The 56413-nt window shown below is 35.7% G+C and overlaps 3 protein-coding genes across 6 annotated transcripts; 2 read left to right on the top strand and 1 right to left on the bottom strand.

Moving 5' to 3' along the window:
• Nucleotides 1-6278: 6278 nt before the first annotated feature.
• On the bottom strand, nt 6279-12781 carry LOC125655003 (uncharacterized). 2 transcript variants are annotated; one of them, XM_048885117.2, is made up of 4 exons: nt 12648-12781; nt 7602-7689; nt 7271-7428; nt 6279-6655 (listed from the first exon to the last, which is right to left on the bottom strand). In XM_048885117.2, exons 1-4 carry the CDS (start codon nt 12691-12693, stop codon nt 6549-6551), a joined length of 399 nt encoding a protein of 132 aa, XP_048741074.2. In that variant the 5' UTR covers nt 12694-12781; the 3' UTR covers nt 6279-6548. The 2 variants fall into 2 exon arrangements, with proteins under 2 accessions (XP_048741074.2, XP_048741073.2); XM_048885116.2 differs by having other exon boundaries at nt 6279-6658; nt 12648-12765.
• Nucleotides 12782-21514: 8733 nt separating this feature from the next.
• LOC125656951 (uncharacterized) lies at nt 21515-33723 on the top strand. Its single transcript, XM_048887565.2, has 6 exons — nt 21515-21632; nt 23154-23255; nt 23490-23743; nt 24236-24419; nt 30333-30512; nt 31168-33723. Exons 2-6 carry the CDS (start codon nt 23168-23170, stop codon nt 31389-31391), a joined length of 930 nt encoding a protein of 309 aa, XP_048743522.1. The 5' UTR covers nt 21515-21632; nt 23154-23167; the 3' UTR covers nt 31392-33723.
• A 7046-nt stretch (nt 33724-40769) lies between these two features.
• LOC125654031 (uncharacterized) lies at nt 40770-56117 on the top strand. 3 transcript variants are annotated; one of them, XM_048883777.2, is made up of 6 exons: nt 40770-40941; nt 48455-48561; nt 50197-50441; nt 51134-51335; nt 52344-52529; nt 53981-56117. In XM_048883777.2, the coding sequence occupies exons 2-6, from the start codon at nt 48477-48479 to the stop codon at nt 54205-54207; spliced, it is 945 nt and encodes a 314-aa protein (XP_048739734.1). In that variant the 5' UTR covers nt 40770-40941; nt 48455-48476; the 3' UTR covers nt 54208-56117. The 3 variants fall into 3 exon arrangements, with proteins under 3 accessions (XP_048739734.1, XP_048739735.1, XP_048739733.1); XM_048883778.2 differs by lacking the exon at nt 40770-40941 and adding an exon at nt 40999-41028; XM_048883776.2 differs by lacking the exon at nt 40770-40941 and adding an exon at nt 45491-47553.
• Nucleotides 56118-56413: the final 296 nt, after the last annotated feature.

The raw sequence follows: 56413 nt of genomic DNA, 5'->3' as shown, positions 1-56413 counted from the left end.
TTGGTATACAGATCGTGATGACAAACCTGAGAAATTGAGTATTAACAATCGATTCATCTGTTACTTTGGAAAAAATTGTATAACATTTTATAAGAGGTTTTTATTAACAAAAAAGCGAAACACAACGCATAATAGTGTTACGATTTATATGAAAAATCTTTGTATTGTTATCTAGAGGTATCTTATTCTGCATAGCAATCACACTTTTTGCATTATCGAACACTGTGGACTATCAGTGGTACAGACAAAATTTGAATTGTAGAATCTCTTTTTTGTCTATCTGGTTTTAAGGGGTTTTCTTTCGAGTATATACAGATGATACATACATGTGTATATATCTAGTTGCTTGGTTGGTTATATATTGATTAACTTCCACTCGTATGGAGACGTCACCATTACCAGTAAAGGGTTGTTAAATGTAGGCCTATGCTCCGTGTTTATGACGTTTGAGTAGGGATGAATCTTTATCGTACCACACCTGCTATGACACGGTGCCTCTTTTTTCTTTTGTGCGGTCTCATCCGAAAGATGCCCTATATTTCGTTGCCTCTTACGACAAGTAAGGGAACTGAGGACCTATTTTAACCCGGATCCCCACGTAATCCAATAGTACTGTAATTGTATGAACACCCAGTGGGATAAAGCACTTCCTGAAAAAGCATTCAATAAAACACTCTCTATCACATATGACCAGAAAAAAGCGTACACCAATGTGAAACGCAGTTTGTGTTATATAAAATTAAGGTTGTCATCCAAATCTGAATTTATTCACTACTTCATATGTCTCAAACTCCAGAAAACAAAATCAATTTCGCAAATCAACCATTGAATGATAATGAAAATTATAGTTCTTGAATATGTATTTATTGATCTAATATATTCTTATTGAAACTAATGAAAGGTGAAGAAAACGAACAGTGATCAATCAGCAGGACTGACGGACAGACAGACAGACAAATGGTGCGCAAACCTAACGTCCCCTTCCACTTCGTCGGTAAAGGACTAATAAACCTTGCATTTATGCTTGTATTTAATAGCTTTAGAATTGGTCAATGCAGGCAATTGGCGGACTGTGAAGTTAACCAACAAAGCCAATGCTAGACTCTGATCTAAGGTGAGATAACGAACAGTGATCAATCTTATAACTCCTATAAGCAATAGAGAGTTGGGCAAACACGGACCCTTAGATATACCACAGGTGGGATCAGGTGCCTAGGAGGAGTAAGCATCCGCCTGTCGACCGGTCACACCCGCCGTGAGCCCTATATCTTGATCAGGTAAACAGGGTTATCCGTCGTCAAAATCAGTGTACCAAGAACGGCCTAATAATCGGTATGAAACACGTCAGAGAGCATTTGACCCTATGATAGGTTTATTGGCAAACTAGATCGTTATAACGACCATAGAATTTGCGAAACGCTGTTTTCAATCAAGACTGTTGGAATCCCTTCGCCATCAACTTGTTGGCCAGTGGCCTGCTTCGATTTAAAACCTTACCATAAGCAGAATAAGCTCTTGCGCATCGAATCAGTTGAGAGATATAAACACCATTGGCAGGCGACAATGGAATATTGCTACATAAATATGGGAAGCCGACAATAGAGAGCTGAAATCATCCCGTTTGTGACAAAGTTGAGTTGATAGTTTGCCGTTAAGATCTACTTTAAATAAAATATTTACGTTTGAATCAGAAGTGGACGACTCTGTGGTGACTTTTATTTCGAGTAAAATAGAATTATAATTATTATTATGAAAATAAAAGAAACTGTAATAGAGATTTTCTTTTTATCAAAGCTAGATATCATTTAGACAGAATGTATTGATTTAATTGGCTGATATATATATCTAAAACCTTTGTCGTGTTTGCATTGATATTGGAGTATCATCAAGTTACTAGAATGGTTGAACACTGTGACACGACGTCTAGCCACTGTATAATATAATGGTACAATCCACAGGCACATTGTGCATAGCATGTAAGGTGGGACATAGTGCTGACTGAAATATGTATTGTATATCGATTTGAGGGCCCCCTGAAAGGGTATCATGACTGCATACACCTCCTACACACCTGATGCCAACCCTGATGTATTCAGGGGTCTGTGTTTGCTATGGTCTGAATTTTGTCTTTATAAGATTTATGAGACTGCTCAATGATTATTATTTTCACTTTTTCGACGTTAGAGATTTTGGTGTGTCATTGACTGGTAATATTTAATGATAAGTTTGATATATGCCACATTGATTCTATGGATGTGATGTGTGTCCCTATGCCAGGATGTATAACGTGTACAAAATCGACAACTTAAGAATGTTCAAACCTTTGAAATAGGTGAAGACAACGAACAGTGATCAATTTCACATATCCTTTAAACGCTTACATAGTAGAGTAATTAGCGTGTTTCCTGGGAATTAGCGATATATGATATTACAAATGGAACATTGATTTTGACTAAGCATTACTCCAATTATCTGATCAAGATACTAGTATATGGCACACGGCAGGTGTGACAGGTGGACAGGGGATGCTTACTCCTCCTTGGAACCTGATTCCACCTTTGGTACAGTGTATATATAAGGGTCCGTGTTGCCCAACTTTCCTTTTTTGTATTTCTTATAGGAGTTATGAGGTAAACGGAGTTATTCGTAGTCAAAATAAGTGTGCCAAAAAGACCTATCAATCGATATGAAACACATCAGACAGCATTTGACCCAATGATAGGTTGCATTGACAAACTATATCCTTCTAACGACCAAAGTGTTTGCGAAATACTGACTTTAATCGAGACTGTTGAAACTCCTGCACCATCAACTTGTTTGTCAGTAGCCTGTCTCGATTTAAAAACTGGCCATACGCCGATCAAGCTCTTGTTAATCAAATCATGTGAGATAAATACTAAAATATGCCTTCCTGTTCGGTTACAGATACATGTATGTCCAAGATGTTAGGTATCGTACGACCTTTAACCGATCATTCGCTTTCGTTTTTACTCAGTGTCACGCAGCATGGTTTCGTCGGTCGTTCTCTTTACATGTTCTTGAACTGGCGCTCATACGTCTCTATCACTTCTTAATCGTGTAAACAAAAGACATACCTGGTGCATGACCGTGAAATAGACGAAAATCAAAATTTTAACTTTGTATATAGATAGCTGACATGTATGTGAAAATCACACTAATCTATTTTATTGGTGTTTGATTCATACTTAAAATACAATTCCAAAAAAGAATCTAATTGGCTTCTTACAAACATCCACATTATGTTGTGTACAGATCAATTTTAGATTGTCTTTATCATATTTTCACGGTCATGCGTTCAGTCGTGTAGATATATTTCTAAACCAGAACATGCAATACCCTCATTCAGTTTGCTGAAATATGGCGTATTTGAATCTTGAGTGGAAAGATAGCTTGTGATATTTTAAAGAGTAGGATTTTAAATTTCAAATCGGTTTTGTTGACAGATGTTGATAACGGGATCGATGAAAATATATCAAATCACTTGTATCTGTACCTTGTCACATTATCGACCGAGTTGTTTTTAATCTATTGAGGTAATTCGTTATTACAGGCTGTGGACTGTTTCCACGAACGTACAAAACTTATCTTAAGATTATGAAATCCTCTTTACAGATTTACTCTGTAAAACACCTCGATAACATTTTGTTTATTGTGGCCCACAAACCAATGTTGCAATACAGATAGTGCATCTTTAAGTACTTTCATGTAATATAAGTCTATTTACACAGCAGAGTTCTTCATCGGGTAGATTTCTGCTTTAAAGAAAATATTTCGTTGCTATTTTTAACTTGAATAGTTTTTCGCTTTTCATGTTGTACATGTAACCTGTTCAACGCCAAGATACAAATTAATTGCTTCACAAAATTCACGGGTAAACTTTAAGATTAAGTGTTCATGTGCACACTAATTTCATTAGTGAATAAGTAATTAACGATAGAAAATCAATAAGCAAAAACGTAAATAATTTTACCATTTAAGAGTGTTTTCAAAGTTGTATACATGTACATGTAAAAACAATATATCAATAAATATCAATTGCTACTGACAAAAAAGCTATTGACAAACAAGTTGATGGTACAGGGGTTTCAACAGTCTCGATTGAAGTCAGCATTTCGCAAATTATATGGTCGTTATAACGATCTAGTTCGTCAATACAATCAATCATTGTGTCAAATGCTGTCTGATGTGTTTCATACCAATTATTAGGCCGTTCTAGGCACTCTGGTTTTGACTACGGATAACTCCGTTTACCTCATCAGGATATTGGGCTCATGGCGGGTGTGACCGATCGACAGGGGATGCTTACTCCTCCTAGGCGCCTGACCCCACCTCTGGTGTGTCCAGGGGTCTGTGTTTGCCCAACTCTCTATTTTGTATTGCTGATAAAAGTTATGAGATTGATCACTGTTCGTGAGCTTCACCTTTCATGTTTTCATTACATAGAGATTAAGCGTGGACATTTTTAGAATAATCCAAGAAATAAAATACTTTATCGTTTGTATCTTATTTGCTTACAGTGTAGAAAGAAAAATCCAGGGAGTTGGGACGCCAGTCTGACCTATTTTGTAGGGGAGGCCTCCATGTCATACCCCGTCAAACTTTACTAACAGCATGAAATAAGGTTGTGACGTCTTTGCAGGAATAAAGAACTTTACTTATTTTACGTTTAAATGTCAAGTGATAAACTCATTATAGTTTGGGAGACAATATAACGATTCGTGGAGTTCTGATTACTTGCAGATGAATTCATTGAAGATGAATTTTGTCATCGTTGTCATCGATTTAGCCATGAGAGAAGGTACATGATATTCATGTGTAGGTGCTAATACCAGCTGTTACCGGCTTTTTTTCTACGGCATTTCTTCATTTCCGGAAGTACTTTTCAGGTGTCAGTTGCTTCCTGCTTTCCTTCCAACATTATCAGATTGATTTCTGTGAGTTCTGTATCATAACCGATTGCCGTCTAGTTTCATAAGTTCGCATTTCTTAAGTTATCTCTTCCATTTGAAGATTTGTTGTCTGAGAGATTAGTAATCATGGAAGATCATTTTATTCACCTGTAGTGATAAGATCATTGAACTCTATGATGCACCTGCCAATGCATGGTTCTTTCACAAGTTCATCCCATTCAGTAGAATGCAGATTTGCTCAGAATTAATGATAATTGTCGTATCCAAAGCGTACTCCTAAAGAGTCGCATATTGTGTGGATACCATGAAGAAACTGTTTGATTATAAATTCAAGAAACAGGACAAAGATATGTGGGTACTGAAAAACAAACTCTCGCCGACAGAAATTCTGGATAGAATGCAAGAGTTTCAACAATTATTACGTCAAGTAAAACTGATCAATATTAGATGTAGTGAGTAGATTCAGTGATGGTTTGAAACATACCAAAGGTTCGCATGATATCTAGAGGTAGTTCAGCTAAAATGAGAAGGTCTGTATTGACTGGATATGCTGTAATGTTCGATAGAATAATCGATGTCGTTTCTCGCTAATGCTTGCGAGTGGTGGGACATGTAGAATGCACGTTACAGATACGTTTTCTTTGATGGGGAGTTCATTCCAGACATTTTTGTTAGTTCAATTTCAATGTCAGATCGTCGCTTGGTATACACATGGCTCTTAAAATGTATTGATATTCCTCCGACGATTATCAAGTCCCTTCATTTACGAATACCAAGTGAAACATTATGGAAATCCCTCTTCAAAACAGAATATAGCGAGAGTTAACTATTTCAAAGACTCGCATGAGGCATCCGCGACCTATTCAAATATCTAATTTGATTTATCAAATAGTAACGTTTACCTCACAAAGAGGGACAATGCTTCAGATTTCTAACAACCTTTCATTATAGCCACAATTAATTGAGAAATCGTTGAAAACTTTTAAACTCATGTATTTTAAACTCTGGTTTTCCTTTTAGCCCTGACAAGTTTATTTTTATTTCGAATTTCCAAACTATCGGCTTGAGCATCACTGAAGAGACATTTATCAAAATGCGCATCTGGTGGATCAAAATTGATACCGTATAAGTGAGATCTGGCGTTTTTCTTAATTTTACCCCGAGTCTCACCTTACACTCGGTATTTCTTCTTTTTTAAAAATTATTATGACGTAAACATGGCGCTCGAGGCCGAAGCAGTGAGGATTCTTTATCGAGTTAACGCCTGACTCACCATGGTGGCGCCACATGTTAAACATTTACCAAGAGAAATCTCAGAAGTCTTAAGACACGATACAAACTAACGTACATATGTACAATAATAATTTATTAGTGCTATATGACATCTATATGTAACTGTTACAGCATATAAAACTAATCAAAAGATAAGCACACGGAAATCAATCACATTGAATAGAAAATAAATGTTATATACATGAATTGTGCGTCACTATTTATTTTTCCTTGACACACAACGACATATTTTTATCATAGATGTATGAGAGTAGCATCCTTTCCGTAAAAATTAAGTTTGCAACATCAATAACCACGTATTACGTGAACGATGAAAATCTCTAATTACTGGTCATATCCGGTGTGCATGCGCAGTGTGAAGGATCCATTGTTGGGGGTCATTGGGTAATTCTGCTGATTAGGGACCTGCGTCACAGGGTTTCCTGTTGCTGCTGCTTCAAAAAGTTTTGTAGTGTTGACTAATTGTATACATTATATACTGTCATTCTATGTATATTATGATGCAACAACCAAATTTACTGATTTCATATCAACTCATTGTACAAAATGGGTGTGTTTCAATTCGATATCGAGTAAGTATTGGATAGTGAAAACAAAACATATTTTGTAGTGCGAATGCATCCGTGGATTTAGTTTAGGTTTAGAGCTAACATTTTTGCACATGTTTGCTATCTAAACATAATATGGTTCTGTTTTATTTTGAGTGGTAAATTTAAAAAAAAAAAAACTTATTGATTTCAAGAATAATGTGGACCCTGATGTATTTATTTTTCGGTACCAAAAATTATTGTACCGGGTGACAGTACTTACCTGTATTCACGGTGATATTGGGTTGGTTCTGTGTTATTGTACCGTGTGACAGTACTTACCTGTATTCACGGTGATATTGGGCTGGTTCTGTGTTATGGTACCGTGTGTCAGTACTTACCTGTATTCATGGTGATATTGGGCTGGTTCTGTGTTATTGTACCGGGTGACAGTACTTACCTGTATTCACGGTGATATTGCGCTGGTTCTGTGTTATTGTACCGGGTGACAGTACTTACCTGTATTCACGGTGATATTGGGCTGGTTCTGTGTTATTGTACCGGGTGTCGGTGGAGAACCCTTTCTTATTTTCCAACAACAGAAAGCAATGAAGAATATTATTATTGCCAAGACTGTAAGAGAACCGATTACTGCACCGGCGATGGCCCCTGCAGACCTGTGAAAAAAGTATTCTAAAATTAGAAATAAAACAAATTAGATCTAGTCCAATTGTTAAACATCACTTAATTTCATTTTATCTAACCATAGAGTAGGAATTTGCCTATTAAATTTGATTCTTATTTTTTACGATAAGATTAACTGACGCGATTTGTAAGAAAACATACATACATCGAGTAATAGGACGTTCTATTCGAAATACATCTTTGATAGTAGTACCCATTGGAACCTCCCTGTACACAAGCAGCATTCACAGTACCTGGGTCATGAAAAAGGAAGATAACGAACAATCATTAATCTCAAAAAAATTACCAGCAGGTCAGGCGCGAACCCCTGGATACGCCACAGGTGGGATCGGGTGCAAAGGAGGAGCAAGTGTCCCTCGTTGACCTGTCACAATCACCGTAACATGAAGAGGCGATCTCAGATCTTAAAATGTGTTCAATACATAAAGATCAATGGCGTTTGGGTCGTGCGAGTACATTAAAGGTTGTCATGAAAATTGCAGCTGGGATATAATCCGCGAAACAATGTGACGTTATAATTGAAGTAAGTATATCACTAAGTTGATATATGCAATTCCAATTTCATTGCCATGTAAATAAAAATGCAGCTATTAAGATATACGAAATGTTGAACTGCTTTCGTGTCAAACATGTATGTGTCTGATCAATATGAAAGTACGCTGATGAGGTATAACTATACATCAAGTGACGATTACACAAGTAAACAGAATGTGTTCACTGTATTATATAAATACATGAAAGGCGAAGATAACGAACAGTGATCAATCTCATAATTCCAAGACAAATTATGAAGAACTCAAAACACATGATATGGAATATTGAAACACTGAGAACATATCGATATTATGAATAGGAACACTTCTTTCTATGACTCGATCGCGAATTCGGGAAATTATAAAAGTAAGCAGTTATATCTGTACATCCCTCGAAACAAGTGTCTTTCGTACAGTGAGTTGTCTTTTGGGCTAAAATACTGATCTAGCACCTTCAAAGTCGCCGAATACACATTCACCTCGTTCCTAGTATCTGGCTTCGGTATAATATATATATATATATATATATATATATATATATATATATATCTTGCATAGATATAGCAGCAAAGTGTAAAAAGAAAAATTATCTGGATAGCATCAGTGACTCCTTTCATCAGCATCAGTTACTTCTCTCCATGTGGAGGATTGTGTTATGGATGGTTCCTTTCCATTATGTCCTGTCTTTGGCTTTTCTTAAGGATTAATCCCTTAAACTAAATCCCAGTCGTTTCCTTTCTCTTTTCATGGTTCTTCTTCATGTTTCCTTGCTTCCATCGAACGTCGGGTGTACAATCTATGACTTCTCTGACATGACTATTGCTTCCAATTATTCGTACATTTCAATCTCCCTGTATATTATGATGTCACTGATCTTTTCCATGTTGGTTAATTCTTTAACTCTTTCATTTGAAGTCTTTGATTTTAATCATACATCTTAATATACTTGTGGAAAGGGGTATCAAGGAGTTAAGTCACTTTTCTTCTCCTTTGGTCATCTTCCAGGTCGTCGTGCCATAAACCTAAATAGGTGTAACATTTGATTTGAAGATATTCAATTCAACCAAATTTATGAAGCATGTTCAGTAGCTAAGTACTTCGTTACTAGCTTGAAAATACGGATGTATATTTAATGGTTGATTGATTGATGTTTTCCGCCACACTCAACAATTTTTCAGTTATCTGTTGGCGCCCACTTTTCATTGGTGGAAGAGAGAACCCAGATACAATGTACCTGGGAAGAGATTTAATTGCTGTGATGAAATATAGAAATTCATTTCAAAATTAAGGATTATCTCCTTCATGCATAGGTCTTATCCTTCAACGAATTTGGCTCCACTTTTTGGCACTCTCGTTTTCCCTAAAATAGCTCTAACAGGTATGTTATTATTTCAGATTTCAAATATTTCGGTTGAGAATCACTGAAGAGACATTATCTGTCGAAATGCGCATCTGGTGCATCAAAATTGGTACCGTAGAAGTTTTACATTGACTTCTACTCTGGCATGGCCCAATCTTCTGCGCATATCTTTGTATGCCCCCCCTTCTTTGCTTACAGATGTATTTACAAATAGATATACAAAGGTATCAACTTCCTCAATCGCTCTTCCATTAATTGTTATACCCTGGCTGTTGCTGTTGTTCAGTTTCATTGCCTTTATTTGTTAAATCCTGTTAATTTAGATACGGTGTTCAATGTATCAGATTTGAGTTGCGTGTCGTTTGTATTGCTTGACAAGGGGGCAATATAAAGATATATCGGATACCGTATTTGCCGTCTTGTGTTACGTTGTTTATGATCCAGTCAATCACCAGAATTAACAAGAATCCCGACACAATACATTTCTGGAGGTTATAAAACTTTTTGAGCATGTTTTCATATTCAAACTTGAAGTCTGTTCTCTAACTTGTACTCGTACTCAAAAGTGAAGGTTATAAAACTTTTATAAAATCATTCTCATGCTTAAATGGAATACATACTCAGGATTTATCAAGTATATTTCGAAGTTTGGTCAGAGTTGTACTAAAAACAAATATATTTGTCTTTCAGTATGAGTATGGGGAAAGTGTCATGACCTCCTGGTCTGTTTGACTCCAGACTTTACTGTAAACCAGTTTTATGTTCCATCTTCATTTTATATGCACTTATTTTTTTATGTACATTGCTTTGATCAGGGTTATTAGTTTTTCTGGAGTTCCAAACTGATTTTTGAAAAAATTTCATAATGGTTCACGATGGTCACTGTCAGAATGCTTATTCGTATTTCAAAGAATAATTGGTATAGATTTGATCTCCACTCTACTCTGTTGTGTGATGTTTCTGAGTATGTATGTCTGCTCCGTTGTATCCCTCCCCTTTCTGAAACCTGTCTATTCTTCTCTCAAGGGTATTTCTAGTTTCTCTACTATTCTTTTGATGATAATTTTCCAATTATATGTGCTGTTGTTACCATTAATGTTATTCCTCTCCAGTTACCACATTACGCTATATCTCCTCTTTCTGGAAAGTGAACTATCCACCATTTGTCCAATCTTGTAATATACTTCCTTCTCTCCGTACTTTGTTGATGGTTTTGTGTATTTTGTTAACAGCTGTATCAATATCTGCTTTTAGGAGTTCTGCAATGTTATCAACTCCTGCTGCTTTCCAATTCTTCGTATGTCTGGTAGTTGTTGTTTTTTTTATTATTATTATTTCTAATTTCATCTCTTGTTGGTGGTTTTACGTACATCTCTATCATTTTTCTGTGAATTAATCAGTAGGTCCATCTAGATCAAGCCTGTTGAGTTCATCAGGTTTGTTTAGGATTGTCTTCGCAAAACTTCTGAACACGTGTATTCTCTTGGTTCTAAGACATTTCATTAAATGCAGTTTGTATCCCACTGGCTCCCTGTCATCGTGTGTTGATTGTTTTTCAAGGATGCTGATTCTATTTGTTAATTCAATTCAGAAGTTCTCTACTGCTACCTTTGATTTCAATTTGCGCAAATCATATCCGAGTTTGATGTTTTTTCAGGTTTGTGCAGTTTTATTTTCGCTCTTTCCCACCAGGCCGTGGTCACTTCCAACATTTGCCCTCTGCATACTCTAGCATCCAGAATTCATCTTTCATACCTTCCATTTCCAAGTATGTGAAGATAACGAACAGTGATCAATCTCATAACTCCCACAAGCAATACAAAATAGATATTTGGGCAAACACGGACTCCTGGACACACCAGAGGTGGGATCAGGTGCCTAGGAGGAGTAAGCATCCTCTGTCGATATGTTATCATATCTGTATTATCAATTTGGCTATGGTGTTGCCCATTTGGTGATGTTCATATTTTCAAATGGTTTGATTTTATACTGTTTAACCAACCCAACACCCAAACTCTAGAAAATTTTTAATTTGCACTATTTGAAGGTGTTTTCATATAAATATGACTAACATGTCCCTGCAATTCTTGCATATCCCCATATAAAACTTTGGTATCCTAGTGTGTACCCATCCTACCTGCATCTGCACTACTTGGGGATGTTTGTGTGACTACACATAGAGGGACTCTCGGGAATTTTCCCTCATATGGAGACATCTACTTTCAAATGAATGTCTTCGTACTTGAACATGGTGGTTGTCACTGCTAAGTTGATGATAGCACAAAATGAAGAAAAATGATAGTTGTTTTCATTTCTTTCACAATCTACCCCATGTCTGCCTGTGATTCTGTGTTCACCATCTCCACCAGCGACTCCTTTACCGATGATAAAAAAAAAATGTTCTCGCCATTTTCTCCAACATGGTCCTATGTTGGTCGAGTCTGAATGACAATCAAACTTTTAGATTCGTCCTAAATCCGTCAAAATGTACAGAAACTTTCTACCAAAATAATCCCTGTGGCCAATTTGTATTGTGTATATGAATTGAATCCAGTAACTTGGCCTTGGTGTTAACAAGATGTTACTGCACACACCACAAATGTAGACCTATTATTAGCTCACACAACCCTAGCTGTGAGGGTGTTTAAACGTGGAAACGCCTGTCGCGACACGGTACCTCCGTTTGTAAGGTAATATCCGAAATGCTCCTGATTCCCACTTCTAAATTCTGAACTTTTGGAGAAGGAGCAATCACTACCAATGTTTAAGTCTTATGTGTCATGGTCGCGTCAAGCCTAAGACGTAAACATGCGTTAAAGAACCCTCACTGCTAAGACCGTAAGCGCTAAGCATAGATCTAAATTTATGGCACTTCACCTACAACCGTTGACGTCTTAATATGAGAGAACAATTTTCAACGGGATGCAAAACAAGCAACCATTACAAACATAAAATGTTGTTCAGCAAACGAAAAAAGTTTCAGCAAACGAAAAAAGTTTTATGTGAAAGAGTAAAGGTAACGAACAGCGATCAATGACGTCATAACAAAGCGCATTATTTTCATTTTGTTGTGATGCAAAATATTCTCATGTAAACACCCAAATAGTTTTAAAAGGTTCAGAACACGCATCCCTTTGTTTATGACATTCTAAAATCTGTGAAATCCACATGCATAAATGGAGTACGACTTGTCTCGACATATCAACAAGAGCATTTAAAAATAGGCGAAATTAACATATTTTGATAAATATTTGCAATCGTTCAACTATAGAATAATCGATTTACGTAACCCTCATACCTGAAAAACACAAACTCAAAATGGACAAGAGCAGCACGGCAGACATCGTTCAAGGTTTCAAGTTTTAATGGCTCTTTGGGTGTTACAATATGGACATTTAATAACCAGGAGGTTTATCCGCACCATGTGATAGTTAAAGAACCAACTTCATGTAATAACAAACAATACAGTGATTCTAATGATTAGGGACCCGGTATCTTAACGGATCAGATAGCACTCAAGTGTCTTTGTTGTAACATATATACAGAAATGGTAATACATCAATGAGCCCATCTTTATTTTTCTCTGCCATTAGCTCGCCTGAGCCAATGGTGCAATATCGACAGTATAACAAAAATCTATAAAACGCTCAAGAAAAAAGGGCCATATTGATATGCAAACACCCCTCATGTAGTCGAGTCTGTTCAAATTGTGACCCTCGGGGTAGAGTAGGACAACAACAGAGGATGAAATAATGTTGGGTGACTATATAGTGAAACATCTTTTGAAATCTTTATCTCAACAACAGCAGGGCTATGCTTAGTCACACAAACACCCCCAAGTAGTACAGATACAAGTAGGATGGTTACACCAGGCGCGTCGGCAAGTTTTTGACATTGGGGCGGCGAAATGGATTTTTTCTTTTAAAAAAAAGGGGGGGGGGGTAACGTATTTTAGCTAGTATGTACATATATTCACCAACACACCCATATTTTCCTAATATATATCTTTCCATCTATTGAAAAAATTGCAATATTTGTCTTCAATTCAAATATTTAATAACTTAAGTAATATCAAGGAATTTGTACATATGCAAGTTAAGCACATTAAATTCATTTTTATCAAATTATATAAATGTACATTGATTCATTGAACAGTTCAGAAACGTCCAAAAATAAGTCCTCGTCCATCCCGCGCTGAGACAAACTCGTCAGCGACTTTGGTCTCCTAATGTGTAACTTACACACTAGGAGACCAAAGTTAGGGAAACGTCTTTGAAACCTTCGCAAGAATTTCAGGGACATGTTAATCATTTTATATGAAAACACCTTTAAATAGTGCAAATTAAAATTTTCCAGAGTTTGGGAGTTGGGTTGGGCCACGATAGGATAATCAAAGTTTTGTATGAAAATATACGGGAAATTAATCTAAACAAATTCTCATCATGAGTAGCAGGGCCGCAATAAATCATATCAAAATTCAATGCTCCTAAGTTGTGTAAATCAAAAGGTTTTTTATGTCACGCCTCTCAACTCGAGGAGCACAGTGTTTTGTCCTGTCTGTCTGTCCGAAACTTTAACTTTCCTCACAACTTTTCAATGGTGAGCGATAAGAATCTCATTTTTCATATGCGCATTTCTTGTGACAAGTTCTCTCTTTCTGTACCAAAGCTTTTTAACCTTATGACCTCGACCTTGGGTTTTGGTCTATTCTTAAACCTATTTTATATCAATTTGCATATAGATTCCTTGTAGTAAGAATTTTCATTTAACACTATGATTTTTGACCTCGTCAACTTTATCTTCAATCCGCAATTTCTATCGACACTTAATCCTAGCTCATAACTTTTGAATGCTGTGTGATGTAAATTTCTTAGTTCATATATGGATTCCTTGTGACTCATCTTCACAAGTCAAGGGTTATTGATTCGTTACCTCGCACTAACCCTTGACATCAGTCGCTATTTAAAAGTTGGGCTCGAGAAGAAGCAATATGATTGGTTTGCAGCCTGAAGCTGCAAACCAATCAGACAACGGCCTTTATAATCGGTCGAAAACTAAACTAAACAGTAAATACGCATGGCGACGGCATTATGGTGTAGAATTTGTGGCCAATTAGTACAAGACCGATGCCGTCGATTGATTTTCGGGAGTTCGTTTTGCTTGAAGAAACAATTAGACGAGGGTTTGGGGTATGAGCCGAATGAAAATGATGGATTGTCGAAGTACGTTTGTCGACTATGTTTTAACAAATTAAACAAATTGTCCAAAATAATGGGAACAACTTCGTAAGATAGCGATTTACCACTGCCGGTTTTAGTCCCAATAAAAACATCTTTTCCTTCTCTGATACATGATATTGAAAGCTTTTGGTTTTCAGTCAAATGATCGGTTTGATGTTTTTCACATATCTTTTCGTCAACGGACGCCATTTTTTCCTTTCTGTTTATTCCCTTACCAAACTTTCATCTGAAACAAGAAATCCCATTGGCTGATTAATTTTAGCGTATTGCGTCATCCTTTTTCTCGAGCCCAACTTTTAAATAGCGACTGATGTCAAGGGTTAGTGTGAGGTAACGAACCAATAACCCTTGACTTGTGAAGATGCTTGTGACTAGGCTTTAGGTCCTTCGGATGAGACCACAAAAACCGAGGTCCCGTGTCACAGCAGGTGTGGCACGATAAAGACCCCTCCCTGCTCAAAGGCCATAAGCGCCGAGCATAGGTCTAAATTTCGCAGCCCTTCATCGGCAATGGTGACGTCTCCATAGGAGTGAAAAATTCTCGAGCGTCCCGCTCAATATTCAATCAATACTACCAATGTTTTCAACCCTGTAACCTTGACCTTGGATTTTGATCTATTGAACTCTTCAAGGTAGGGCTTTCCTATTTTGTACGTGAATATACATTTCTTATGGCAAGACGTAACATTTCAAACCATAAACTTTGATACTGAGTTGAAGTGATTGAAAAACGTATAGTTTGTTTATTACATGATTAAGTAAGCAGTCCTTTGGATGATACCGCAAAAACCGAGGCCCTGTGTCACAGCAGGTGTGGCACGATAAAGATCCCCCTGCTCAAAAACCATAAACACCGAGCATAGACCTAAATTTTGCAGCCCTTTACCGGCAATGGTGACGTCTCCATATGAGTGAAATATTGTCGAGCCTTTAAACTATTAAACTATATACAATTAGTGATACCTAGTCGACCATTTTTGTTTACAACTAGAGTGAAATCAATTTTAGAATTTCAAATGTGCTCTATATCCGATGTTGAAAAATCAAGTATAATATTTACTTTTCATTTGAAGGTGAACAAAGCGTGCTATTTATTAACGGCGAGCGTGATCAGCATTTGGTTGTCGTCGTGGATACCGTTGCTGAGCAGGTGCCAAACACTCAGAGAGAACTCGCGCTAAGCTTTGGGACGAAGCTTCCCAATCGTGGGGAATTGTAGCGGACAGTATATTGCCTCGCTAGAGAGCTAGCTTTTCTAGTGGTGTGGTAGAGTCTCTCGATTGATCACGCACGGCGAGCGTGATCAGTAATTGGCTGGGTGACCGCTACACGTTACAATACAATGTGTTTGCCTGAGAAATATTTTGTATGGCAGCTAACACAGTTGGGCCGACTTCCTGTAACATAGACCACAGCGGAATGACCTACTAAATGAAGAGTGGATGCAAACACGTTTCCATTGAATGAAAATCTTTTAATTTTATTTACACTGAATAGGATCCATATATCTTTACGCTTTCTGACTTGTGACATTACGGGTTAAATTTTATTTCATTTTAATTTTAGGATTATGATGTTTTCTACAAAATATTGAATAATAAAACGGCAAATTCCCAGTCCATGTCTATTAAACACACGCACACAAGGCATACTGTTGTTAAAGCCTTCCGAGATACCGAAAGCTCTCCCACAAGATAATTAATTATTTAAAGGTAATATCGTTTTTAATCAAACAAAGCGTGTTCAATTACAGCACGGCATTTTATCACATCAATTTACAACATTGCTTTGGATCAAATACACAAAAGGCCTAATTTAGCTCTAAATTCAGCTGGAATTTTCAAGTACAATCAGCATTAAACAAGACAGCAAACAACTTTTAACATTGCTGTCAGAATAGAGGATCAATAATAAAGTAAATGATAGATTTATACATCATATAAATAAACCGAATCTATTATGTTATTATCATCTCTCTCTCTCTCTCTCTCTCTCTCTCTCTCTCTCTCTCTCTCTCTCTCTCTCTCCATCATGAACAGATACAATTTATGAACAGATATTGTAAATGTACTTACATGTACGTTAACAATTTTTCTTACATTTCCTTAATATGTGTCAACACAGTTTATTCGTGTTCATTTGTAATGTTGCATGTAAACTTTTAACAACATAAGTTCTTCTAGAGCAAGCATGAGCCCAGGATAGCCCCTAGCATGTATCAAGATGTATCAAGCAGTAAGACATGAACAAGTTCGCAAAATGGCCGACTGTCACGTCAATGGCAATAACACCTGAAATATTCTAACCACCTATTTTGTATCAATAGCGGAAAATTCACTTACAAATTATGGAGTTAGTACTTCGTAATATGACCTCGGGTACGTAGCACACTGCGAATTATCCTCGGTAAACTGTTATAAAGGCTCCGAATGTAAAGTAAAGGGAGGCCACTCCAAATATCACGGACACTTTTCAGGTCATTGACATTTCGAATTTCATTTGTCCGTATCTGCGCCCGAAGTTTTAAAACTTTCCAGACATTTTCAATCTCAATTCTGTGGAAACCATGGAATTGTGTTAATATTATTGTTCTGCTTCCAATAACTAGAGCTCAAAGATACGTCGTGACAAGGGACATTGTCTTCTTCAAAGATATAAAAAGTATCGCACGACAACTGGACCTTCATCAAGAACTTCAATTATTATATGCTTGTAGTTGTTCATGTTTCCTTTATCAACTTCCAAAGTCCCAACACCTTAATAGAATACAAGCCCCAAAGCATAACAGAAGCTCGACATTGCGTCTCTCTGTCAGTGCGTAGTCCTAAACATTCGGGGCGTAATCTTTCATCTGATTTCCTGCAAACATAAGTTTTATTATCACGACCAAGTTCAATTTTAGTCTCATCGCTGAAACGATGGAATACCAGTGATTATCAACTGTCCAGTGTAATTTATGCCGACAAAATCTAGTCTTTTCCTCCCGATCCACTTCCAATAATGTTGTTTTCTTCGAAACTACACGCCATTTATAGCCGTCTCCTAATAATCGTCTACTCACGGTTCTGGTTGACATATTACAAATTGTTCTTCTTCTTCCATCCCGTGGGGATCAGGGTTAGAATAGGTCATCAGTACCTCTTGCTTGTCGTAGAAGGCGACTAAATGGTGCGGTCCTTCGGATGAGACCGCAAAAACCGAGGCCCCGTGTCACAGCAGGTGTGGCACGATAAAGATCCCTCCCTGCTCAAAGGCCATAAGCGCCGAGCATAGGCCGAAATTTGCAGCCCTTCACCGGCAGTGGTGACGTCTCCATATGAGCAGTGCTCCAAGTCACATCTGCTATCAGGTCGCAAAATGGCGACTTAGAAATATTTCTGGTCGCCATTTTCAAATTTCTAGTCGCCATGTTCAAAATTTCTACTCGCCATGGTAAAAGATTTTGTAAATAAGACTTACAAGTTGTTTTTTTTAATTTGAATATCTTTCAAGAAAAAAAAATCTACACCCTTGTATGCGTTTTGTTTGTTTTATTTTTAAACTGAACAGAAATGTGCTGTGAAACGTGCTGGATGCTAACAAGTCAAGTATTTACTCTGGCAAAAGTTGTATTGCATCAGGGGATGCTTACTCCTCCTAGGCACCTGATCCCACCTCTGGTGTGTCCAGGGGTCCGTGTTTGCTCAACTATCTATTTTGTATTGCTTGTAGAAGTTATGAGATTGATCACTGTTCGTTATCTTCACTTTGCATTGGGCCATCCCGTATATTTTACAGTACGCCTCTGGGGAAGAAAACCCAGCGTTCCACACAAGGATTTGCTTTAAGGTCCTCAATAATGGGCCTTCACTACTTATGCGAACAAGAGCTTCTACTTTTGTTGGATCTTTTGCTGAACAATCAGTACCAGCATCAATAAGAACACCACATGTACATCCCCAGTTTGTAATTGTCTTTGAAAATTAGCAGCAACAGTTGCCCCGCTCGACTTACTGTTAAAAATGCAGTCACGGACAAAGATACGTCTCTTACTGTTACCGTGAATAGTCACACTTCCATTTTTGAAAGATGTACACCTGGTCGTAGCGAAATCGGACAATGGGTGTCCAGAAATGGCTGACGTTCCTGGCTGATTGGCCTCACAAATTCTGCAAAACATTTTGCCATCTCTGTATATCAACCACGAAAATTCCTTTAGCCATTTCAGAACTGGGGTTCTTCCTTTACTTTTGCATTTTTCTTTAGACACAGTCATGTCATTTTTAGATGCAGAACTTTTGCCATGTGACTCTCGAATTTCTTCGTTACATGTACTACGCTGAGTTTCTAATTCTTACTACCAATAACTCCATAGTGCTCTAACCCTCTTTTTCCTATCATCTTTATTGCTTTCAAACGCTGCTTTGACCGAGACTGAAAAATATTTATTCAGACTTCCGATCCCGATTATAAAATTTTACTAGATGCCCATTTTTTCTCCACTCGCGAAAATGCGACTTAGTTATAATCTCTAGTCGCAAAATCGATTTTCTGGTCGCAAATGCGACCATTTTACTCGCAACTTGGAGCATTGATGAGTGATATATTCTCGAGAGGGACGTTAAACAATATTCAATCAATCAATCAATCTTCTTCCTGTGTGGTACTTCACCACTTAAAGTGTATTTTCATACCGTGTGGTGCAAGGACGTCTTGTGTGATTAAAATAAAAAATGTTCAAGTGCGCTGAAGTTGTTAGTGTAGAGAACAAGAAACCGAAGACGTCCTTACACTACGCATGCGCTCGCATTTACATATACATGTAATCTGCTTGTAATATCTGATGTACAATTGAGCACGAGAGCTCGGTATTTTCCGGAATGACCTCGGTAATATTCGGAAACGAGGATAAATCTTTAAAATCAACATTATAAATAAATCTAACATTTTGGATAGTCAAAACTATCAAATAAATGTTTGATTTTGTGCATTAATAAAATTTGTCATCTTTCAAATTAAAATATCTTTGAATGACTTGTATGACGCGACGTCGTTAATATAAACAGTTTTCAAAAACGCATAAACACTGATATTGAGACGTCACCCACTCTATGTGACGTACCACGAACAGACCTATGCTACATGTAAGTGCTCAGGGCCGTAACGATGAGGTTTCTTTAACATACCCAACCCCTGCCGCGACACGGGACCTTGGTTTTTAAGGTCTCTGAAGTGGTTACTGTCTATTTTTAAATCCTGGGTTGGACGCGATTCAAACAAACGACCTTGCGGTCTCAAAAGCGATCCAGTAGCAATCAAAGTGATCACAAAGAACGGGAACTTTCTCACTGCTCATTATCAGCTGGAATTTCTAGAAGTTTTAAATTTTCTAACGTTACCAGGGACATATTCAACTTGAACTTGTAGAGCCTCCATATCCATGATTGGGATCGGCTGTTTACGAATTGAATGAAGAATAAAATAAATGTTCAGTTTTTTGATCGACTATTGCCACAGAAGCGGGATAACTCTTACAAACATTGTCTGCAAAACTGGCGTGTCGGGTTTATTTGGTAACATAGGACGCAGACTCAATACAACTCGGGATAAATCTCCGAACATCTTGTATTACACCTGGATAATTAATAGTGTTCATGGTTAGTGTTAAAAGTTACTTGAATAGTAGTTGCAGTTGAAACTTGATATTTAAGGTTGTTCATTACACCAAAATTTCATTGAATGGCTCGTTAAAACATCTCTTTTTATAATATGAAATATGATTTCACAATCGAAAGGGTGATTACATGTACAAGCTCTGTTATTTTATATGGGGTTTTTCTTTGTGATTTTCTGCCGGAATGATGAAACAGATGTTTTGTTTGCAAATAAGAGATTTTAAAATCCAAACTTTGCTTTGATTTGACACATGATATAAATATCTAATAAAGCCTGCGAAGAAGACTCGTGTCTTCAACAAAATATTCATGAAAATTATAACAGTTTTTTTGTTTTTTGGTAAGATTTCTTTTTCAATCTACGGCTAAAATCTTCAGGAAACATATCATTTGAAAAAACATATATATTAGACAAATATACATGTATTTGAAAAAGTTATTGAAATGAAATGACCAACTTTCAGAAATATATCTACTTTTTAGATTTAAACCAAACCAAAGAAAAAAGTACCGATTCCAATCAAAATTGAGAATCACACTGTCGGTAATTTTATGCACTTTCATCAAGAAATTAGTTTCCTGTATAAATTCATTGAATTTGTAAACCATTTTACATCAAGGATTTGTAATTTTCTGTTTACAATGTACTTTATGACTACTTTTTAATAATTCCGATCAGGTTTAGCTATTTGAAAAAATTTAATATTTCTGAATTTTGGCCATCTCATTTCAATTCGTTTTTAGATATATTTGTCCGATGTATCTTTATTCTAATTGACATGTCTTTGAAGATTTTAGTCGCAGATTTAAACATTATGAAATAACATTTTCAAGTTTCATAAATAGTTTTATTTAAAAAGATAAGAACGTCTATCTAAGTCTTTTAGGCATTCTTATACATGTACCTGTCAATGTAATACAACTCACAACGTCTCATTAGGAAAAAATACACATTATCAAAGTAAGAGATATGCAATATTCACACTCACTAGTGTTTTGTCAGTATTAATCCTCTGCTAATTAAGCATCCTCTTCATCTTCTCAGAATATACCAATTGCAATTACCTGAATGTTTGCTTGATCTAAGCATTCTTAGTCAACATTGAATGAGGAGGTAAACTGGAAATTTCAAAATTTATAGAAAGAACTAGTACTCAACTAATATTTATCACACCAAAAATTCTGTCTGGCTGCTGCTTTAATTGGCTAGGGTTCTAGATCCTGTATAATTCTTGGTAGTTCTGTTATTTTCTGCGGTCTATATCGCTTAATACCGTGCCGAGAAACGCACTCGGAGATATAAGGTTCCCAAGAGACGGGACGCTATTGATCGGCTGGAAGCTGGGGCAGAAGTCTCACACGGCGGCAGCACTAGGTCCAGAAAACAAGGTAAGATGTTGAATATGACATATTTACTTCATTCTTGTCCTCTGAATTTGTTTACATGGAGTCAACAGTAAACAAACAGGTAAAGGTTCCTTCGTTTGCAAAATTATGTCCCCTGGCGAGAGAAAAAGCAAGGATCCATGTGTATATAAATGTTTTAGATCATTTATATAATTGTACATGGTGTCAATAGTAAACATTCAGGTAAGAATTCTCTCGTATACTGCATTATGTCCCCTGGCGATGAAATAAACTCCGAAGACTTGCAATGAGGGAAAAGCAAGCAAACATGTGCATATACATGTTCTTTATAAAATTCACAAATATTTATATACCCATTAGTCTTTTTATTTCTATTTTGATATTTGAGAAGTCCTTTTATATATCTACATGCCAAACCCATGTCGGTTTGCACAGTCTGTGTAGAAGAGAACTGAAATATGATTAAGATATAAATGAACAATCGTGGTGTTAAGTTGTCCAGTCATCATCATTATATCATTTCTGCTCAGCATGTGTAGGGATCTGTCTCCGGCAGTTCGTTGTTGATCACACATCTGAGAAAAAACATGATGTTTGCGGAGAATAATAGATCATCATATGACAGTGCCAGATATTGATTCCGTAATAATGCCAAATCAAGGAATTTTACTCTATAAAAGAATGATTTACATTTCACTCATTTTTATTTTCATTCAATGGCAATGATTGAAGCATACACACGTAATGGTGATACGACTTTGTGTTGAAGCAATACTTATTTTAGTGAATAAAAAGTAAAAAAGAAAAAACAAAAACCATAGGTACCCCTGTGATAACTTTATAGAACAATAGGATCGATACACGTGGAAATATTCGTGTTCACTTGGCTCTTATCAGCAGTGCATTTCATATGAATACATTCCCCAAGAGAGTTGATGTGTTCTCTCTCTCTCTCTCTCTCTCTCTCTCTCTCTCTCTCTCAGTACATCAAGTAACACAATATTACAATCACTATACGTCAAACTTTTTTCCTGCTTGAAGTAAAACTATAATAAAATTGCAATTTTGCCATCTTGAACTTTTGTATTGAGATATATCTAGCGAGGTAGTGAGTTTGCCTATCTGATACTAAATGTAGAAGACTCCGTGGCATTAATTTAGCATGAATGAAAATATGAAGAAGATCGTGAGCGCAACATGAATTATTTATTTAGGAGCGTGTCAGAAATTGCCTGTTTATGTTGCTGGACGGGAGGAAAAACTCAGAGATGACCAGAGAGAAATACAGAATTTCATAAAATCACTAAATTCTAAAACTTATACATTCATAGACACTTTTAAATAAGGATATAATGGCATCATAATAACAGCTAGACAGCCATGTTTTGACGGATAGTATGGGGAGACAGAGTGAAGGCCCTTTCTGTAGCATCCGGGCAAATCAATATTTCAGCATAGTGAAATTTTCTTCATCCACACTGATATGTAAGAATTCCTACAGTAAAAGTTACATTGGACACATACTTCTTTTTTTAATAACAGCAATAACAGAAGAAATGACTAACCGTCGATCCATAGTACAATGGACTGCAGAGGTTCTACTTCTGTTCTTCGTACCTGTGGTCACCTTAAACAAAACAATAGGTAAGTCTACACCTGTTGTAATTAAGCCCTATCAGCAGTTGTATATTCTTTGACTATGGTTATTGTATTTAACTTAAGAAGCGACAATTGGTCAATTCATAGAATTGCTCAAAGTAATCTTTCTTCGACCTCGTTTCTTTCTTGGACCTTGTTTCTTTCGGAAACATTCGGTAGAGTTCCTATCAATTTCCTTTTTGAATTTGTAATTATAATTCTTTTGTTTCCTGTTGACAGTTAAACTTGACACAACGGGAGAGAGAGACTGTGGGGGGATATATAATATATCGTCCGAAGACGAAGTCAGATTAATGGCGGGCGGAAGACTGCTTGGAGGCACATGCGCAGTGACACTTCGCTTTGATAACCACGACACATTGGAGTGCGAGAAAGTCTGTATCAAGATGTCGGTTTCTCAACTTCAGACTTGTGACATGACAATGTCGTTCGTTCCTGTCACTTTTGACAAAACCAAAGTCACTGGTCCCAAAGTAAGTTATCATAGTTCAAGGCAGCATTCAAGATTGTATCGGCTAGTTGTAGGAATTTAAAACGCTTGTTATTCGCAGGTAGGGCTAGCTTAGATGTTCGTTCAATTTCATAGTGCTATCTAGCACTACATAGTCGCTACGGTGTTGAACGCAGTCCAGTAAATATACGTGATTGTTTTACAAAGCGCCCTCTCTTCAGATAAATGTGATATCACAAAATGGCTCCTGATATCACAAAATGACCTTTGATGTCAATGATATCACAAACTGATCCCAGTCAGATTTTCTAATAATATGTAGTGAACTTGTATCAATACACTCCACTGATGTACATAGCATCATATTATCCTATGATTTTCACATTTAGTCTTTGGTGTTTTGTTTTTTTAAATAATGGTATGTCCATCAAATTGAACTCGTATGACAGAGCATATAGTTTTCAGTTCTTTCGTTAATAGTCTGATGAAGATGTTTATTTTGGTCATGTTTTAGCGTTACGACTGCCGGAATCCTTTCCCGGAAGTGTGGTGTCCATTTGCGGACGTTGTTTACGTTCTGGTGACGGAGAGTAATCGTTACCCCAAGAACACGAAAACTTTTTACAAGTTTAACGTCGACTTGACGCCACAGTGTGTAAAGAAAACAGACAGGATGAACGAAAGAGAAACACAGATATGTAAGATATATCTGTATACATGTATACCTTAAAATTGCTATCTACATTTTACAATTCTGTTACATTATTTCATACCGATTGTTGGGCCGTTCTTGGCACACTGATTTTGACTACGGATTGCTCGATTTACCTGATGAAGGTATGGGGCACATGGCGGATGTGACCGGTCGACAGGGGATGTTTACTCCCCCGAGTCACTTGATTCCACCTTTGGTATATCAAGGAGTCCGTGTTTGCCCAACTCTCTGTTTTGTATTCCTTAAAGGAGATTGATCACTGTTCATTATCTTCACCTTTCATTATGAAAAATGTTTCCCTAAAACGTTTTGGTTTTTTCTACGCTCATGAATTTTGATTTGGGTTTTTTATCAGAGGGGGATTTTTTTAAATTCATTTACCTATTTTGGTTTTTGTTATTTCCTTGTTAGCTCACCTGAACTAAGGATTCATATATGAGTTTTCTGATATATATATATTTCTGTTGTCTGTCGACGTTTCATATCCCGCGAGGATCTGGGTTAAAATAGGCCTTCAGTACCCCCTTGCTTGTCGTAAGAGGCGACTAAATGGGGAAGGCGTTCGGATGAGACGCAAAAATCGAAGCCCCGTGTCACAGCGTGTGTGACACGATAAAGATCCCTCCCTGCCCAAAGGCCGTAAGCGCAGAGCATAGGCCTAAATTTTGCAGCCCTTCACTGGCAATGGGTGACATCTCCAAATGAGTGAAAAAAATTCGAGAGGGGTGTGAAACAATGTACAATCCATCAATATACGTTTCATCTTCTCATTCAGAACCATTGGGCCAGTTTCAACTAAATTTGCACAGAGTATCCTTGGATACAGGGGATTCACGATTGTTCAAATGAAGCGTCATCTCCCCTCTAAAGGGGAGATTATCAAGAAAAGGCAAAAACAGGGTGAGGACATTTAAAAATCTTCTCCAGAACTACTTGACCAGAAATTATGATACTTATGTGGACGTTTCCTGACATAATGCAAATTCAAGTTCGTCAAAAACCATGGCCCCTAGGGGTTGGGTGATGCTACAATGAGTATTAAAGATTTACATGTGGATATGTGGGGAGAATCATTAGAATTCTTCCCCTTGGGAAGAGCAGGGTCATGATTACTCATATTGATATGCAGCTCAAGTAAGCTTTTCTGATCACCTGTTGTACAGCGTCCGTCGGTCGGTCTGTACACTTTTACACATTTTCGAATTCTCCAGAACTACCGGGTAAAGAAAGTGTTGCAAGTCTCATGTTAAGTTTCCTAAAGGTGTTGCGTGAGATATCGATAAAATAAAGATATTCAAATATATCATAAAATCAATTGGAACTTATGTCTTGATTCAAACATTTTTGAAAATAAGTTTAAAAGACGTGTATTAAGAAGAATTAGCCAAAATAATTTGAGTTTAAATCAAGCAATAAGCGATTTATAATTATGATTTGTAGCGTTAAAATAAAGGGGTACCCCTGAATTTCAGGAAAAACTGCCTCCGTGAAACGAAATGAATTTAGCAGGAAAAATTAATGTTCTTCGAGTTTTTCACAAAAAAACTGTCGCTTTGAAATTTGTTTCACAAGGGCATTTTTTTTTTTTGGTTGTAAATTTCAAACAATCGAAACGATTTCACTGATATCATTTTTAACTTCATCTGTACGTTAATTTTCCATTGCTAGTTAAGTTCTACCGCTTGGTTCAGTGGATAAGGTCGTAGAATTTAAAGTGTAAAGAAGTCATCTTTTTTAACGACCGGGCTCGAATAGCTCACGGACACATGATTTTTTTCTTTCAATGTTACGTTTTCCATCTAGAGTTTTTTCATAATTGAAACACACTTGTAAACAATGTGTCGAGTTTGAAATAAAATTCCAACCTAGACACTGTTTAGTTTGCGAATCGCAAAAAACACGCCGAACACAGCATGTGATACCTGTGTTTTAAAAGTCAAGGCTGTGAACGAGAATTCTTAGGTTTCAAAGCTTTGTAAGAAAAATGCCAACAAGGTAAATAACTGTTAAACAGTTTGAATGGATAAGACAATATGTATTCCAGTAGAAAATTGCTTTGGTAATCAATGTTTTCAGGTGTATGTACTTGGAATTTTTGTTTAACTTTATTAATGCGTATTAAACTTTCCATATTTTGTTTTGTGGTTAGAGTTATTTACAGATGGTTTTAGAATATAATGCATATGAGTATAAGAGCTTTTATACTGTAGTATTATTGAATACTAAATATTTGATACGCTCGTAACCCTATACATATATACACGCATAGCTCTTATCCTTGAACGAATTTGACTCCACTTTATTGGCACACTGTTTTTGCCTATAATAGCTCTAAAACTTCATTGTTATTTCGGATTTCAAACTTTTCGGTTGAACATCACTGAAGAGACATAATTTGTCGAAATGCGCATCTGGTGCATCAAAATTGGTACCGTATAAGTTTTACATTGTGTCTAATACTCAGAAAAATTCAAACAATTTAATTTTCACGATTTCAAAAATTATGTTTAGATTATGTACGGACACATAAAATATTTTAGGCTTGCCCTTAGTACTGGGGAATCCCATAGGTATGTAAATGGCAAATACGTAATAAGAGTTTAAATAGTAATGAAGGCAAGTTCTACGTCACTTGTGTTTAAATACCAGGCACAAAGCTTCGATTAGGAAATATTACCGCTTCTGTGCAACACCCTCTTTCACCAAACTTGCCAAAGAGCATCCTTTGGTAACGAGGATTCAAATGAAAGGTCAAATACTTTTTCAAAGAGTAGATATGTAAGAAATAGCGAAAATATGGTGGCATCGTAAAAATCTTCTCAAGAATCAAGACAATGTTTGTGACAGCTGGAGATTCAAAATTGTTCAGATCATGGTATCTGAGGATAGGGTAGAACCACAATAGGGAATTAGAGATTTATATGGGAATATGTAGCAACTATCGGTTAAAATTTCCTTCTCAAGACCGGTAGGACCATAATTATTAATTATCAATATGTAAGCATCCTCAGGTAGTATAGATTCAAATTTGTTCCAGTCATGGTCCCATGGATAGAGTGGGGCCACAAGAGAGGAACACGTTTTATATGGCAATATATAGGGGGATTCTTCTAAACACTTACAGGACATGATTAGTCACATCAATATACAAGCATTCTCAGGTAATGCAGGATTTAGTTTACAGTTTATTCTCAGGTAATGCAGGTTATAGTTTACAGTTTATTCTCAGGTAATACATGGACCCTTGGGTGAGGATGGGGCTAAAATCAGGGATATTATTTCCATAATGCATGCAGGGCACAAGGGAAGACCGGTCGACGGGGGGTGCTCACTCCGCCTATGCATCTCCTATGGTATGTCCAGGGGTCCGTGTTTGCCCAGCTTTTAATTTGTCAGTCCTTATACGACTTGAAAGATTTATCACTGTTCGTTATCTTCACCTTTTCATGAATATAGGGGGAGGTGGAAGGTCTTTAAAATAAATGTGGGTTTTTTAAAAATAAAATCATCTTCTGCAGAACAGCAAGACCTTTATAGTCATAATAATGTTGAGGCACCCAATGTTGTAGGATTCAAGTTCGTCCAGTCACAACTCCATGAGAGGAGGTTTGGATCATAATAGGGGGTGTCATGTGATTAAAGAGGATATTACTAAGATCGTTTAAATATCTTTTGAAGAACAAGGCCAAGGTAGCTGAGGTGGATTTTGTAGCCCACGGGCCTCTTTTATCTGTTTGTTGTACTTTTGTGAGTTTTTTTTTTTTTGTTTTTTTTTTTTTTGCTTGTTTGTTTGTTTTCTTATTTTTGTTGTTTGTTTGTTGGGTTTTTTTTTGGGGGGGGTTGGGTTGGGTTGTTTGTTGGGTTTTTTTGGGGGTTTTTTTTTTGTGTGTGTGTATTTGTGATTATAATTATTCTTTTAACGTCTTAACGTAACTCCGTTGCAACATGGTTCTGTTTCTAAAGTATTTATCTGTATTTAGGAAGTATTTGTCTGATTTATTTTTATCATACGTAAAGCTGATTATACATTAAATTACCTCCTGCCCCATGGTCTCCATAACCCAATGATACAAACTTACACAGGTATACCTTAATTGTAATTATATTTTGTAATTCAACTGGGAGTTTTACATCACATAAACACATCAAATTGAAAGGTTACTTAATTAAATGTCAATATCAGCCTCGTTACGAATGTGTCATAAGTTGTTGCTGTTGTCCTTTTCTTTTTATCAAACATGATAAACAGTTAAAAACAAAGATTTACCAACAAAGAAAAAAACTTGTGTTTGTATATATCTGAATCCCTGTGATTAGGTGCATGTCTGGAGTACCTTTCTATTTCAGAATTTTGGACTTGGATGTATACAAGGTCGGGCTCCTGTTGTTGAAATACAATGGGAAAAGTTACAATATTTTTACTGTTGTTGAAATATAAAAGAGAAAGTTTAGATATAATTTGTACTGTTGTTGAAATATAAAGGGGAAAGTTTAATACAATTTTTACTGTTGTTGAAATTTTTATAAAGGGAAAAGTTTAGATACAATTTTTACTGTTGTTGAAATATAAAGGGGAAAGTTTAGATATAATTTTTACTATTATTGAAATATAAAGGGAAAATTTTAGATACAATTTTTACTGTTGTTGAAATATAAAGAGGGAAGTTTAATACAATTTTTACTGTTGTTGAAATATTTATAAAGGGAAAGGTTTAGATAAAACTTTTACTGTTGTTGAAATATAATGGGGGAAGTTTAGATATAATTTTTACTGGTGTTGAAATATTTATAAAGGAAAAAGTTTAGATACAATTTTTACTGTTATTGAAATATAAAGGGGAAAGTTTAGATACAATTTTTACTGTTGTTGAAATATAAAGGGGAAAGTTTGAACCATTTGTACTGGCGTGCCGACATTAGTGTTACATTTGCATTGATTACTGTACATCCCTTGATCGTGCGAGCAATGAATTTGATGAAATCGTTGTTCTGCCTTAAAGTGTGCGATCGTAAATACTCTGCTCCGGAAGGCTTAAAGTAAATACTCTGCTCCGGAAGACCTAGCGTAAATAATCTACTCCCGAAAACTTAACGTAAATACTCTGCTCCGGAAGACTCAAAAGTAAATACTCTGCTCCGGAAGACTTAACGTAAATAATCTGCTCCGGAAAACTTAACGTAAATACTCCGCTCCGGAAGACTCAACGTAAATACTCTGCTCCGGAAGACTCAACGTAAATACTCTACTCCGGAAGACTTAACGTAAATACTTTGCTCCGGAAGACTTAACGTAAATACTCTGCTCCGGAAAACTTTTAAAACGGTATAGACTTGCAATAAGTGACTAAGATTCCGACATTTGATTTCACATTATAAGCCTCTCATGAATATTCGCGAATGTTAATCACTTGTATATCATAACCCATTTAACTTTTCTATTCGTTTCATGCGGTCCATGTCAGACATGATATTGTACATTAACGCTTTATCATCCTTATGATCAATACATTAATACTGTATAGCTATGGTGTTATAAGTGATACGTTGATAAATTTCTGGTTGAATGGAAAAGAAACGTCCCCATAAATATGTTGTAATGTATGACCATGTATATTTCCGTGTATAAGGAGGTATGCGATTGATCACTTTTCGTTATTTTTACCTTTTCATAAGATAGAGTAACTAATCAGAGTTGTCTTGCCATTACCCAATGAAAATGCCTTATGACGCTAAGTAGCAATATGGTAACATATACCGTAATTCTGTCAAAACAGAGGACCACGAAATTACAGAAATTTGCAATACGTAGCAGATGTATACGACACCTTAATATATGAGGAAAAAAAACAACTTCCAAATGCTTTAATTTCACATCGCAAAGACATATTCATTTCAGCATACAAGTACACAGTCGAGAAGAGTTCCAGGGAAAAGTGGATTTACGTAGAGGGCGTTGTGGTCAGCATTTGCCTCGCTTCCATCTTCTTTGTGGCACTGGTTGTCTTCATTTGCTACTACAGAGCTCAGAAAAAGACCAGCCCTCAACGGTGCGAAGTTCCTAAATCGTCAAGTAAAGGTAACAAATTTAGGTCATTTGTTGTCAAGGTAACTGATTGAAGGGCTTTTTTATGAAGGACATATGCTAAGGACATTTTAAAACAATATCCATAACATAATATTGTTGAAATATAATGAAATTAACGCATATGGTTGACCATCTTATCCACGATTATTTATTTGTACTAGCAGAAAAATTAGTTTTACTATCGGTAAAATAATTTTACCACCAGTAAAAATAAAACACTGACCAAAGCTACCCACAATCAAATTCTTATACGGTACCAGTAGTAAAAATTTATTGATTTTATTTTGTTTAAAGTCCCGCTCAAAAAAATTTCAGTCATATGGAGACGCCATTAGTAAAATCAATATTACTGGTAGTATCATTATCTATACTACTATTAAATATGAATAATACTTTTACTTTAATTCATCAATGGCCACCATACCCACAATCATTTATTGATACTATCAATAAAATGAATTTTACTACGTGCCAGTAAAACATAAAACGCTGTCTGGTCAAAGCTACCCACAATTAAATATTCATACCAGTAGTAAAAGTAATACAAATAGAGCTGACGGAAACCAGACCCGAATTTCGATGGACTGCCCCACTTTAACTTACCAAATGACCTAATGCGTTTTCATTTGTTGCTTTTTGTTTTCAGAACCAATTTTAGTCAATGTCAGGTCCAAGTTGCCGTTTCGATCACACAAAAAAAAGGGTCACGACCTAGCGAGATCGTCTGAGAGTTACCATCAAATTTCGGATTCTGATCAGAATGTCAAACCGGATGTGGAAGTGAGTGACATAATGCAGAATCGCACTGACTCAGCCTCGACGCTTGTGATTGGACAAGACAACAAACGCGTCGCAGAAAATCAAGTTTAAATTGACCTTGTTTTAATCATATGAAGTTATATTACTTCATTTTTTAATATGTTTTCATTAACATATTTGCTTGTACTATTCGTGAATTAACTTTGTGGCTATACTTTATCAATATGGTGTCATATCCCCTCCCCTGTCCCAAAAGTGAATATTAACATTAAGCCAAATGCCTTAATTTATATCATGTTCATAAGCATTGACCTCATGTTGTGGAGGAGGAAACAAATATACATGTAAAAGAGATAAAAGTGTGAGACAAATTATGACTGGTTGCCTCATTTAATGTAGCTCCATCCTCATGTGACTTATCAATATTAACGGTTGAAAGTGGAAAAACTGTATCAATTTCCACTCAATATAGATTGATTTTAGAATATGTTAAACATGTATTTTGCCACCTTTTTAAAGATGTCAGACATACAAAAACATAAGTATACATGTATGTCAACATCAGAAAATCACATATTTTCGTTAAACAGAATGATAGAAATAGATAAAAACTTCTTTCATTCTTTTTAAATCTGCTAATTCATAAATATGTTAAATTAGTTGTTGATATTAGAGAAAGCAATGTATAATAGACATACAGTAGAGGAAATATCACCATATGAGTTATTGCCCTTGAAAAAAATTTCTTTATCATAAATAATTGATTATTCATGGAAAATATAAACTTTATCAGTATCAATAGTTTTCCGGATTTTTTATGTTATTCTGTAAATAAAATTCCTCCAAAAGATATATTTCTATCATGCGCGAAGTTTGATTAAATAAAGATTTTGCAAAAACCTACATCATATGAGAATCGATCTACCTTAAACGGATAAAACTCCTTTCCTAATGACATTATATATTGTCAAATTGTACATTGTTCATGCTTTTTTCTGGCGTTTTTAATCTATTTTTTATTTTGTGTTTAGAATTAATCACATACCTTTCATTGCTTAACATTTTCAATATGATTAAGAACTAGAAAAATATATAAATCAAATGTTAATGTGTAATGACCACTGCTCTGTTTATAAAACATGTGTTGTTTTTTATTATTATTTATTAATTTCAGTATATACATCAGTTTTTCTTACCTATTTGACAGTACATGAGATATTGTTTCGAATGCAATACAAGGTTTAGACATCGCGACGTGCTTTATGAAACACATTACATGTACTAGAATGTATTATTATAGTTACTTATAATTTTGAGACATGATTTTATCTAGATCTCCGATGTTCACACTCAACGTTGGACATTTCTGTAATGAGAGATGGACGCTGGGCCGTAACGGTCTGTCTGTTTGTAAATCCATCTATCTGCCGCTACATCATATGTATGTACCGCTGTAAACCTGCCAGTCTGTCTGTATGTCTGTACATCATATGTCTGTGTATAAATACCGCGGTACGCCTGCCTTTCTGTCTGTGTATCATATATCTGTCTGTATTTCTTTATCGTTTAATTTTCGTGATTGTGATCGCCATGTTTGGCAAACCCAAAGGATTGTTTTCATTCCAATGGCTACTAACAGATTGTCAGTTGGTTAATTCAATTTTGCTTTCGCAAAATAATTACATGTACCTAGTATTGAAAAAGGACGACTATTATCTATCAACGCACCTTTTCTAATGAATATGGCGCGTTTTTGTCAATTTGTAAAAGCGGAATTTTTGTGATGGGATGATATGAATAATCTAGAGGCCTGTGGGTTGCATAGTTCGCATGAGTCCCCTAGCTCGCTCTTACAGAAATAAGGAATATATCAGTATTTGAGTTTACTCATACATCAAAGAGACAAAAACCAGAATTGTTTTCTTAAGAAAGTAATACTTCAACCTAGAAACACGACTTAAATTAACGTGAATCTAATTTATAAACGACATTGCAAATAATTTTGACAATGTTACGATATTTAAGTATTGTGAAAAAAAAAAATTCAAAATGCTGATAGTTCGAGACGTGTGTTCTTACCCCTTCTAGATAAAATGAATGTGTCCATGCTGTGGTTTAAATCTGCAGTATCTAAAGAGGCAACCACAACGAAACACGTACAGCCCGCCATGTATGTTTTATCTGTACAACAAACTTTCACTGTCTATTTTGTATCTAATGTGTATATCCGAAACCCCTCACACCCTTATTGTATTTACATGTTTATATCCAAAAAACCCACATCCTGTCGTGTATTTTACATGTTTACATGTATATCCGAAACCCTTCACGAGCTGTTTTATGTATTACGTACATGTTTTTATCTTAAATCTTTCACAGCCTGTCAACTACTTAATTAATGCACAATGATTATTTTATGAAGTAAACATGTTTAAACCTGTCATCTGTTCTTGTATTTTATATCATTCGTAGTTAAATACAAAATACGACAAATGTATGATCTTTATGAAAAGGTGGAGATAATGAACATGATCAATCGTCTAACTACTGTAAGGAATACAAAATAGAGAGTTGGGCAAACATGTACCCCTGACACACCAGAGTTGAGGTAATTCATAGTCAAAATAAGTGTGCACCGAACGGCCTAACAATCGGTATGAAACACGCCAGACAGCATTTGACCCATTGGCAGGTTGTATTAGCAAACTACATCGTTGTAACAAAAACCTGACTTTCAACGAGACTGTTGAAACACCTGTAACATCAACTTCTTTGTCATTAGCCTGCCTCGATTTAAAAACTGATCATACGCAGAACAAGCTCTTGCATATCGAATCAGTTGAAGTACATAGACACAATATTCAAGTGATAATGGAATATTACTACATAAAGATGGGGAAGTTGACGATTTAGAAGCTGAAATCATCCTGTTTGTCACAAAGTTGACTTATTAGTTTGCCGTTGATATTTATTTGCAATAAAATATCGAAGTACAGAGTAGATGTGGAGGACTCTGTGTTGTATTTTATTTCGAGTTCACGGGGGTATATCGAATTGACATATGCATGAAAATGATAATTGGTAATACATAAAACGTCGTCGATATATCTTAATGTCGAGTTGAAGATCACAGAAATATATTTTTTCTTCCCATGTAGGAGCTTTTGAATAAACCCTGCAGCTTTATAAAAACATCAAAACAGCTCAGCTAACAGAGGAACACATTTATGCCTATGGGAATTCCAACAGATTATTGGAAAACCAAGCCTCAAGACCATAATTAAATTGAGAATAGACTTAGAATTTCAGATTTAACTTACGTTTATAATTTTTATTAACAAATAAGATTTCCAGTATGTTTGCATTTGATTTTTATATAACTGCAGTTTTTTTTAACATTTGTACTAGATAAATCTTATGGTGTAAGTAATGCAAATTTTGAATTAAGTCTAATTTCATTTTGTGGTCATGGGGCCTGATTCCCAAAGACTACGAAGATATTGTCAATGAGGAACTCCAGCATATTTTTTTCTTCACTTTCATAGTACTTGTGCGTGGAATCAGAGTGGTGTTTAAGAAAGTGATTTTTTTTTTTATGACTGATCATTTCCTTTTTCCATTTTTCTTGAAGAAGCCTATGATGTCAAAAAGTCATACGTTTTGATGGTGTTGATTTGAAAAAAGTTTTGTGATTTCAAATTTACTGAATGGTTTTTTTTTTCTTTAGAAATTTTTAGAATTCACATTTGATTTATATCACTTCTGGCATATATTGCGACGCAGTACGTTTGAAGTTTCTTCTCCATAGAACTCTGTTGATATGTTCATGAGATACATCAAATCATTACAAATGACTAAAATCGTAATATTTCAACTTCTTATTTATACTTTTATATATACTAGCGGGAAAAAAGAAACTGTAGTTTATGCATATCATTATTTAATATCAGATATTGTCTTTAAATTCAAACATCAAATCACGGATTATGACCACTATTGTTGATACGAACCGTCACTGAAAATAACGGGGGTACAAAAAACTTTCACAAGTTAAATAGCGTGTATGACGGTCATTTGCATTCTTCACACCTACGACACATGGAACGAGTCAGGCTATGCAGAAATACCTGGGGAATGTTCCGCCACGTGCGCAATAAATAACGACGCAAAGCGTCCACCGTAACAGGGAGTATGACTCTTGACGTAAACGTCGTTCCATTTCATCCCAGACATGTTCTATGGGCGATAAATCCGGTGATAGATCTTAATATAGTTTTGTGAAATCCGATCCAGTATGTAAAGAATGGCCTAAGAATTTATACAACGTATATGTATCATTTTTTCCAAACTGTACAGAAGTCGGCTAACATTAACGTTGCTATGTACACTGTACAAGTATATGTCCAAGCTTTCGGTCTGATATAGATATTTCAATATGTTATTTTCTTTAGCAATAATAATCTTATTTTCTTCGTTTACAGATAGCTATATTTCAGTTTGTGGTCGCTGTCAGACTAGTTTCACGCCTACTGAAATACTTCTACAATTAATCATGGAGAATTTCATTAAAACTCAATTAATATTCATACAGGTGTACACAAGTAACATTTGTAATTACGAGTCATGTTTATTTCATTAAACTAGATCGTGTTTATAAATAGCTCTGAATTAATTAGTCACCAAGATGACATTTTGTTATTTGTCTGCGCCTGTTATCGTCCGTTGTGCGTTATCAATTTTAAATATTTTTAACTTCTTGATAATTGTCTTCCCAATTATTTTCAAATTTGTTATGAAGTGAAGCATCTTTGGGACGAAAATTGTAAAGTTCAAAACGTCTGCATCCCTGGGGCCTTTGGTGTGGGATAAAAACCTACAAACCGTAATCTGTGGAAAAAACTAAGCACATAGTCATTTAAAGCAGGAGGGCCTCAATCAAATTGTAAATTCCATGGTCCCAGCGTAATGGCTTTGACTTCAGGGCGGGGACAAACTTGGCATATAGTGTTTGTGTATAAATTGTGTAATTACATTTTCTTTAATGCTATTGATACTTAAATGAAAAAAGAAGATAACAAACAGCCATCAATCTCGTAACTCTTATAAGGAACACGGACCCCTGGACATACCAGAGGTGAGATCAGGTGCGTAGGAGGAGTAAGCATACCCTGTCGACATGTCACACCCGCCGTGAGCCCTATATCTTGATCAGGTAAACGGAGTTACTATAGTATCCATAGTCAAAGTCAGTGTTTAAAGAACTTTCTAGCAATTGGTATGAAATACGTCAGACAGCATTTGACCCAAATGAAAGGTTGTAATGCCAAACTTGATCCTTATAATGACCATAAAATTTGCGAAATGCTGACTTCAAACGAGACTGTTAGGAAGTTAACGATCATGACGATGGAGAACCTGAAGTCATCCCGTTTGTCAGAAAGTTGAGTTGCTAGTTTGCCGTCATGTTCAATGAAATATCTAAGTGCGAAGCAGATGTGGAAGACTTTGTGGTGTCTTTTATTTTGGGGTTCACTGGACATACCGGGTATCGTACCTGTATAAATGAAAATGATTATTGTTAATAAATTAAACGGCATCGATATATTTAAATGTCAAATTAAAGACCACAGCGATAGATTTTTTTTCTCCTCATGTAAAAGCTTTTGAATAAATTCTGCCTCATGAGAATATAAAACCAGATCAGCTAATAACGGAGCACAATACGTGCCTATGGGAATTCCAACAGACTGTTGGAAGACCTGATCACCAAAGACTACAAAAATATTGTTAATGAAGGACTCCAGCATCTTTTAAATATCAAATTCAAAGTGTTTGTGCGTGAATCCGAATCGGGTATACTCTGCCTCCTGTAGAGATGAAGTTCAGGAGACTGACGGAGACATGATCCGCCCCTGTAGAGGAGTAGAAGTGTGATCACTAAAGAGAAACACGTATAGTTCGTATTATGTGAGCTGAAATAGCTCTGTGCAATAAAGACGTACACCATAGAAGTTCGTACTCGTATACCACCATGATTAGAAATGGACCCAGCGGAAGAAAACATCTATCAAAGGGTTTCCGCATGGTGAACAGTTATATGGACAGGACATTTGCATTTACATGAGTGTTGGTACACAGCTTGGTAATATATTTGCATACAGTTGTTTCATTACAAGAAATCATAAGTTTCCAAATGTCTGCAGATTTTGCATAAGGGAACATTTGACAAAACTGGATCAAGTCAAGGTCAGAAGTAGTGTGATTTTGTCGATCAAGTTCGGGTGTTAGATTGACAGCATTTCTGACAGTCTTTTTCAAAGCACATTTATTCTGCAAATACCCGTTGTGATATCAGGTCATATAGTTGTGGGGTATCTACAACATCCAGGATGAATCTCACTTGCCGTTCAGATAGGCCCATGTCGAAAATATTTTTGATAAATCATAAGAATTCAAACAACAGTCTTTCTAGAAAAAGTTGTTTGGTTGTTTTACATTCCGTTCAGAATTTTTCACTCATATTGAGACGTCACCAGCTGTAGGTCACGCACCACAAATTTAGACCTATGCTTAGTGCTCAAGGCCGTAGCAGTGAGGGTTACATGTATTTAAATCTATCGTGACAACGTCTGTTGCGACACAGGACCTCCGTTTTAAGGTCATATCCGAAAGACCCTTGATTCTCTCTTCTAAATGCCGATCGTTTGGTGAAGGATCAACCACTACCTACGTGTTAGGTTTGGCACAAGCGGGACTCGAACTCACGACCACTGAGTCACCACTATTCTAGAAAAGTAGCTTTCTTGTGTTTACTTCTGCAACAATAGGAAGAAGATCTACACAACCCTGATATGTTAAGTATGTAATTACACACGAAGTGCTGAAATGTGGCAAGCTGTTTATGTACCTGTGAGGACACTTCGTTCCAGACCTCGCACCCATACCGCAATTATGTAACACAATTCACCTGTAAAGATGAGATGCGATGATAGGGTTCAGGTGTCGAGAGCCTAAACCAGATAGCGTAAAAGACGATTATCTTCCCTTGTTACATGCTACACTTATCCTTGTATAAAGATTACACTTACGGTGTGTAACTATACCCAAGTGATCTCACGTTTCATTACAGTGACATTATCCCAAATATCACACTGTATCCCCGTTCAATGTATTCCTCTATACGCGGAACTATAGTAAACATGATTTTGACGCGTTCGATTTAAACCGCCAAGTATTTGAATATCGGTATACTACATTGTATGTCCAGTAAGGTTTGGAGAGCCTCAGGGGATGGTGCAATACACGATTGTCATCTGCTAGAAAAGAACAGCTGCTACTTTATATTCAAGATAACTGTGAAGTTTTAAGTCATTAACAAGACCATTCACATTAACAATACATGTATATGAAAATGTAGATAATAGCCCGCCTTGCAAAACCCCTTGTTGTATTGATAACCATCTCGACCGTGTTTGGTTAACTATAATTGAACTAATTGTATTATAAGGACAATTATTGATAATAGACAATGTTTTCACCGGTAATACCGAGCTCGAACCTGTACCTGTACTGGTAGAACTTTCGCTTCCAGACCGGGAGGTCATGAGTTCGAGCCCCGCTTTTGCTATGGACACGTGAAACTGAAGACATAAATATAGGTACCGATTGCTCCTTCGCCAAACGCTCGGCATTTATAAGTGAGAATCACGGGCCTTTCAGATATGACCTTAAAAACGGAGGTCCCGTGTCGCGGCATACAGGCGTTGGCACGACCAAGAACCCTCACTGCTCTGGTCATAAGTACTTTAAGCATGGGTCTAAATTTGTGGTACTTCACCTACAACTGGTGACGTCTCAATGTGAATGGAAATTTCTCGACGGGACGTAAAACAAACAATAACTGGGCAGTATAGTTTGATCACAAATCATTTTTCCAGACGATTTCAATTGAATTGCTGGTACATGTATATGTATATGTTGTATAAAGCTATTGTAACGTTAAACAGTGTCTTGAAGGTTGAAAGAAGCGGTTGAACAACCGAGATTTTGAAACCCCTGTTACTGTGCATGATGGAAGCTTTTACATGGCAAGATAAACTCTGAAATGCGAGAATGTGTTATCTTTTACAAAAAATTTCAAAGAATCGCTGACTATCGTCTAGGTTTGTCTCCGCATTCATATATTGGGATCTGGTCTCCCGGGAGCTTTTCCACGACTAATTAGCGTCATGATATGCATTGTTGAAAAGTGTATGATTTAGTTCTAAACAAAAAACAAAAAATTATGTTTGAATATACTTATTTGTGGCAATTATATGTAAATTTTGTACAGGAAAAAAATTTATACTATTTTTAAAAATGAGTTAGAAATTAAGGTTATAAAAAATATATTCAGAGTGAACAGTTTAACATGTATCATTTTAATTTGAGAAATATACATATGTATTCTGTTAAAAAAGAAATCAAATTACGTACACACCGTGCGCACCTGCTCATTACATGTATATACATGTAGCATGTTTATGGCCATAGGTGAGTCATCATTTCATTTTTTCACTATATATTTCATTAAAAACAAAGCCTGTTTTAAAAAATAAAACCAAAAAAAAAAAAAAAACAAAAAAAAAAAAAAAAATATTGCAGCGTTACTTGTAGCTCATTACGAAAAATACAGATTTTGTTTGTAGTTTCTACACATCATTTCAAAAAGATTTCATCTGTAGGCGTTGCGGTGATACCACACGTCAAATGCAAAATTGAAATTTTACGACACGAGAGTATTTTGGGATAAGAAATTTGATGATTTCATTACAAATTTTGCCTTCATGATTTCATTCGATATTTTGCCTGATTTCATGAATTATGATCAGTGTATTGCTTTGCATTTTGGGAAAATAAAAATCAAGTGAAAAAAATATGGAAATTGGACCAAATTTATTTGAAAAAGGTTTTGATAAAAATGGTTTTTCAATGAAAAATACAGTGAAAAAATGAAATGGTGAATCACTTAGAATACGACCAAATCTACCGTATATATAACAGTCATGCTGGACGATCTTGTGTAACATTATATAATCATGTTTATTTCTCTTGATGAAAAAACTGTACACATCTTAATATATGATGATTAAATGTAAATTCATCGTTCTGGTGTTAATTTGAACACTGGTTTAATAGCTAAATGTTATTTTGCAAATTCCAGAGCTTTAAAATAGTATTACTTTGTGGTTTCTATAATTAATGCATTGCCACTGTCATAAAACAAATGAATAGTTGTTTTTTTAAATAATGATTGTAAAAAAAAAAAAAAAAAAAAAAAAAAAAAAACCATCTTTAAACGAATATATAGGTCTAGATCACACGTACATAATTTTACGATATTTGAACAGTGCACATAAGGTTTCGGTATCGGCATCATCGCAAACCACGGGCTACTGTTTCACTCCATATAACCCATGTTTTGCGTTGATGCGGATCGCGGGTAAAAAAAAAAAAAAAAAAAAAAATTAAATCTCCCCTTTGTCGCCCCATATTGTGTTGTTTACGCTATCTGTAGTATCGCGCAGTTATCGAATAGAAGAGAGCTTTGTGTAAATAGGTCGGCTGCGGACTTGCACAAATACTGTGTGTGTGATTGGGTCTTGATTTCGAAAGGCAAGAGGTGAGTTTCCCAATATTTTTACACGTGAGTGTACAATTGATGTTGTAAAACATTAAACAGTTTGCAAAGAAGAGGAGGACTGGTTCGGTAAATGATAGGAGATTTTCTGTTCGTAAATATATTAGATTTTCAGTAAGCCGAGTGCATGATCGACATCGTGAAAAACAGGCACGGGTGATTTGAAGGTGAAATCTTTCAGGTAGCAAATAACGCGATTCGACTCAGGTTCTAGTCTTTTGCTTCATGTTTTCTCTTTAATGAAGATTCTGGAAAGAAAATGGTCGCCATATTTCGCGGATGTCATGTGTAAATATTTTAACGTGATGAAAGGATCCGAATTTGGTTTTTGGGGTTGGCATGGCTCAACGCTTTTGGGGGTCACGGTTGATTTGGTCAGGCGTGCTCTAATTAGGCCAAACGCGTCCTGAGACAGTACAGTATGTAAACCCATTATTCTCGATGACACGTTAACAGACTCGGACACAATGGACTTCAGGAGGTGTCAAATGGGCGGGGCTGAGGGGGGGGGGGTGCAACTTCAAGGCCTTCTTATGAATAAGTGAATGCAATACCTGAGTAATTTCAGAATTTTAACGAACTTGAATTGTGGTAGGCCTCTATGATGCATAAAAAATGTTTTATTTGTTTAAAATATTTACATTTTAACGTCTCTGCTCTGAAATACTGCCCAGACTAGAACTGGAAGCACCTTGTTGTTTCTGTGAGACAGCATTGGCACGTTTGCTGTGGTGTTTGTTTCTACAGAACATTTCTTACATACCTTGACCCAAATTTCTGACTAATAAGGTGAAAATTATGCCCATACGAACATGACTAATATTAACTGTCATCTCAAACCAAGGAACAAGAATGTTTTATTCAACAGTTGATTATCAGTCTATTAGTATCTAATTTTACCTGTATAAAGTATCAGCTTTTCCATTAAATGCTGTATGATAATTTATTCACATATACTCTGACAATTGTGGTTTTATTCCATAGTCACTAATTTGATACAGATGGTATGCATTGCAGGTAAACAGGTGATTTTGACCTGTGGCAAGCACCCGGCCTATAATCACAGTAATGTTCAACCCAGATAGATACCTATAAGGATTTACATTGTCGTTTCCAATCACTTTTGGGCTGTTCTGTAATAAATTACCAAATATTTTGAATTGCTTGAAAGTCTTCCATCTTCTAGGACAGTGGATAAGATAGACCTTGCACCTGGAGTTCAGACACAGGAGTGTATGTTTACGTGTAGTATTTTGGTTTTACACATGACTCTTCAGCTGAAAAAACTAGTTCTCTGCAAATAATGCCACACATCGTGTAAATGCAGGCTGCGCAGCTTTTACAATTTTACACATGCATCACTGGCTGAAGTACCCTGATTCAGACGTGAAAAAACGTGTAAAACTACTAGGTACTTATTATACATAATTTTATTGTCATGGAACTTGGGAGTCATTAAGATGTGCAACATACAAAGTGCATCAGAATTCAAGATACTTAATTGCCATTGAATGGGCATGCATTTTTATAGTTTTTATGTTGGGTGATTTTTATGTGCTTGTTGGTAGATTATAAATGCAAAATAGCATGGTGAATCCAACATATTGTGAAGGTAACTCTGATGGAGACAAACACATTTACAGTGTTCGAAATTGGTGTAAAACTTGGTATAGACCACGGGTATATGCCAAAACAAAATGACATAGACCTCATCGAATTGGCATAGACCGCAACATTGAGAAAAAAAAATAACACAAATTTGAAACATTGTTATTTACTTTCTTTCCATTTCCATAACAATATCCTCCTTTCTTCATGACGTTTATCGGACGTCGACTTTTGGGATAATTCTATTGCTTTAAACCTAGAAAATAGGCGTAGACAATTTGGGTCTATTCCAAAATTACAATTGGCGTAGACCAGTGTCATTTGACATAGAATTGGTCTATGGTTAATTTCGAACACTGCATTTAATTTTGTATGTCTGATGGTGGATTCAGGAGATACAGGTGTTTTAATAAATTCTTTTATAAATCTTGGGGGTGGGTGTCAGTCTGTCAACAATATTGTTGGTTTGTGGGGCTGGTTTGCAATCTGTGGAGGTCATCCATCCCCCAACTAGATATCATTGTGTTGTTTGGGATCTCTGTAACATTGTGTTGTTTGGGATCTCTGTAACATTGTTGTTTGGGATCTGTAATGTGTGGTTTGGGATCTCTGTACATTGTGTTGTTTGGGATCTGGTATAACATTGTGTTGTTTGGGATCTCTGTGACATTGTATTGTTTGGGATCTCTGTAGCATTGTATTGTTTGGGATATCTGTAGCATTGTATTGTTTGGGATCTCTGTGACATTGTATTGTTTGGGATCTCTGTAGCATTGTATTGTTTGGGATCTCTGTAGCATTGTGTTGTTTGGGATCTCTGTAACATTGTGTTGTTTAGAATCTAGAGGTATAACATTTTGATGTTTGGTTTGGGATCTGTTGAAGTAAGATGAATATCATGATCCTAGTGTCAGTCTGTACAAGTTTGCAAGTTGATTTCATTTACTGTAACATCAAAAGGATTCATCATAATCATAATATTAATATAAGTTTTAGCAGATTGAATAAGTGAATCAACATGCTATGTTTTGGGCACTTCATAACTCCCCAGGTTCTATATAATGTAATTATTAATCATGTCATCAACATGATCAAGTTAATGTACAGTATCCTAGCCACATTAATGGAGGGTAGAAATAAATTGTGTAGTTTTATAAACTTGATCAATGAAAACCAGTTTAGACATGTCTAAGCTTCAAATTTTCTTCTTGCAAAGGGTATTTACATGTACATCCACATTTTTGGACTGTTAAAACAGCTTAAAAGTGAAAGTGAAACTACCAAGGACTAATTAAATGTACTCCTCCGGTTTAAGACTTTAATATTTGTGTCTGCTTCTGCTAATTGTTTAGCCATTCAAATAAGCATGTATTGATGTAATAATAAAACCTCTAATGCAAAAAAAATATTGATTATTTCCACCATCAATTTCAATTTCCTGTGTATACTTACTTTCAGTTATGTAATATATTAAAATATATATATAATTTTTATTTATAATTTTTGATACAAGTATGTAATCATGCAAACACAATGTATATATATATATATATATATATATATATATATATATATATATATATATTATAATCATATAATATTATCTGAAGCTCCAATTGTTAAAGTTGTCAATCTTACTTAACAATATAGATACGTGTAGATAGATTGACACAGTTCAATCATTTTTAACACATTATGAAATCAGTCAGATTAATATTTCATAGACCAGCTCACTATGGGGAAATGTACTGACTTCAAGACAGAATTAATTAGTTAATGAAGAGCGGAATCAGATGTGTCTGGCTCGGGGGCTGCTTACATCCGTGGTGTCTGGTACTGTTATGTGGGTCATTGTGGGAAAGTTTTGAAATCCGACAATAACATTGATCTGTGGCCAACATAATGTCAGATAATCAATGTTTAACATCAACGTTAATACATATACAGAGTATAGGAAGAGTGGGTCTAGTCATAGGTCACCACAAGAGATTAATCTCGTTCTGTTGAATTAATTCTTTTCGAATTTTCTGCCTCTGTCAGTGAGCCTTGTTCCATCTGTGTCTGAAATGGGATGAAATAAATAAATGAATATTAAGATGTATTAGATTTTTATTCAGAGAAGATGAAGATTTGCTGTCATTTTAAGAGTGTTCGTTTCTGGTCAGAAAATACTCCCTAGTTTCGACGTTTATTGATGAAATATATGAAAGTCGTTATGTAGTTGATACCTCGCTGACATTTTACAGAGTCCCTATTGGTCTGAGGGACGATAATTAAAAACATTAATTTAACGACTTGTTGCGAAATTTACACAAAGGAAATGTTGTGGATACAATCAATATACACTTGTATGATACATGTATGATGTTCCAAGAAGAATTTGTCGCATACAAAATAAATAATATGTATACGGTGTGACCGTTGGCCCGAGCGAAGCATGTAATGGTCAATGGAGTGTCCCAAGTGGTAATCATAATTCCGTTAAGTATATGGTAGGTATTGATTCATTTAAAAATATATATTTTTAATGAAATTTTCCTTGCGCTAAAAACCCAGTAACATCTCATATATATGGGGACAACAGTTTTACAGGATCCGCCTATTCATTGAACGCGGGAAATAAAACGCAAGGCGACGTAAACTGTGTATTGTGACGTCACATTTAGCCTCAACCTTTTTCAAAGCAAACAATTTTAAACAACAATAATACATTCCGTATGCAATGAAAAAGGCCGTTATAAAACTAAACAAAATTAACCAATAAATTCAAAATGGTAGAAATGTAACCGTAATTTTATCGTATATTCTTATTTAAAGAAACTCATGAACTCGTTCATCTATTTAATAGTCGTATTACGGTTTTATATGTAATTATTTGCTAAAACCTGTTACAATGATAATTATACTATTCACTTTGAACAAACTCAATGTTTAAATTACGAATTGCACGTCAGAGTCTTCTATTATTGGCATTCAAAATAAAACACGAATAACTGTTGAAGCAGGTGATGAAAAAATAAATGGCGGCGCCCATATGGATCACGAAAATTTCAGTTAACGTATATAGAGATTGTCTCTTTTTCTTTTGCTGATTTTGACTTTTTTCTTTTACATACGTGTTACCTTTAGAGCCTTGCTTCGCGGACGGGCCTTCGGCCCGTCCGAGCTTCGCTCGGTATTATCTTAAGTGTGATAATGTTGTTACATGTAAATAATAGTTTATTTATATCCTCTGATGCAGCGTGACACAATGCCTCGATCACTTCAAGGGATTTAATTAAAATGGTAGGAAAATGGTTTCCTACCGTTTTAATTAAATCCCTTGAAGTAAACAAAATAAAGATAATTCCATATTGATGATATTGATATTTAAAACGGAAATGCATTGTTATAGAAGTACAAAAACATACTTTATTATATTAAGTAAATAAATGAATGAAAATAGAAATAATTTGATGCAGTCCTCATAATAGTTGATGGGGAAGGCAGCGAAATATCTCAGAAAATGACTAGTAAGTCAAATAGGGGAGAAAATAGTTTATTTGTATCAGAACTGTAAGATGACAAATGATCGTTTCATTTGTTTTAGTGATGCAGTGGCTTACCACCATTGTTATTAAACATGTTAAATGGAATGTGTTGGTGTCAGGATTGTGATTTCTCATCCGAAATGCAGTCAGTGGATAATGGAATTACAGTCAAGTAGAAGGAATTTGTATTGACTTATTTTTATGCCAATTTCACATGTGAACGTGGATCTGGTATTTATAACTATTGAGCTATGATGGGTATGTATTATCTCCCCTTGTTGTTAGTGGGTTCTTTGGTTTACCCATCTTCCCATAGGTGTAGGATTTAATTAAGGAAAGCCAGTTTCAGCAACTTGCAGAGACCATGAACCTAAAATAGGTTTTGAAGAGGACATTTTATGTAGACTAAGATAATTTTACTGTTTGGTAATTCCCATGCATTTAACATGTTTCAGTATTGAATCATACTTGAAATATCTAGCATCCCTGATTTACTGGGCTTACAAATATGAAATGGTTAAGTTTATGTCGATTTAAAATTTTTGATATAAGTTATTTTCAGTTTAAATGTCTAGATATTGATCATGATGATCAATAAGTTAGGGTTCCTATTGATCTACAAGTGTAAATTGAAAAGGTTACAGTCGGGGACATTTCTAAATGCATTTCGATGTAGGCTGGCTCCACAATGCAGACATATTGTTTTGAATTCAGCTTCATTTGGCATTAATCACTGTAGCTTGTAGTACATTTACGTTGCTGGCAAGTGTAGCAAAGATGTCAATTTCATGTGAATACACAACAAGAATTTTAAGGTGTGTCTGATGAGGAGATAACCATGGCGGGGAATATTTTTGGACGTAAAAAGGGTAATGACTGATTTTTGGACGTAAAAGGGTAATGACTGGCTGATGGAGTTGGGTACACCAGTGCTCCAAGTTGCGAGTAAAACGGTCGCATTTGCGACCAGAAAATCGATTTTGCGACTAGAGATTATATTTAAGTCGCATTTTTGCGAGTGGAAAAAAATTGGGTATCAAGTAAAATTTTGTAATCGGGATCGGAAGTCTGAATAAATATTTTTCAGTCTCGGTCAAAACAGCGTTTGAAAGCAATCAAGGTGGCGGTAAAACAAGGGTTAAAGCACTTTAGACTTAGTAAAAAAAATAGAAGCCTCGGCCTAGTACATGTAACGAAGAAATTCAAGAATCATACGGAGATTGTTCTGCATTTAAAGATGACGTAGCTGTGTCTAAAGAGAAGTGCAAAAGTAAAGGAAGAACCCAGTCCTAATGGCTGAAGGAATTTTCATGGTTGATATACAGAGATTGCAAAATGTTTTGCAGAATTTGTGAGGCCAATCAGCCAGCAACGTCCACCATTTCTGGACACCCATTGTCCGATTTCACCACGACCTGGTGTACATCTTTCAAATGTGGAAGTGTGACTATTCACGGTAACAGTAAGAGACACGTCTTGTCCGTGACTGCATTATTAGCAGTAAGTCGAGCAGGACAACTGTTGCAGCTAATTTTCACAGACAATAATGAATTACATTAATACAAACTTGGGATGTAGTGTTCTTATTGATGCTGGTACTGATTGTTCAGCAAAAGATCCAACAAAAGTGGAAGCTCTTATTCGCATAAGCAATGAAGGCCCACTTATTGAGGACTTTAAAGCAAATCCTTGTTTGGAACGCTAGGTTTTCTTTCCCAGAAGCGTACTGTAAAATATACAGGATGGCCCAATGCAATACAACTTTTGCCAGAGTAAATACTTGACTTGTTAGCATCCAGCATGTTTCACAGCACATTTCTATTCAGTTTCAAAATAAAACAAACAAAACACATACATGGGTGTTGATTTTTTTCTTAAAAGATATTCAAATTAAAAAAAACAACTTGTAGGTCTTATTTACAAAATCTTTTACCATGGCGAGTAGAAATTTTGAACATGGTGACTAGAAATATGAAAATGGCGACCAGAAATTTTTCTAGGTCGCCATTTTGCGACCTGATAGTAGATGTGACTTGGAGCACTGTACACCTGTGCCAAATTGAAAATTCACTGGGAGAAATTTCACTGTATAACTCATATGAAACAACCTTTTTCTGTGCTTTGATCTCAATAATTACTTCACTATTAAATCAGAAGTGTTCTCATTGTATACTAAGATAGTGTAAGATGAGTGGAATACTAGTGTAATTTTTTCAACAAATTCATTTTCTTATAATCTGTTGGCTTCAAAACCCGGAAAAATCACTGTCATGATGAACTCGCTAGATGATATCCAAATGATTCCTAGAAACACAATAGGAAGTGAATTTGTAACATGTTACCTTTGTTTTTGACAGGAGAGACGACTTTTTGTTCACCATGAAGTGTTACCTCCCCTGTTTGGTTTTGGTTCTTGCAGCAGTTCCACTCTATGCAGCCCCGGCAGTGATGAGGAACATGACCTGTAAGTAAAACTGCCTCAAAAGTGACTTGTTCCTCAGTAGCTAACATTTCTCTCATTCTGCTTTAGTTTAATAGTCCGCAAATTTTTTTAATATCTACGGGGTGTGACACTAAGGCACGTACAACTGACCGAGTCTACTAAATGAAAGGTCCGGTCGGGTAAAATATCGATTTACTAGTCTGGCTGATCTTGTTGAAAAAATAGACAAATTTAGGAAACTTTACTTTAAACCATAAGATATTTTTATTCTTAACAAAAACATAACTGGAAAGAGTTTGCAAGCAATTTTGAATCTCATGATGACATAATCTCTATTTTTAGTTCAATAAATAAGTCTCGGTAGGAAGTGATGTTTTACTTATTGTGTGTAAAGTTATGTTTTTGATAAATAGATTAAAATTGAACTCATTTTCATTTTTAAAAACCCAGTTTATTTGAATTAAGTATAAGGAAGTGTTTAACAAATTTGATTTAATAAATTACATGTACGCCGTAAACAGCCATTTTTCGGTGTTATCATATTCGCAGGAATGTCTATATTCAAATACAACTTCTCGTCCTCAAGTAAAGATGTCCCAAGAGAGAAAAAAGAAAGAAAGGTTGGAAAGAAACAAAGCAGGGCTTATGAAATAGAAATTTTAAAAAAAGCAATAGAGGTCATTTTATTCTAATTGGACTGAAGAATTTCTGTGCTGGGTAGAATTTAAAGAAATTGAAAAATAAAAGCATCAAATTGAAAGATGAGGCTAAAGATTTTTTTGAGACAATTAAATACATTTTAGTTCAAACTTAACGTTTATCATTTAAAGTAAGTATTTGAATATGGAGAAACTTTCAGTTTTTCTGGAAAGTTGGTCAGGACTATTGGGTGTAAGGTAAAAATCATTTGAAGTAGCCTGACTGGTCTAGTGCTCAAAGAAGTAAATGTCAAACCCTGATCTATAGAGAATAGAAAATGACCGTTGTTGAGTGATGTTCCATTCACAGATTATCATTCTCCGTAATCAATCATCAAAGTAACTAAAGTTCTATACAAAGTCTTTGTGCTCTTAGGCTGTTGGAGTACAAAGATAAGTCCCTTAAAAACGTAACTTAAATAACTTTAAGTAGAATGAAAGCTTGGAAGATTGGGGTCCCTAATGGATAACTTCTTTTTGTAGAGTAATATTTAATTCACAGAAAAGGATCTGGAAATGGGCAGTGTTCCATAAATGATATCACAGAAAGTTCATAAGTTACATAATTTTATCACATTTTTTTTCAATAAGTAAAGAATTGTGTACTTTACAGGTCTTGATATTCTGATTTCATCCAATTCCCAACTCCCAATTCCCAACATACTGTGGAATAATTAGAATTCGTGGTGGCTCAATTTTCGTGGAATTCATGGGTACCCCTCACCCACAAATTTACATCCTCAACGAATAAAGACAACTATTATACAAGTATCTTACAAATATATAAATCCACGAAATTACGTCCCCACGAACCCGTAAAAATTCAGCAATCCATGAAAATTGGCCCCCACGAATTTAAATGATTCTACAGTAATTATTAACATAACATACTAATGGTGCCAAACAAAATGGATCTTTTATGTAATAAATTTCACAATGCCATTACACTTTATTGAAGATTACATGGAAAGTGTCGGTGGCTCAGAAGGGAAATGTGGAAGGAAGTGGACCCTGCCGATTTCTGGAAAGTACCAGTACGAACTGGTGTCGAACGGCCGTGCTGTCATGGGCAACTGCTCCACCACTGTAGTTGTGGGAAGGTCTTCTAGGTGTGAGAAAAAGATCTGTGTGCGTGTCGAGGAGTGGGCGCTTGATTCTGACGTAATGAATGTTACCTTCAAGGGACAAAAGGATGGCGATATGGTAAGTGACCGGGGGGGGGGGGTATACGAAAACTGTAAGAAGGCACAAGTCAACAGACGGGATGGGTATCAAGGAAACTGTATCGAGACATAGGTCAACAGATAGGATGGGTATCTAGGAAACTGTATCGAAACATAGGTCAACAGACAGGGTATATAGGAAACGGGATTGGAAAATAAATATTTCTCATTCTCTGGAATGATTTAAATTCATGGTGCCTGAATTTTTGTGGATTGTTGAGATTTTATGGTTTTGTTGGGATGTGATTTTCGTGGACTGTTGAGATTTTATGGTTTCTTTGGGATATAACTTACTTGATGGGGTTTCTCTACATTGAAACATTAAATGTTTTGTTGTGGTTTGATATTTGTTGGGTAGGGGAATCCACAAAAATTGAGCCGCTGTGAAATCAAATGACTCCACAAAATCTAGAGAGTAGAAATTTTGTTTATACATACCAAGACCGTGTGTAGTGGCAAGGTTGTATGAATGTTTAATATCATTAATGTCACCAGCCAAGTCAAACTAAAAGTGCAGAATTATGGATCAAGTCAACTGTGGGAGTAATTGTGCCAAAAAATACCAAATAAATATTATTCAAATGCCATCCCCTCTTCACGTTTGAAACCCCCTTTTCTGGTTTGAATTCACCATTCCTGTCCCAAGTTACAAAGTTTTATTTTATATTGTAGAAAGTCATGAAGTTTGGTGATGAAAAAATGACGAAGGTTTGCTTCGAAGGCATCTCTCTGGACATTCATGTGTTGGAAGACAGAAATTACTCCATGATATGGGCCAAGGGCAATGTCCCAAAAAACCCATACAGTTTTAAATTTGTTCTGTACCCAAAGTGTCCTGGCTATCCCAAGAATTTGATGGAGGATTCAGATAAGGGTAAGTGGAGAAGAATCAGAATAAGGCTGAATTATAACAGTTGTTCAAAAGTTATAAACAAATGGGACTGTCCTTCTGATGAGACCTCAAAACCAGGGGTCCCTTGTCACAGCAGGTGTGGCGTGATAAAGATCCCTTCTCAAAGGCCGCAAGCGTCGAGCAGAGGCCTAAATTTTGCAGCCCTTAACTGTCAATGGTGACGTCTTCATGAGTGGAAAATTTTCAATCGGGACGTTAACAATATTCAACCAAAATGATGCACCTACTGTAGATGAATTTTTTAATCAAGAGTTCAAGCGATTACAGAGTGTCTCTATAGGGGAAAACTCTGAAAACAAATCCTCAGTAAACGGTTTAGTTTGTAATGTTGCTATTTTCACATGTTTTGCATCTTCACATTTTATACAGAAATATTTGTAATCCGAGAAGTTCAATTTGTTTGTAGCAATTGTCCGTAATACAATCTGCAATCACAATGGTTCAGTGTGCATAGATTTGTTGGTTACCTGGAACTCACGAATTGAAATTCACACCGAATTGTCTTGTAACTTTAGATAAATAAAGTTAACGATGGAGAAATGTCACTAGAGCACACAGTGTAACCACCATAGATAGTTTATTTTGGATATATTCTATTGAGAACAATCAAAATCGTTGATTCCTCAGTGTTTAGCAAATGATGGAACATGAAACATGGATTTCCTCGTTCCACACTAACAAACATAACATTTATTAAAAGATTTCTATATTTTTGAAACATTTTAAACTGAAATTTTTGTTCAGTGATTTATATTGAAAGTAAATCATGACTATTGCAGCTTTTGTCCCAAATATCATTTTATTGTGTTAGAAAACAAGTAATTTGAAAATGCTTTAATACTTTTCTTATATGTATATGAAAATCCTCTTGTCAAAAATGTTGTTTCAACCTCTTGATATTTTGTACAGTTGTTGTATGGATGTTAAACGGTGTAAAGTTTACCTTGTGTCAATGTTTAATCTGCTCAGATTCAATGGACTTCAATAAGGCTAAAGAACTGGAGGCAATGACAACAATGAACATCGTCTACGGCGTCATCGTCGCTCTCATCATCTGCAGTATTTTCCTGGTCGTCCTCCTCCTCACCTACTGCTACTACAAAAACAACCCCCAGGGACGCAAGAGGAGAAGTCAGCAGAAATCATCCAAACTTGGTATGTCGGTGGTCCTAGATAATTCATAAGAAATAAAGTGTCAGTGTAGTAGATCAATTGTAGGACTGGTTTGCCAAATTACATATACTATGTGGGAGAGTATGCAGGAAAATGCAATAAACTAGAAATAAATAAATGTGTAACTTTTAGATTTTGCATTCAGGAAAATAGGTTACTGTAAACAAGGAAATATTTGCCTGTTTTATTTTCGCCCTCATTGTCAGTGGGCAAATATAAGACTGGGCGAAATTTGTTTATTTTTATCTCTCTTTTAACACAACTATGTCTGGGCAAGTTGAAAACGTATTGAAACCGTCAACAAGTGTAGCAAGGCAAAATAACACGGAACAAAAATAACCCTGTATACAGTGTGTTCTGTTCTGTAAATGTTTAAATTATCTGTTATCATCGCCAATGCAAATTCTCAGATTTAGATGAGATCACACTAAAACTATTAAAAGGGGCAATGGAATTTTTTAAATTGCCCCCGAAAGCTTTTGATCCTTGGGATTTACTTCCCCCCCCCAACTCCTGTGATATACACATGTATATATGTATTGATATTATAAAGTGTGTTACAGATACACTAAGGACAGGATTTAAGTCTAAAATCATTAAGATCATAGATGACATGAAACTTTCCATCCATCATCCTGCATCCACTCTGGAAAGCCATAATACTGCAATTTATCATATTATAGTCTCAATAAATGCTATTTGTTCATTGGATCTGAAAGTGAGTGGTAAATTTTCATGCTATGTACTGTGTGCCAAGTCACCTCACAATTGGGCTTTTCCATGGAATTTCAGTGCACCATGGTTTTATTTGATTCGGTACACCAATCTGGAATTCCAGATTACATTTCAATTTAGTTGGGTTCAAAATTTAATTTAATTCATATTACATGTAAACAATTAAATGTCATCAACAAGAAGGTTTGGGAATCTACAAATTTAATGAATCTTGGAGGGAAAATTGCAGTATTTTGAATCAAAATCGTACCATTTTGAATGAAATCTAAATCATTAATTTGTAACAGTTTTCATCGTTGTATTAAAAGGCCATCCTTAAAAAATATTGATTTGCTGTAATGCAATTAACACATCTAGGTTTCTCTTTTCCATAAAATATATTCTTCAGTTGTTTTTTTTGTTTTTTTGTTTTTTCTTACCTTAATGCCAAATTTCAAAATATGGTGTCAAAAGTTGTGATGGAGTCTGTTGTCTTGTTAGTGACAATTAGTTTATCAGAATGTAATGTGTAATGGGATTGTTATCTGTCAGATGAAGATAGAATTAATGTGTGTACAATTTCTTTTCAACAGAGGAAACCATTGTTTCTCATCAGATTAAGATAAAATTAGTATGTGTGTAATCTCTACAGGGGAAACCTTCATTGTTTCCCGTCAGATTAAGATAAAATTAGTATGTGTGTAATCTCTTTACTACAGAGGAAACCTTCAACAAGGAAAAGAAGGTAATGGGGGAGCAGGTGGCAAAGGACAAACGAGTGGAGGGACACTACAAGAAAACTGACAACTCGGAGTTACAGCCCCTTGTTTCCGCCGCAGCAGCTCCCGCCGCTGCAGCTGTGGTGACCCAGGACGACCACGGCTCTCCCACCATAAAGATCAGTGAGGAGCCTGCTGATGACAAAGAGGAACCAGGAGAGGAGTAGAGTGGAGAAAACATCCCCCGTCATCCATTCCATCAGATTCCAGATGTAGCCCACATGTAGTGGGTCCTTATTACCATAGCTGATTATTTCTAGGAAAATCTTTTTGTATTGTATAGATAAGACCTGATTTGGCAGTAATTTTTTTATAGTTGATTTGTTGATTGGAATTGATATTGAATAATCGGGGAAGGAAAAAAAGGGCAAGTTTGGGGCAAAGGAAAAGAATGTCTCTCGAAATGGAGTAGCTGCCATTTGTCTTCAAAAGAAGCACATTTATAATCATGATAAAATCTCAAATCATAACTACACTGTATTTGCAATGAAATGTAGAAAATAGATGTTTAAAACTCCTTTGTTTTTTAGATAATACATGTACATGTTTTTAATGTTTAAGCAGGATATTTTCATGAAATGGAGGATTTGATATCAATATTTTTGTGTTCAGAGGTAACATATAGCCATTACCTGTTTGAAACATTTAGTTTGGATATCGATGTGTGATCTTGTGAGTTTATATTCTGCTCAAGTAACCCCTGAAATTTACATTCATAGCAAAGTCTATACACATTGTGTCAGACACATATAGTACTGGTTGATTTTTTTTTATTTTAAAAACCATTTTATCATCATCATGAATTCAGTGCTTGAGACATTGGATTTTATTAACCAGTTTCATTTAATTAGTATGAATTCACCACAGGAGATACCACACGTTTTACGATGTATATGCTTAAATATATTTTTTAAAATGATTATTTTCATTATGTTAATCAATAATGCATTTTTAAGGGAGAAGAGCAAAGTACTTCACATAAGATCTGTGTGTACCTACTGCAGGTTATTATAGATTTTTGTAATGTTTGTCAATTTCATCCACTTTGTGGCATTTCTGTTCAGTATGAATATTTTGATGTATGGAGTGATTTCATCTGTAGACTGATCCTGTGGTGTTGCTGATATAGTGACTTCTCTATAGCGACTTGTCTAGTCGTTATAGAGACTTCTCCAAGGTGTTTGTATAGCGGTGTCAACTTGTTATCTGAGTGTATGGTAGTGCGTTTGTGAGAATTTTCGGTGTTACTAGTAAATCTTTACAGGGGTGCCCTGGTCGTTGAGATCCTACATCATGCCTTTTATTAACAACTTTGTATATTGTCTTTGTTGTTTATAACGAAATTAATTTTAAGTAACAGGTTGTACACTGAAATTTATTTTGTTGAAAATTTTCACATTATTACCCACAAAATCACATGTTATGTGAGCCAGAATTTTAAAATACAAAGTCTCTTGTGGTATGAGATGGTTCAGCACCCCCACCCCTATAGGATAGTGTAGGTACACAGTGTTTATCTCTACCTCCCCCCCCCCCCCCCCCCTACACAGTTTATAGTTTATTTTTCCCGTGAGAATTCTAGGTTGTATTGTTGTCGGGTTGTGGCTGACTTAGCATTTCCATCCAAGCTTCGAATTTTTTTTTTACGTGCAATCATTTTTATGTCAGATGTACATGTATAATTTTTGTCAGCAGTATGAACCATGTCGTATGGAGATATATATATTTACAGGCATTACAAGGGCAAGAACAATAACTCTTGCTAGTAAAACAGTCACAATTTGGGTAGGCAGTTTGGTGTTGTGTAATTTTTTTTTTCTAGAAGTTTTTTTTTAAAGGACTCCACATAAAAACAGTTTATTTTTTCGGAGTAAGGTTCTTTTGGTTATATTTACACAATTTGAAATCCAATTTTCTCTGTTAATGGCTTGTAGAAGTCTTTTCATCGTTTTCTATCGAGAAGAAAAAAAAAACTTGATATGTTTTACTCTGACAAAATTGTGTCACATTGGTTTATATTACACTAGACTGCAAGCAAAGTGGGTGCTTTTACACATAAAATAAACATTTGAATTAATTTATTTGTTTTATTTTTTCATATCTTTTGTATAACAAAAGATAAAAGAAAGGGAGAGAGAGAGGCATTGATAGGTCTTTCAGTAAATTCAGATTTGAGACAATGAAGTAGTTACAGGAACAAAGTATTAGTTAGATTCTGTTCAGAGGTTGGTGATGACTTGCAGACTAATCTTGGGTATTTAAACAGATCGTTACAGTGGATTAGGGGCCCGAGTGGTTAGAGCATCGCGCTCAAAATCGCACGGCCTCTCACCTCTGTCGGCATGGGTTCGAATCCCGCTCGCACTGGTAAGT

This window comes from Ostrea edulis, chromosome 7, assembly GCF_947568905.1.
Source record: "Ostrea edulis chromosome 7, xbOstEdul1.1, whole genome shotgun sequence".
Taxonomy (NCBI): domain Eukaryota; kingdom Metazoa; phylum Mollusca; class Bivalvia; order Ostreida; family Ostreidae; genus Ostrea; species Ostrea edulis.
This window is presented reverse-complemented; position numbering and strand designations above follow the sequence as displayed.

What these genes read in the sequence shown, in the direction of transcription:
- LOC125655003 (XM_048885116.2), bottom strand. Translation starts at nt 12,693, where the DNA reads ATGTCTGCCGTGCTGCTCTTGTCCATTTTGAGTTTGTGTTTTTCAG. An exon ending in AGAACGTCCTATTACTCGAT is followed by an intron (nt 7,429 to 7,601) that starts GTATGTATGTTT and finishes CTTTTTTCACAG; the next exon opens with GTCTGCAGGGGCCATCGCCG. An exon ending in CAATATCACCGTGAATACAG is followed by an intron (nt 6,659 to 7,270) that starts GTAAGTACTGTC and finishes AACTTTTTGAAG; the next exon opens with CAGCAGCAACAGGAAACCCT.
- LOC125656951 (XM_048887565.2), top strand. Translation starts at nt 23,168, where the DNA reads ATGACTAACCGTCGATCCATAGTACAATGGACTGCAGAGGTTCTACTT. An exon ending in CCAAAGTCACTGGTCCCAAA is followed by an intron (nt 23,744 to 24,235) that starts GTAAGTTATCAT and finishes GTCATGTTTTAG; the next exon opens with CGTTACGACTGCCGGAATCC. An exon ending in TCCTAAATCGTCAAGTAAAG is followed by an intron (nt 30,513 to 31,167) that starts GTAACAAATTTA and finishes TTTTGTTTTCAG; the next exon opens with AACCAATTTTAGTCAATGTC.
- LOC125654031 (XM_048883776.2), top strand. Translation starts at nt 47,531, where the DNA reads ATGTGGAAGTGTGACTATTCACG. An exon ending in TGGAAGTGTGACTATTCACG is followed by an intron (nt 47,554 to 48,454) that starts GTAACAGTAAGA and finishes TGTTTTTGACAG; the next exon opens with GAGAGACGACTTTTTGTTCA. An exon ending in GCAGAAATCATCCAAACTTG is followed by an intron (nt 52,530 to 53,980) that starts GTATGTCGGTGG and finishes TCTTTACTACAG; the next exon opens with AGGAAACCTTCAACAAGGAA.